The sequence below is a fragment of the Phoca vitulina genome, unplaced genomic scaffold (genome assembly GCF_004348235.1).
Source record: "Phoca vitulina isolate PV1807 unplaced genomic scaffold, GSC_HSeal_1.0 scaffold3, whole genome shotgun sequence".
NCBI lineage: Eukaryota > Metazoa > Chordata > Mammalia > Carnivora > Phocidae > Phoca > Phoca vitulina.
In genome coordinates this window covers 36,343,119-36,414,630 of record NW_022589706.1, presented here as the reverse complement: position 1 = coordinate 36,414,630, position 71,512 = coordinate 36,343,119, and the positions used below count along the sequence as shown (strand labels likewise).

Sequence of the window (71,512 nt, the reverse complement as noted above, 5' to 3'; positions counted from 1 at the left end):
AGACACAGCGAGAGAGGGAACATAAGCAGTGGGAATGGGAGAGGGAGAAGCAGGCTTCCCGCCAAGCCGGGAGCTCGATGCGGGGCTTGATCCCAGGACCCTGGGATCATGACCCGAGCGGAAGGCAGAGGCTTAACGACTGAGCCACCCAGGCGGTCCCCAGGCAAATTCTTCTTAAATGCCCTCATACTTGCCTGCAAAGGAGAGCCCCTCACACAGTTGAAGGGACTCTGAGGGCTTCTCTGCTAGACTATTACCAGAAACTCCCTTAAATAGCCAAGGGAAAAACTAAAGTTAAAATTAATGGGCAACCTTGGCACATTTTAATAGATACCGGACTTACACTTTCTACCTTAAACCCCACCCTCAAGATGACAAATCCCTCAAAGTAAAAAGGAGGTTTCCATTGTTGGGGGTAGAGGGTGTCTGATAAAGTTCAGAGAGAATTTTTATCTCTACCAGTACAAATGACTCAGGCCTTTTACTGAAAAACACTCCTTTTTGTTGTGTCAGTCAGTTCCAGACAATTAGGTAGGGATCTCCTTTCTGAATTAAAAGGGCTAATTCATTTTGCCTCCAATGGAGACTTCACCTGAGAATTTCCTGACCAACCTGAACCTGATCTTTTATGTTCCTTAGAGTCTGTCCTTGACACAGAAGAGGAAGAATTCCAACAAAAGTCCCCAAATTTAATGGAGTAGCCCAAAAATCCATGGGCTTCTAATATTTACATTGGACAAATAAGAAGTACAGAACCCATAAAGATTCAGACAGATAAAAGTAACCCTCTCCCTACATTACCTCAATGTCCCTTCAAGCCTGAGGCCCTACAAGGCCTCATACCCGTACATAATAGAAGACCTTACCGCCCAGGGGGTTAATCATTCCCAGCACTAGTTCCTATCGATTTTGTCAATCCTGAAACCTGATGGGTAGGGAGGGCAATTTGTTCCAGATTTGAGAGCTATGAATAAGATGGTTATTCCGGTTTCCCAGTCATTCCAAACCCAAACACCCTTATGTCACAAGTTCCACCTGATGCCCGGGGCACTGCTGTGCACCTCTGTTCAGCGGAGACATCATCAGCCAATATCTATTTGCCTTTACCCGAAGCGATCGACACTGTCCCTAGATAGTTATGCCTCGATGGGTCACCAAGGCCCCCTCTTATTTCTCTCAAGTAACGTCACTGAGGTTTAAGTACCCTCCAGGTCCCTGGGAAACCGAAACTTTTGTAATATGTAGATGACCTTTTGCTGTGCTTAGTCACAAAAGAGGAGTCCTCTATTTGCTGTAACAATTAGCTGAAAAGGGACACCAAGTCTCTAAGGCAAAACTACAATATCTCTAGACATTGTTCAGTACCTAAGTCATGAGCGAAGCTCAGAAGCAGTTCAGCTGTCTCCTAAAAGAATTAAGCTAATTCAGGAATTTCTGAGACCTACAAATGAGGGACGGCTTTGTGGATTTATTGCAGACTACGGGATCCTAATTTTTCTCTATTAACTTCTCCACTCTGTAAACTTAACTAAAATCTCAGTCCCCGAAACCTTTGCTTGGAAAGACAAACATGAGCAGATTTTTATAAGACTAAAACAGGCGCTGGAAGAACCACCTGCCTCAGGGCCATCTATTTAAAACCCTTCACCTTATTTGTGCAGGGCGGGGATAATCAAGCCCTGGGAATGCTCACGCACGAACATGGTACTAGACGCGCCGATGAGAGCACGCAGTGTGATTCAGTGGCTCGTGCCTAGCCCAGCTGTCTTCATGTGAGAGCCGCAGCTGTGGAGTGAGCCCAAGCATCTGCAGATCTGACCCTAGGAAATGACGTTTATTTGGAAACTTCACACTTTGTCCCAAGTCATCTTCACTCCAAACTGACTCCACATTTCTCTGCAAATAGACTAACTTCCTGAGATCCTGCTTTCACCATCTAATCTACATCTTCAATGTTGCAACACCCTTGATTTGGCTCTCTTATTACCTCTACCTGATGAAGGTGAGCCTGCTAGCTGAGGTAGGGAGTTCCATTTCGTGACAACTCATCCTGACTTAGGAGATATCCCTTTAACGAATCATTATCTACTCTGGTTTGTTGACAGGTCATACCGTAGAGGTGAAAAAGGAAATTTTCAGGCTGGTTGTTGCTGTTATTACTCAGTATGACCTGCTGGGAAAGGGAAACCTCTCACAAGCTAAATCCACCCAACCAGCAGAGCTCCATGCTTTACCTGAGCGTGCCAGTTATCAGAAACACATACTGTTAATATCGATATGAATAGCTGGGATGCCTTTGGAGTCATCTTTGATTTTATTTTATTATTTTATTTTTTTTAAGTTGAATTTTTTTTTAAAGATTTTATTTGAGACAGAGAGAGAACATGAGCAGGGGAAGAGGGGCAGAAGGAGAGGAAGAGCGAGAAGCAGACTCCCCATTGACAAGGGAGCCCAACGTGGAGCTCGATCCCAGGACCCTGGGATCGTGACCTGAGCTGAGGGCAGACGCTTAACCAACTGAGCCACCCAGGCGCCCCTGGAGTCATCTGTGATTTTAGAATGTTATGGAGACCAATGAGGTTTTCTTGCATCCTCTGAGAACTCAATCAAAAATGGGCAAAAAGTAAATGATCTTCTTACTGCCATTCTGCTATTCTTTTAACTTCTGAAATTGCTGTCATCAAAATTAAGGGTCAGCCTGAAAGCACGGAGTACCAGGAGATGTCTCGGCTGACTCTCGTGCAAAGGCAGAAGCATGAGATTGTAGCTCATGTGGACCAAGTCCATTCTGCTTCTGCACAAAATGGCTCTTCATTGCCAAATGTTTGCTATTCTGATGTCCTGGTAACATGGCAACAGTCTGCTCCTGAATCAGAGAAATTAAGATGGGTGAACAATGGCTATAAATGAAACAAACAGCTGGAACTAAACCTAACTCCACTTTTCGGTTTCCGTATTCCTTCCCCCACCTTAGGACATTTAAGATGACCTAAATTATAAGTAGATATTGGTAGGGACTCTTCTATAAAATTGCAAAAACAGTGTACCAGCCATGTTTGACCTGCCACGGCCACAATCCTGGCAAACTATTTTTGTCCTGAGAAGCCTCAGATCTCCTCCCTCTGGACCCTCTGAATGCCTGCAGCTGGACCTCATTCAGCTACCACTTGGTACAGGTTATCAATATGTTCTTGTTATCATATGTGTTTTCCAGGTGCGCTGAAGACCTCCCCTGTCGCAAGGCTGATGTCCTCACAGTGGCCAAGAAAGTGTTGGAAAATGTGTTTCCCACTTGGGGTATGCCTTCTATAATCTCCAGTGATCAAGGTACCCACTTCACTGGGCAAATCATATAAGCCTTAACAAACACCTTGCAAACCTCTTGGGATTACCACTGTCCCTATCACCCTTTAATCATCAGGTAAGGTTGAGAGAACTAGAGAGATCCTTTAAACTTAAAATGTCTAAACTTGCAGACACCACTGGATTTCCATGGCCCACAGTATTGTCTTTGGTCTTGCTGACTGTTCATAGTACTCCCTTTGGGAAAGTCACTCTATACAAGATAGTCGCTGGTAGATCAATGTCTATTGGTATATAACCTTCTGCTGAAGATACACAACTTTCATGCTAGGATGTCCAGCTACAGTAAGTCTTATGCTTATGTCTTCTGTTTAAGCATATCATCAGCAGATTAAAGAAGCTTTGCTGAATCCCATTTCAAGGGATCCTGTTGGTCACAGTCTAGAGCCTGGTAACCGGGTCTTCTGGAAGTGTCATCAGAGGAGGACAGCCTCACTGTGCCTCATGGGAAGGGAGCTTCCCAAGTGCTCCCGAACACAATCTACTGCAAAACTAGAACACATTGAGCCTTGGGTACATGTCTCACTGATAAAGAACGCTCCACCTGATATCAGGCCCTAGGCAGATGATACAGACCTACAAACTGAATTGACAAGGAAGAGAAGTGGCTGACATCGAAGTAGACTGCCTTCACCCAAGATGCTGGATCAAGACCTCATACTTAAACTAAACATGAAACCCTTTCTCCTTTTTCTTTTCTTTACTCTGGCGTTGGCCTGGAGAGATAATGCCCTCATTGTATCCCTCAGGCCATTGCTAAGTTTGAGAGGGGATTGGTTAACTCTCAGATCGCTAGATTTGTCATGATGCAAGAGATCCTCCCGGGGACCAATTTCTCTTTGAATCTCAATGTCAATCCTCCCCTCCCCCTGCCCCATCCCCCACTTAGAAGTATGTACCCAGTTAGACACATTTACCTATGTGAATCTTAGCGCATTTGGATCCTTCTGTTCCCATGATTATCTAGACCAGATCCGTCCCCACTCGCTGAGAGAGCTCACCAGCAGCACCCATCTCTATAAGGCACTTAAGATGACTTTTTATTTCAGGTTTGGAGATTCCCTTCTTATATATGCTAAAACCCTGACTGACCCCGGGTTTAGGAGTAAATACAAATGAGAATATGATTAGAAACTTCTCCTGAACTCTTGGAGCCCCTGCAGAGTCTGTTGTTAAGACACTAGCTGCCCAGCAAAGATCCTTAGAGTCTCTGGCCAAAGCGTTCGGAGTAAGGAGGTGTCTGAGCTGGGCCAACAGAACCTGCTGTACCTGAACTAACACTTCTGCGGAAGCTGCAACTCGGTTATGTAAGAGTTCCGAGAAAGCCACTTGGCTTAAAAGGGTGACTTCTTCAATGGGGTCATTCTGTGGTTCAGTCTTGGGGACCATGGCCCTGAAGTGCGCTCCAAATGTTGGGAATTATCCTGCTTATAGTTACAGTAACCTCCCTGGTGTGCTGTATTCTCCTAAGGGCTTTAAATGCATGTTTGCAGCCACCAAGCACCAAGCCAATGATCTCCCTGAGGCTGGAATGACAGAAAAGGAGCAAAGAGAATGACCAACTAAAAAACTGTGAGCCTGAAGTCATGACTCATGAGTGCCACAGAGAGTCAGCAAAACCCAGGATGAATGAAAGCTTCGAGAACTAGAGCTGTAGCTGAGAGTGGTGCTAATGCCTTGAATTTCGATCACATCTCTCAGTTAGGCTGAGAGTTGGATCAAAAGAGGGGGGGACTGTTAAAAAGAAACAACAGGCCCCAAATGGAGTCACCAAGACCTCATGTCTAACTGCAGTTTCAGCCTCGCTGGGTTTTAAACTCATCATGCTGGAATTTCCAGATCGGCCCCAGTGAGGTAATCTGCACAAGACCCCCTGCCCTTTCCCCAAGGGGAAGGTGACCTTGCCTGAAACCATCCTTTCTTTTCTTCTGCTAGTTAACTTCCTTGTCCCACCCCATTCTGCCTATCAAAGCCTTCCATTTTATACAACTCCTTGGAACAGCCTCCTATTTGTTAGATGGGATGCTGCTGACTCCTGAGTCTTAAATAAAGCCAATTAGCTCTTTCAATTTACTCAGCTGAACTTTGTTCTTTAACAAGACATAGTGGGGATCGCCCAGGCGGCTCAGTCGGTCAGGTGTCTGCCTTCCGCTCAGGTCATGATCAGAGTCCTGGGATTGGGGAGTCTGCTTCTCCCTCTCTCCCCGCCCCTTCCCCTCACCACCTGTACTCTTCCACATGTGTGCACCCTCTCTCTCTCTCAAATAAATAAATAAAATCTTAAAAAAACAAACAAGACATAGGGGTCTTTTTCATGGTTAACTTAGTGCACTGATGAAATTAATCTGAACTTTGGGAAATTAAATTTAAAGAAATTTCAGATTTCAGAAAGTCAGTCCATCGACTAAAATTCTGCGTATCCTATAAAAGGCTAAGGGTGTATGGACTTGAATTCTACTTCTGGCTCTGTCTGCAACAGAACTGGGCCTTAATCATTTAACCTCTCTTGGCTTTGAGTTGGTTGAATTAGATGAATCTAACTGTAACAGTCAGTTATTCTACCACTTATACTTTGTTTTTAAAAATTTGGTTGTTCTTCTGTTATTGTTTATAGTCATTGACTATTTCTCTACCTTGTTTTGTTTCAAGGACATCTTAGATGAATCCTTTTGTTTGCTAGATGGGTCAGATGGATGTGTCACATGTCAGTATTATTGTTTGTGTATTGGTTGGGACATGGACTGATCATTGAGATGGGCCTAAAAGGAAACAGGATGATGTGCACTCATTACCAAAAACATTTTAATGACCCTTATGAAATCGTACATGGTTCTCCCTGTTCTGCTATAAAAGGAAACACAATTGTTTATTAAAATACAGTACTCTAATACCACAGTGAAATACAGCTATATACACATAACAACCATATATACACAACTATAAAAAATATATATATATTTACACACACACTTGCCAAAATGGCTAAAGTTAAAAAGATAATACTAGGTATGGGGAGGATGTGGAGCAACCAGATCTAACGCTCTGGTAGTGGGAGTATCATTATGACCATTTTAGAAAACGTGTTTGAGGGGCGCCTGGCTGGCTCAGTTGGTTAAGCATCTGCCTTCAGCTCAGGTCATGATCCCAGGGTCCTGGGATCGAGCCCCGCATCGGGCTCCTTGCTCAGCAGGGAGCCTGCTTCTCCCTCTGCCGCTCCCCCTGCTTGTGCTGTCTCTCTCTCTCTGACAAATAAATAAATAAAATCTTTAAAAAAAAAAGAAAAGAAAACGTGTTTGGCATTATCTGCCCAGGTTGAACACGTGCATGCTCAATGACTGAGCATCTTATGCCTTAGTATATGCTTACTGGAAAGCTGTGCATATGTACACCAAAGAACGCAAACAAGAATGCTCATAGGAGCATTTTTGGTAATAGCTTCAGGCTGGAAAAAAACCAAATCTCTACCAGTGTTGAATTTGTAAACAGATTGTTGGCTCTTCGGACGATGGAATACTACACAGCAACAAAAACTAATGAACCACAGCTTCTCTGAGCAACGTGGCTGAACACATAATATTGAGCAAAAGAAACCAGGCAAAAAGGTGACATAACACACATGCACACAAAAGACCCAGGCAAAACAGCTGTGGTGTTAGAAGTCATGATAGGGCTTACCCCTGGTGAAGAGAGGTCAGGGATCTGGAGGAGCTCGGGGAAGGCCTTCAAGGATGCTGGTATGTTCTATTCACCTGGGTGGTGGTTGCACAGGTGTGTCTGCATTGTGACAATTCACTGAAGACTTATGCACCTTTCTGAATGTATGTTTTAATTAAAAATATTAAAACAGAAAAATTTGATGCTTTGTGCTTAGTCAAAATAATAATAGCTCTTTAAAAAGTTATAATAATCTATAGGACTCAGTAACAGGTGCTGTTGAAACTCATTATTTTATAACACTGACTTCGACCAAATGGCTCATAATTAACCCCTCTCCCTAGGGGGGAAAAAAGTAAGCTATCTTGAATTGTCCTTTTTTTTTTTTTAAAGTCCACACAGCAATGAGTGTAGCGTGCCTAAAATGAAAACATCTACAGTATCATTGTTACAAAGGTTCCAGTTGAACCAGAGTACCAACAATACAGCATAATTTGTAATTATTCAAATTAAGTAGTACTCTTGAAACTTTTGAATCCATTTGCCTAGTTCATGAAGATCTTGAAAGGCTTATTGAATGAATACATTCTCAGCCAGTCAGTCGCTTACAGTCTACCTCTTCTGGGTCATCCTGATGGCGAGTGATGGATAGGATGTGTATAGAGCTTTACAAGGTACAGAGCATCATGGCCACCACCAGGAGGATACCGCTCCCATGGCCTTGTCAGTGTCACCCGTAATCTGGCCTGACTCTGTTTTTTAAGAAGAAATGGAAGAGTAGAGCCTTAACCTCCCACTGGGGACAAAGCTGAACAGAAAGAGAGTTCAGGACAATCGTATCTTGTTTTCAATGGTTGCCAACTTTCTAGAAGGTCAGGACCAAAGTTCATTACAGGTACTGCCCCCTGAAGGAAAACTCATTCCAGGTGCCACATGTGAATCCCTGCCCTCCCACCAGGTGGCGATTGGGGTTTATTAAAGCTATGCAAATGATCACATACGGGCTGCCAGGGTATGAGGGTATAATTTGGCAAAAAGACCTACGTTCCCTTTATTGAAAATAGTGTTTATGGATATGGAAGGAATGTAAATGCCCCCAAGGAAAGCCTGTTCTATTGCTGATCAGGCTATAGAACAACTATTCACCTTACCTAGAGAGTCTATACTTGGAGGTCTTCCAATCTTCTTTCAAACACTTTCAATAATATCCCCATTCAACAAGTATTTATTGAGCACCTACTATGTGTCTTCCTGTTCTGAGGGATATAGCAGTGAACAGAGCAGTCAAAACCTCTTAGGAGTGACCATGGAGCTTATCTTCCTTCCTGCCTCCTTTACTGAGAAGATGAAAGCTATTTTGTGTTAATTTCCTCAACCTAATGGATGGACTTCTTCCTTTCCAAAGCTCTAGGGCTCCCGATCTGTCCCTCTACCCTGCTAATAACTACCTTCATCAAGCCTTACTGCTAGGTTCACTAGCCCTTCATTTTTTTATGACAAACATATTCAGGGGCTCCCCACACTAATAATCATGATAAAACGGACAAATAATATGATCAAACCTTTCCACTGATCTCTTGCCTCCCTTAAACTGCTGAGATCTCTCTTTACTTTATCACCAAATCTCTCTAGAAAATCTCATTTCTTTTTTTTTTAATTTTTAAAGATTTTATTTATTTATTTGAGAGAGAGAACAAGTGGAAGGAAGAGGAAGAAGCAGGCTCCCCCCTGAGCAGGGAGCCTGACGCGGGGCCCGATCCCAGGACCCTGAGATCATGACCTGAGCTGAGGGCAGATGCTTAACTGACTGAGCTACCCAGGCACCCCTCTCTAGAAAAATCTCATTTCGAAGGGAGGCTCATTTGCTTCAACTTCCTTACAGAGCACTTCTCTTCCAAGCCCCGCCTTCCCCTTACCCAGGAAGGCTGTCAGTTCTATAAAATTCAGATCAGAACTTGGAGAAAAGAGAAAACCACCAGGAAAGCAGGATGGTGAGTAAAATGGTTCTGAGCAAGTGAGCTAAGTGTTTCAGGTAAAATAATTACCTGCTAATAGCCTCCTGTTGTGTGTTTGGCATTGTGCCAGGAATTTGAGGTTTCTAGAGAAATACAAAAAGTGACTTTTGATAAAAAGTCAGCAAGGGAATATGAGACTGAGAAGACTTCCTCGGGAAGTAAGGTTTGAGCTGAATTTTGAGGAATGAGTGGACTTGAAATAGAAGGAAGAAGAATTGGCTGAGGGTGGGCTGAGGGGTGTCACGAGCCTGAGGACCTGGAAGCATGACATGAGAATGATGTAATTGTTTGGTTTAAAATTTGGAAGAGATGGGGCAGAGCCAGATTAGCCATGTCCTTGCAAACCAGGCAGAGAGCCACCCATTAAAGGTACTTTTGAGCTCTTCAAGCCTCTACCACCCCATCTCTTTCCCTTAAAAGCCAAACATCTTTACTCTGTCTTCTCCCTTCCCTTTCACCTTCCAACCCATTCTGATAGGTGTTCTGTCCTAACCACCCCCTGCAAACTGCCCTGGAGAGAATCCAAAGGACCCCTGAGTAATAGGCTTTGCTGAGAGGATACTTACAGGAATCAGGGCAGATTACTTAACACTTTGCACCTCAGTTTTCTCTGAAATGGGGATTATAATATTGCCTTCCTCAAAGGGTTGTCAGAAGGATTAAATACATCCTAAAGCCTTGTTCAAGAACTGAACATTGTTACTATTATTAATCTTCCTTGAGCTCTTAGCTGTATCTGATGCATTTGACTACTCCCTGCATCTTGAAATACTCTTTGGCTTTTGCAATGTTGCACATTTGTTTGCTTTTCCTCTACCACTTTAGAAGCTTCCTATTAGTTTTCTTTGGATCCTCTTCCTCCACCTGATCCTTCCATGGTGGAGCTCTTCATGACTTTCCCCTCGTCTATTCTCACTCTACACTCTCCCTAGGCAATTTCATCCATAACTGCATGTCTTGCATTATCTCCTATATATTAATTACTTTTAGATGTATCTCCAATCCAGACACTTCTTCTTTTTTTTTAAATTTTTTTTTAAAGATTTTATTTATTAGTTAGAGAGAGAGAGCACAAGCAGGGGGAGTGTCAGGCAGAGGGAGAAGCAGGGTCCTCGCTGAGCAGGGAGCCCGATGCGGGACTTGATTCCAGGACCCTGGGATCATGGCCTGAGCTGAAGCCAGACGCTTAACCGACTGAGCCACCCAGGCGTCCCCAGACATTTCTTCTGAGCCCCAGATTTGTACTTGATATAACTATTCAGGTTTTTCATTGTTATCTGAAACTCAACACCTGTGAAACCAATCTCACTTCTTTCCAACCATCTACACCTGAACTTTCTCCTTCAGCATTCCCTATGATAAAAAAAAAACAAAAAACATAACATTCTTGGGGAGCCTGGGTAGCTCAGTCCGTTAAGCGTCCGAGTCTTGATTTTGGCTCAGGTCATGATCTCAGGGTTGTGAGATGGAGCCCTGCCTGGGGCTCTGCACCAGGCATGGAGCCTGCTTAAGATTCTCTCTCTTCCTCTCCCTCTACCGCTTGCCCCCCCCCCCCCAAAAAAGACATTCTTTTCTATTCCAGTTGGAAACTTGGGACTCATCTTTGGCTCATCCTTGTCAATCACCAAATTCAGCCGACAATCTGCAAAAAGCATTCAATCTGTCCACTTCTGTTTTCCCACTGCTGCTCCTTAAGTAAACCCAGGCTACCGACAACTCTGGGACTCTCTTGCCACGGATTTCTAACTGGCCTCACAAAGAGTGCTTTTGCTCTTTCAACCTTCTTTCCCCGGATAGTAGCCAGCTTTCTTTCAGTTAATCTAAATGTATAAGCAAATAACAATCTGATCATGTTCCAACCTAGCTTAAAAATCGGTCCATGACATTTCAATTGGTACTCCAAACTAAGCCAATTATTCTGAAAGCTTAGGGAGTCTTTACCACCACAAATACACTCATGATCGATGTAGTTTCCCTCTTGTAGGAACTCTAATTTGATGTTCACTCCAAAGTTAGCTTATCCTTATGTTAGATTAATTGCAAGCAAAAAGTAGCAAAGACATCCATAAACAATGCCAATGAACACTGCATTAGAAGTCAAGCAGTATAAACACTGGGACTGCCATCTTTTATCCTAGGATCACCAGTGGCTCACACAGCTTTTGGCACAAAGTGTGTCTTTAGTAAACAGGTGTCTGATACATGATGAAAAGGAAAAAGGATGGGGCACCTGGGTGGCTCAGTCGGTTAAGCGTCTGCCTCTGTCTCGGGTCATGATCCCGGGGTCCTGGGATCAAGTCCTGCATCGGGCTCCCTGCTCGGCAGGGAGCCTGCTTCTCCTTCTCCCCCTGCCTGCAACTCCCCCTGCTTGTGCTCGCATTCTCACTCTCTGTCAAATAAATAAAATCTTTAAAAAAAAAGAAAAAGAAAAAGGCTGCCATAAAGTACTTTACAGAATTGAAATATAATCAACAGAAACCATTTTGGTTGCAAACTCTATAGCCAGCAAAATATTTTCCCCAAGGATGGCCAAATGTTTACTAGCATTTGCATATCAAATGAGCTGCAATAACCTATTTGGCAATGAGGAAAAAAAAGAAAGGAAAGAATGTGCCAGGCACAGGGCCTGAGACCGGATGAGACTTTTACAAATGCACAAGACAAGCTTCTTTCCCTCCAGGAGCTTCCAGGCCACTTGGAGAGAGGCAAGTGTCCAAAAATTTAATATTCACTCTCTTGGCTCCTCCTATGGATAAGGCTTTTTTTCTTTTCTTTCTTTCTTCCTTTTTCTTTCTTTCTTCTTTTCTTTCTTTCTATTTTACTTATTTGACAGAGAGAGAGCACAAGCAGAGGGGGCAGCAGGGAGAGGGAGAAGCAAGCTCCCTGCTGAACAAGGAGCCCAATGCGGGGCTCCATCCCAGAACCCTGGGATCATAACCTGAGCTGAAGGCAGATGCTTAACTGACTGAGCCACCTAGGTGCCCTTGTGTCTTTCTTTAGGTGTAAAATGGTGAGTGAAAACAGGACTGGCTCTCAGTCTTGTTGTGTCGGGTAAGAGACTCAGACATTAATCAAATAATCACAGGCATAATAATAGCAGCTATTCTATATAGCGGCTAGTATGTACCAGGTATATTTTTAATCCTTTACATAAATTAATGCAGTCACATTCTATGAGGGGTACTCTTACTATCTTCATTTTATAGAGACAGAAATTGCAGCACAGAGACGTTAAGAAACTGGCCCAAGGTCAGAGAGCTGGTCCACACAGTCTGGATCCAGGGTTCATTCTTATAACCACCCACTCACCTGTCTCCATGCTGTGTAAGATAGGGCATAGACATATTTACAAGGTCTGTGAAGGGAGGCCGGATGGTGTTATAAGAACATGTAACAAGGGCATCTCAGTTTTTCTTGGTTTGTCTGAAGGCTGAGTAGTGTAAACCAAACAAAGAGGGGTGGTGGGAGAGGGAAAGACATGAAATTGGTAGCAACAGAGGGGAGAGTATGGAAGCACCTGGATATAGTGGTTCATCAGTAGTGGTGGTGGGTGGGGGGAAGGAATCTGGAAGGCCTCATGGAGGAGGCAGATCTGAAGGAAGACCTTCAAATATTGGTTTAGTTTGTAGAGAAGATAGGAAAAGTAAACATCATGAGCTCAGACTAAACCTAATTAATTTGGGGGACAGGAAGACACTGGTTATTTGGATTCTTTCAATTGCGAGTAGCAGACACTCAATTTGAACTGGCCCAAGAAAACAAGGACTTTACTGGCTTGAGTTGCTGAAAAGTCCAGAATATAGATCTGGCAGCAAGTATATGAATGATGTTGTTAGGGTCTCTCTTCCATTCCTCAGTTCCATTTTTCTACGTTGGCTTGGATCTCAGGCCGTGGAACTATGGAAGCTCTAGATTTTATCCTATCACTTCAGCAAACACCAGGAGAGGAGTACTTGTTTCTCTAAAGCTCCACCCACCCCACCTCCCCAACTCTCATTGGCTCTGCTTATATTACGTTCTCCTTGTTGAACCAATCACTGTGGCTGGGTCATGAGCGGTGCTCTCATTGGCCAGGCCTGGATCACGTGCCTTCCTCTGGAACCGGAAGGCAGGGTCAGCCATACTTGAACCCTAGATTCTGAAAATGGTAAAGTTGACCAAAGTAGAATCTGGAAACCAGACAGGCCAAAACTAAGACTGCCACCGCAAGTGGTTGGCTGGGGCAGTGCTCCTCACACTTTATATGCAGAGTCTCATTCAGTAGGTCTCGGGTGGGACCTTAGAGTCTGCACTTCGAACAGCCTCGCAGGGGAGGCCCATGCTACGGGTTCAGGGACCACACTGTGGAGCAAGGGGCACAACACCTGGAGTGACTGCCTCCCTCAAATTTATTTAGGCTGTTCAGTGCTAGCCTGTATCCCATCCTACCATTTGTCTACTTTTCTCAGTTTTGACTCTACACCTTTATAGTAGCTGGCCCGTATGTGTGAAATACTTTTCCTCCCGTTAACTTGTCAACATTTTTATGACTTTACCTCTTATTTCCACCAAATGTTTCCTCACTGAGTGAAGCTGAGGCTAGGCTTATTCTTCTTCAACTGATGCCTTTTCCAGTTTAGACCTGTGAATACTAACCTTGTGGTAGGGTAAAAATTATTTAATTATTCATGAGTCTGACAAGATCTGCTATGTTCATTGATTTGTTGTGTATGTAATTCACTGCCTGAGTTTCAATCTGGGTGTTTGTCTATATTGAACACTTCGGTTTTAGGCTATAGGCTGTTAGAAGGCATGCAAAAGATCCTTTGAACATGCTGCTGTAGCACTCAGTAATCAGATGATGTTCAATTTTCATTGTCAGTGGTGTTTTTGGTCCTCTGGACTTTGCAAGCCTCTGTGCCGACATTGGCAGAAATACTGAACTCTATTATGGTATCAAACTTCCGTATCATTGAAGGCTTTGGATTAATGCCTGTAGAATGGAATGTCTGTGAAATTGAGTCCTGAGGCCCGAGTTTTAGACTCAAGGTTGCGCCTGAACTTGTTTTGTGACTTTCTTCAAGTCTTAAAACCTCTCTAGGCCTCTTATCCCAGCGGTCATATTGGGTGTCTTGCTGTCCTCTACTCTCCCGCGGTGCTCTGCCAGCTTAGCAGACCCACTTCATTTGTAACATGTGGCTGACGCTGTGGAGGTAGGACACCTGACCCTCTAAGCCTTCTTTTACCCATCTGCAAAAGACAGTAATAATCATCTGATGTTTATGGTGGCACTTGAAGGTCATGAATGTAAAGAACGTCATGACTGACAGTGGTAAGAAATCATAGTTAACTATTATCCATCAGTATCTTTTTGGAAAGATGTTGGCTGAATGACTTTATAAGCAGGTGTATTACTCCTTAAATCCATTGAAATATACAGAGTCACCATGATACCGGAGAACGTCACTCAGCAGTTGTCTTTTCTTTACACCCCAGTTCTGGAGATATGAGCAATCAATGGCCCGCATACGTGACACGGATAACACTTCATAAATAAGGGAGGATAGGAATCATATTTTCCCAGTATGTTAGCCTTGGTTAGAAAAAAGCTACCTTCAATTATATTAGTTTCTCTTCTAATTCAATTTGTCATTAAATATATCGGTTTAAGGATTATCACGGGTTCCACTTGTACGGTACGACCTCTGTTGAAAGCACTGAACTGCAACTTTGTAGAATTGTTTCACATTCAGGAATTGGCTTCTCCACTTCCGGTGAACAAATTGGCTAAACCGTGTAGATTCGCGCTTTGAGCCAGAAGCCACGACCTTTTATGCAGGAAATGTGTCTAAACCGATGCTGCACCCTTCTCAAAACCTAAAGAGGTTGGGTCCCCGAGACAGGTCTGTTTTTCTCGATGCGGAAAAGTTTGGTTCTAGGTCTATCCGGATTCAAATCGCTCCTTGGACAGTCTCTAGTCCTCACCCCGAACCCAGACTTCTCTTTTGTACCTGCTAATGTCACAATTGCCCGAGCGCGCCGTTGCTGGCCTCCGCCCAAACCCAGATTTCTCTCTCCTGCCGGCGCCCTCTACCAGGCAGGCGGCCCGCCGCTGGCCAGGGCTTTCCGACAATCCCATGTCCTGACCCCATTTACTTCTTGGGTCCCCGCCGGTGCCATCTGGCTGGAACCACGGGGAGAAACTAAAAGTTGGACGTAGTCATCCTGCCCCTTGCCTTCTTCACTCGCCCCAAATGCAAAACCCGGGGCTGCTGGGGGACGAGCTGCTGGAAGGAAAAAGCTTAGACGGGAAACGGCCTCGCGGCCCCGCCGGCCCTCTCCGCGGCGCCCGCCTTCCCCAGCCCGCGGGCTGCAGGAGGCGCAGCCCCTCGAGTCGCCCAGCGCCCCTAGGCCGTCCCTGGTTCCCCGCGGGCCCCTGGCGGCGGGCGCCGCCGCGTCAGGGTCAGTCCGGGGGACCCGCGAGGCGCGGCTGCTGCAGTCACGCGAGCGAGGGCCTGGCCCCGCGCTAAGCCCAACGAGGGTGAAGCAGGAAATAAAGAGGCGACGAGGAAGGCCGGGCCGGGGAGCCGGGGGGCCGGGGGGCCCGAAGCCCGGGGGCACGGGCGCAGGAGCGGCGGGGCCGGGGCGGGGCGGGGGGCGGGGCGGGGGCGGAGCCGGGCCGGGCGCGCGGCGGGAGCGCTCAGAGCGCGGGCTGCACGCGGCGCGCTCGGGCCGCTCCTCCTCCCCGCGCCGCCGGCCGCGGCCCAGGCTCCCTCGCTCCGCCACTCCCCGCCCCTCCGCTCTCCCTCCCGCCTCCTCCACCTCCACCTCCTCCTCCTCCTCCCTCCCTCCTCCCTCCTTCCCGGCCTCCCTCTCCCAGCCAAACTGCAAGCCGGACCCCAGGCCGCCGCCCCGCCGCCGCCCGGCCTCCCCGCGAGCGCTCCACCATGGACAGTCCTGTTTTCACCTTATAAAGATGGCGGTGCGGGATCGCTGCAACCTTTAGACTAATGACTGTCCGAAACATCGCCTCCATCTGTAATATGGTGAGTGGCGGCCGCCGCCGCCTCGGGGGTCGCGCCCGAGGCGCGGCGAGGCGAAGAAAGGGAAGCCCGAGCCGCACACCCGCCGGGCGCCGGGGTGGGGGCGGGGGGCAGCGGGGTCCGCGCCGCGCGGCCAGAAGTTCCTGGCCCCCGCGCTCGGCGGGCGGGCCGCAGCCCCCGGGGAGGGGCCCGATCCCCCGCCCCCCCTCCCAGCTCCGGGACCCGGGAGCTCCCCCGCCGGTGCCCGGCCGCGCCGCCTTGCTTCCGCCCTCGGGCTGCGGTGGAAGCGTCTTGGGGGGGGGTTGGGGGATAAGCTGGGGATGGGGGGCACCCATCCTGCCCTTGCGGTAGATAAAGCCCTACCGGTCTTTCTGACCGCCCTCGTCTCATTTTGAGTTCGCTCCTTAAACTATATTTAAAATTCACTTTGCAAAGGCAATCGGTGTATCTGGAGAAATTTGAAATGTAATAAAGCTGTAAGGAAGTGCAAAATTGTGGTTAGAGAAGTGAACTTCTCCCTGGTTTGGGAAGCACGGTAATTTGTTTTGGATGCCTCAATTTCCCCACCTGTGAAAGAGGGACAAGGTTATTTGGCAGTAACATTTGGAAGCCCGGAGGGTGGGGCCGTCTTTGGGCGTGGAGGAGGTCTCCAGTTATCTTGCCTGATCTACTGCAGACCCCTCAGAGGCTGGTGAGCTGGTCAAAGCAAGGGGACATCATGGGGCTCTGGTGGGGCTGGGTCCATGATGTGGTGCTCAGTTAAACTTGGGTTTCTCCCATTGCTCTCCCTTCCTTTTCAGTTTTTGCAGGAAGAGCCTCCAGCCCTTGGGTTCCCAGGGTGCAGCCTGCAGGCACCCCCGCTTGTCAGAGCTTTAGGAAGCTCAGCTTGGCCCTGGAATAAGGCAGTTGCCCTCCCGTGCAGGGTGAGAGTGTGTGCCTTGCCGTCACTCTCCAGGGTCCCCTTCCCCTTCATCAAAGGGCTACTCTCCCAGCTGGAACACGTGTTCATTTAATGCCAGTTTGGGGAAAACCTCCCTTGAAGCTAATAATACAGGCCCCTAAAGGGAATCTGAGAAGGCTTGATTGAGAAACCTTGGGGTAAGGTGATCTGGCTGCCCTTCCCCCTTAACACAGCTTTTTAAATCTTCTGTCCCACATTCTCCTGCACGATTAACACCCGGCGGTGAAGGAGCCCTGTGTTAGCTCAGGGGTGGCATCAAGACCCAGCGGCGCGGGCTTCAGTTTTCAGCACCGTTGGCCATTGCTGCCGCGGTGGCTGGGGCTCCCCAGAGTGAGAGCTGCAGGACCAGTTAGATGTGGTGGGTGGCTCCTGGAGCCGTTCCATTTCCTCTCCTTTCCTTCCTTCTCCACGCAGAGACAGGTCTCCTGCTCCTTCCTGTCGAGTGGCATTAACGTTGGCTTGGTGCAGTGAGAAGGTGATATCTTTCTTCTCGCTGTCTCTCTCTGCTAAGACCAGTTCCTGAGGGGCACCAGGAAACCAGAGCAGCTCTAATCCTCCTGCTCGCCTGCTGTGTGGTCTCAGGCTTATGGGGCCGCGAGGCATGGTCCCAGCTCTTGGTGGTGGTCCTCTCCTGCCTGTGTGTGCTGACGCCTCTCTGTAGTGAAGTAGCCTGGGAACTTGAGAGCTTACACGTCCCAAGAGGAAGCCAGCGTCCAGCTCCCCCCCCCCCCCCCCCCCCCCCCCCCGCCGCCCCCCGGAGTGCGGCTAGGGCTTCCTGGCACACCTAGGCAGGATGTCACGACCAGGTTCCAGTAAAACTCAGGGAGGCAGACTGCAGGGGAGGCATCACTACTGGGTCTGCAGAGTTGACACCTCATGTGGAGTCCCTGAAAAGGCACCAAAGTTAGGCTCGACATCCGGGTGAAGTGAGGAGCTCATAATTCCTAAGTAGGGAGTTTTCTGTTCGTATTTGTACACTGTGTCTTGAGCAAGTGCAAGTTCTGGTTCTAACATGTACCAGCTTTTTGTCCTTGAACAAGTTGCTGTCTTAGTTTCCTTACCTAGAAAAAGGGGGTAACAGATATCATTAGGCTGTTGTGTTAAATGAGCTCCTGCACTGCAGGGCCTAGCGCATAGCAAGCGCTCGGAGAGGGCTAGCTGTTACTATTAACATCTTTCTCATTATTATGTCACCTTCCAGTGGTTTAAAGAACGATGAAGATGATACGCTCTTGGAAGCAGCCACTAATATAAACAAGCCCACGTTCACTTATGCAAAGTTCATTTATGCAAACCAAGCCGAAAGGCAGTATACAGAGGCTGAGATGTGAATCCTTAACCCCGCCCCTTATAAAAGACTGCTCAGGTCACCCCTGCCCCTCCCCGTCTCACTTCCCACGAGAGAACGCTTGGTGATGAGGAGTCTGCTGTCTTTTCACCTGATCAATGTACATTTTCACCAGACCCCTCTTTAGATTCTTCACTGGATGATGAATTGTTTCCAGGTAGGTCTTGTCTGAATCTCTGTTTACTGTTTGGTTCCTCTCTGGGGCTCTAATTGGTCCTTTCCACTCCTAACATGATTAGGGCCTAGCTGGTTTGCGTAGCTATAGTAAGAGCAAGTGACATTTTCTTTTAAGCAGCTTGTTTGGCATATTTTAAACAGGCTGATGTGTCCAGAAAGGGTGTTAAAAGATACTGTCCTCCCAGGTAAGACTTGAACAAGCCAAAACCTAGCCTTGAAAAGCAGATTTGTTTCCTCTACCAGACAGGAAAGGACCCAGCAGAGCAGAAACAAAACTTGTAGCAAATCCTTTATGTGATTGAGGAATGAGCACCTTCTCTTTCCCTCACACTTCTCCTGCCTGTTTTAGATACGGGGGTGTTGGAAAATACCCACATCCCTCTGCTTGTCGCCTTACATACTGAAGCTTTATTGTCCACTGGAAGTTTAATGCTAGTTCCTATTTGTTTGAGTTTTACGTTCATGTGAACTCCTGCCGCAGTGATTCTTGATCAGCTTGCTTGTGTCAATTTAGCCACAGGGTGTCTGCTTCAGAGATAGGAGAGCTTGTTTGGCTAGTGTGTTGTAATTTGTAAAATGTACGAGCTGCTACCAAGCATGAGGAAATGTCCCTTGTTGATAATCCTCTGATTTTTGTCCAGATCAATGGATTTAACTTCTTACATATTTTTATGACCCTACAAATGGAAAGTCCCCTCCCCAGTTTGAAGAGCTTGAGAAATTTTCTGAAGGGGAAGCATTTGCTCTAGGAGAAACCAGATGTGTCCTCTAGAAATGTGATTTGTACCAGTGCAAATTGGTCTGAATCATCAAATCTTCAGTTCATTTGTTAATAGCACTGTAAGATGTACCATCGAGAAAATGCTGTGTGTCAGATAGACTACGTTTTTGTTCCCATAAGCAACCATTTGTTGAGGACCTGCTATGTTATGTTGGCATATACCATGTGTAGGTGCCTCGTAAAAGAATGGGGCGAGTCCCTATCCCCAAGGAGCTCAGCAGTTTCTTACTTTGTGGGCGTAACATTGGTAAAGACTAAACAATTTCAATATGACGTGTTATCTGCACAGATAAAGGTTGAACAGAATCTCAGAAGCAATACAGTGAAAAGACTGATGAACACAGCAGGACATTTCTTTAATATAATTTGCATTTGACCAAAGTTTGATTATTTTTTGTTTTGTATGAGGACGTGATTCTAGTCAGTGTAACTTCGACCTGGCATCTGTGTCCCAGGGCCTGTCTGAGCAGTGAAGCATGAGTGGTATGGTAACTTTGGACAGATTGTTGTATTTCTTGGGACCTGAGTCTTTCTCACCTTGTAAAGCTGATACATTTTTGGGGGGCTGTCCAAAGCTTCTTAGTGAACAGTATTTCTTAGAGTCTTTATAAAAAAAATCTCCTTCACAAGATGGGGCAAGCATCTGCGAGATCAAGTCAAGGCAATTTGTGAAAAGTCTGATGAAGAGGGAGGGACCAAGTTGTCTAGAGGTCAGCGAGCTGGTCTACAGTCCATCCCTGAGGATGCTGCTGTCGGAAGCTCGTGGAAGGATGTAGGCTTTGAGGATTTCCCAAAAGAGGGTGCACCCAGGGTGGGGGCAGAGGGGGTGGTCTACGGCCAGTGGGGTCACTTTCTCTCTCAGTCTTCTTTGGGCCAGTGGCGCCTACCTACTGTTGACTGACCAAAGGTTCCAGCACACAGATGGGAAGTCTTGTGGAAGGCAGAATGTCCTGTGAGGACGGAGTGGTGGGCCTTGGCCTCCCCAGCGCCGCAAACCACGGGAGAAGTACCAGCCCCTAGATGGGGACTGACCTGTCTCTACTTCACTTTGAAACTCCTCCACATAGTATGTTATGAACCAAGCACTATAATTTTCTTTTTTTTTTAACTGTTTTATTGACCTACATACTTGTCACATATTTAAAGTGTAAAAAAAAAAAAATTCCTTCTCTTAATTGGCTCTCAACCATTTAAAGACCTAACTACCTTATTTAAAACTGTGTTGAATTTACCAGATATTAGCATTTTAGTATTCCTTGAACAGTCCCAGGATATTATTGGACACCATAGTGAGTCCCATATTTGAATTGTTTTAAATAAATGAAGTCTCCCTGTTAGTAAGGGAAGGTAGAATTAGTAAAAATTGGAAACAAAGCTAGAGGATTTTATAGAGATCGTTTTATCTTGCTAAGTCAATCACCGGAGGCAGTATTTTTGAGACTAGTTGGAAAAATTCTTTAAAACTAGTAAAAAAGTACATATATCTTATAATTTGGGAGAAGACATAATTTGTCTCTTCCTCTAGTATTGTTACTGTTGCTTCCCATTCTTAAAGATAATTGGAGACTGTAAGCTTAATGTGTCATCTGGGAGTGGTTAAAGTCATGTGTGAGGGTCTACTGTGATAGTTGTCAGATTTTAAAAATTGCAGCCTGGGGTGGGGTGGGCTGATGTTTAAAGAAAAATTCTCTTCTTCTGGTCTCTTGGTGTAATATGTGGATGTTTGTGTTGGGTCAGGACCTGACAATTAGGCCTATAGATTTTTCTCTGTTTTTCCTTGGAATCCTAGAGGAAAACAAAGTTGAATGCCAATATTTAGTTAGCATGAAAGATTGTAATATTATTTTCTAGATATCAACTTTTTGTTCCAGTTCACCCATACAATAAAACCTATTTATTTTTTAACTAATGTGGAATTTTGGTATTTTGGGTTGTAATTGAAAGTAATTATCAATTTTGGTCCTCTTAGCAATTAAGAGAAATTTCTGTAGTTTACGTGTCCCTTTTTTCCCAGCCTTGTGTGTCTAGTTCCTTTAAATGACTTGAGGCTCTACAATAGCATTTAATTCTGTGGTATCATTAGAAAGGTATCTCCTGGTGGTTTTATCTCTAGCCTACTCATGGAGCCAGCCCAAAGCAAATGGACTGGAAGACTTTGGTGTCTTTTAGTCTAGTTAATGCTTCTGGCCTAAATATTTTAATGCACATTCTTATATCTTCAATTGTGGTGAAACCAAATGCTAATCTAAGAGTTTGAAAGGCCTTGTTTGTCTTTTTAAGAGAAAAAGCCCCCCCAAAATGAAGGAGCAAATACTTTTTTGAGACAAATAAATTCTGTATCAATAGTCAACCCTGGCATTAAAAGCTTTTTGGAATGTTTCTGTTCTGAGATTGTTGCCAAGAATTTGGGGTATGTCATAAGTCGTCGATATGAAATTTTACTACAATTTTAAGAATGGTTCTTTGTGCTGGATATTTGTAAGAGTGTGGAAGAAACCCCATTGGTTCTCAAAGCTTCACTTTCCACCTGTCGGCCCAGTCTTCTGCCCGTCCAGTTCTGATGCCACTTTCAGAGCCTGATAATGCTTTAAAGTAGTTTAGACTTGGGACTCTGGGTGGTGGTAAATTTCAGGCACACAGAAGAATATGGAGAATAATAGAGGGAACACCCGTGTGTTTCCATCCGCCACCCAGTGAAGAAATAAAATATTACAAATACAACCCTTCCTCATCTCACTCCCCCTTCCTCCAGACAGTGACTGCTGTTCTGAACTTGACGTTTATCATGTGTTTATAGACTTTTACTAGATATGTATGTCTGTGTCCATCAACCAGGTATATTATCATTTTCTCATGTTTTAAACATGCTCTCTGATTTTGAACAGCTCCTCAGTTTGCTTTTCCTTAAATTATGGCATTGAGATTTATCCATTAGAATGCATGTGATTCTAGGTTATTCACTGCTCTATGATATTCCATCACGAGTGTGCTACCATGTATTCATTTTATTGTTGATTAGCACGTGGGTTTCCCATGTTTTGTGTTTGTTGTGACAGTTTTGAACCTGTCTCCCTGTGCCTATGTTTGAAGTTCCTCTGTGGTATATACCTTGAGGATAAATTGCTGGATCAAAGGAAATGGGCATCTTCAACTCTTAATATATTGCCAGATTGCGCTCGAGAGCAGTTATGCCACTTTGCAATCCCCCCAGCGGTGCTGGGGGGCTCCAGCTGCCCCATGGGCTGGCAGACACCCAATATTGTGAGTCTTGATGTTTTGCCAGTCTGATGGGTGTGATTTAAAATGTTTACTTTCCTGTTTACTAACAAGGCTGAATATCTTTTCATGTGTTTCTGGGGGCTGGGGGGCGGTTTTAATCCAGGGACTCCGGAGCAGTTTTCCAGGGCTTGAGAGTCAGGATGGCAGTGTTGCTTTTGTCTGAAAATAGGGAAAGGGAGGACGCAGGGAAAAACTGGGGGGACCAAAGAACAAGTCCAGAAGGGTAGGGAAGGAATGGGAGTTAGAGGTTGAGGGAACGATAACAAGGAGGTGAGAAGGTGCAGGGAAAAAGATGACAGACTAGAAGTGAGAAGATACATTCATTAAGCTTTGAGAGTAAATTTGGGATACATTATTGTGCGGGCCACGCCTCTCCGTTCAAGTTACATTGTTCATGCTTCGTGGAATTGAAATTGGCTTCGGTGAACATCGGGTCTGAACATGGGGTCGGGGCCTCTTCTGTTGAGAGCAACAGCAAGGCTGGGCTTAGGGAGTTTTCCTGTTTAGCCAGTTGCTTTTTGAAGTTCTTTTAGAAAGGCAGTGAGTGTGTCTCTCTGGAAACGGTGCTGTAGTGAATGTTTTGGCTCTTGTCTTCTTTGCACACGTGCCTTCATTTCTCCAGGATGTAGGCCTTGAAATGGAAGAGCCGCTCGGAGGATGTGCCTGTCTGCAGCTTTCCTGGGTGTTGGCCACCTGGCTCCCCAACATGGTTGCATGAGACGGAGTTTTTTTGATGTGCAGCTTCTGTGGCCCTCATCCCATGGTGGACAGGCTGTAGGTAGGTCTGGGGTGGGTTTTAGGCACCTGTGATTTTTTTTTTAAGTGCCGCAGCTGATTTTGATAAGCATCTGAAGAAGCTGAGAAACCACTGTGTTAGATGGGCAGCTCTGCAAGGACAAGAGCTGTTTAACTTCTTTGCTGCTGATTTCTCAGCAATCAGCACAGGGCCTGGCACATCTGTGCGAGGTACTCAACAAATGATTCTTGGAGAACTGAGTGAAGAGCTGTAGCTTGCTAGAAATGGAAGAATTGCTGTGCAGGAAGGCAGTGCTCCTCGGGTTTCGTTGTCCACAGGAATTACCTGGGGATCTTGTTAAAATGCAGAGTCTGCTTCAGTAGGTCTGGAGTGAGGCCAAGATTTTGCATTTCTAGCATGGCCAGATTCTCTGGGCTTGGGGAGCACACTTAGAACAGCAAGTCCCTAGGGCGGAAAAAAAGAAACCGATTTCTTTCTTCCCTACAGCTTTAAAGCGGACAGAGTTTGGGATTTGGAATCCTGCTTGGTAGATCTCGAAGCCTGTTTCCTCATCTCTATAACACAAAGAGGCAGATGATAAAATACCTTTCTCACAGCATTTTTGGGAAGAATCTAAGGAGATCGTGCTGCCTATGGAAGCATTTTGTGAACTGTGATGCTCTCACACACATTACGTTTTGTAATTCTCATTCTTTTAGGGAATTAATGGTTTCCTTCAGTTTGCTCAAAGCATAAAGCTATTGTTAAAAGAGATTGAACAGATTTAGGGAAAGCTACTAATAAATTCAGGTAGTTTACAGATTCACTGAACACCATGAAGGGCAGCAAACTGACATCTGAGAATCACTGGTTTGTTGGAATTCTGCTTTCATTTTGACCTGCTGTCTACATTTAGTGGGCATTTTGGGAGGAGTGGGATGGGGTGGGGGAGGTTGGGCAAGAGCGGAGGCAAAATTTACCTTTGGTGTGGTTCTGACTGCAGGTGCTGGAAAGGGGGGTTCCCTTCTCACTGGTTTGTGGTAGGGGGAGGAATGGGGCTAGAGAGAGGCCCACAGCTCTCTCCCACTCAGCTCCGCACTGTAGCAGATGATAGGACGGTAGGGAGGCTCTCTGATTTATTTCTCAAGTCAGACTCTTCTTAAAGTGTGGGGGGATGTGCTCCAAATAGTTATTGGGTATTACTGATCTCCCGTAGGCATAATCCGATTTATTCAGGACAGACCAGGCCTGTGATCAACCCCAGGTTAAGCCACCAAAGGACACTGCCATTTAAATGCAGCATTTCAGGGTGCTTTATCTATTGGGGTACTGCCCTATCCACCTGCGAGAGGCAGCATGGTATACAGAGAGGAGGGCAAATAAAAACAAAAAAGTGACATTCAGAACTCATGTGTATTGTATGCTGCAGTTTCTTTTATTCCCAACCTTCACTCTTGTCTTCTATTCCTGCATCTTTGAACCACTTGAATGTAGTAGTAGTTTTCCTTAGATCTGTTCAACTTCTTTTAATTTGGTCTCATTTTGTGCTAAGACATCTGTGAAATAATGGGTTTGATGAGCTAGTTGTATGCTTTTCTAATGCATATCAAAAACATAATTGCTATAGATGCAAATATCAAATCATTATGTTGTACACCTGAAACTAATATAATGCTGTGTGTCAATTATACCTCCACAAAAAAAAACACATAATTGCTGGAGTTAAAAGTGTTCATACTTGCGCCACCTAAGATGATCTCACCTCCCTCTGGGATTCGTGGTTATAGCTTGGGGGAGACACTGGCTCAGATAAGAGGTTCTTTATGGTGGTTCAAATAACTGGCTATTTTAGAGGAACACTTTTTTTTTTTTTTTTTTAAGTAATCTGTGTCCACCGTGGGTCTCGAACTCATGACCCCAAGATCAAGTGTCGCATGCTCTACCAACTGAGCCTGCCAGGCGCCCCTGGAGGAACACTGTTAAACTGGTTTGTAGATTGCAGGTTGGTCAGCTTCCTTGGGAGGCAGGTTAGCCTGTGGAGGAGATCTGGTTGGACGTTCCACACTGCTGTTGGTTGGGTGTGAGAGTTGCCATTGTTCCCACTCTCAGAGACTCTGCTTGTCACCCATAACATGGGGATGACAAGAGAACCTCCCTCCCTGGGGCATTGTGGGGCTGAAATGGAATCATTAATGTCTGGTGCTTAGCCCAGGGCCTGACCCTTTTACTACTATTTTCTTCTAGTGCCCCTGGTTTTTCCACTAGCCCTGGAGTCCAAACGATGTAGTGGAAAGTGCCCTGGTATCCAAGGTCTCGGGTTCCAATGATGACCCTGCCACTTTGTCACTTTCCAGACATCGGGCAGGTGATTTAGGCCTCTCTGGGTCTGAGATGTTAAGAAGGATTCCTGCTGGTGAGCAGGGGTGAGAGAGGAGCACCACATTGCAATCTAGCCCAGCTTCCGATCAGAGACAAGACTAGGGTGGGGCAAGCCCAGAGGGGACAAAAGGAGGAAGAAGCTGTGATTTCCGACTGAAATGTTGATGGTAGACAGAGTGCTGATGGTGTGTGTGGCAAAACTTTTGTAATCATCAGCAGGATACAATGTTTTTCCCTTTCCTGATAATGAGGGCACATCATGTAGTCAAAGACTTTTTCACCATCTAATAGGCATCTAACAAACTCTTGTATTACCTGGCGTACAGTTTGGTGTTCCTAGCTGAGATATATGTGAAGTAGCCAAGTTCAGTTTCTTTCTTTCCTTTTTTTCTTTTTTAAGATTTTATTTACGTATTTGAGAGAGAGAGAGAGAGAGCGTGAGCACGCACACGCCTGCACAGGTGGAGGAAGGGGCGGAGGGAGAAGCAGACTCCCTACTCAGCAGGCACTGAGCAGGGAGCCCCATGCAGGGCTCGATCCTAGGACCCTGGGGTCATGACCTGAGCCAAAGGCAGACGCTTAACCAACTGAGCCACCCAGGCGGCCCTAAGCTCAGTTTGTTTAAAAAAAATTAAAGTTTTAAAAAAAGATAATATGAGTTCACGTGGTAGGAATTTACAATTGTACAAAAAGATAAAATATTGACAATATATGCACCATCCGATTCTTGTCTCTGGCATGGTTACTATTCACAGTTTCTTCTGCTTCCATTCAGAGGTATCTTATGCGTGTACAAACAGATATGTTTATTTCTCTCATAGTTTTTAAAAACACAGATAGTACTTTTAGCATATGCTGATCTATCCTGATCTGCCCCTTGCTTTTTGTGCCTGGGAGGTGGGCGGGTGCTAGTCTGTGAAGAGCATCCTCATTTTTTTTTAATGGCTTGCAGAGTATTCAGTTGCTTGAATGTACTGCATTCACTTAACCAGGCCCCCCCAGTGGGCATAAAGGTAGTTTTCCAGTCTTTGGTTTTTACAAACAAGGCTATAGGGAACATATGTCTATATGTTCGTATATCATTTTGCGTGTGTGGGAATATAGCTCTCGGCTCACTTCTTTTTTTTTTTTTTTTAAAGATTTTATTTATTTTTCAACAGAGAGAGAGACAGTGAGAGAGGGAACACAAGCAGGGAGAGTGGGAGAGGGAGAAGCAGGCTTCCCGCTGAGCAGGGAGCCTGATGTGGGGCTCAATCCCAGGACCCTGGGATCATGACCTGAGCCGAAGGCAGACGCTAACGACTGAGCCACCCTGGCGCCCGCTCTCGGCTCACTTCTTAGAAATGGATTTGCATTTGTAACTTTGATGGATTTTGCCAAATTGCCCTCCACCAGCAATATGTGCGACTCTTGTTACCCACAGCCTTGCCAAAGCAGTGTGCTCTCCAGAAACCTTGTGGTCTTTGCCAGTCAAGGGGAAAATGGTGTCCTAGTATATTTTTAGTTTGCATTTCTCTTGTTAGAAGTGAGCTTGAGCTATTCACACGTTCAGGAAAACAAGCTCAATTTCATTTAACTGTTTTGTTGTTGGCAATTATTTTCCGGGTCTGTAGGGAAGGACCAGTTTTACTTTTCAATCCGTCACAGACTGGTATTTTTGTAAAATACAATAAAAAAGAATTATTAGCAAACTGGAGTTAAAAACTCCAAAGATACATAAGCACACAAACCCCTATTTTTATGATTAAACTTGACAGATACAAAATTACTCTATCCATTCATCTTACCTGTTCTTAGTTTCTGAACTTAGCTCATGGCAGTATTAATACCTTAAGTAATATTACTGTAAAGAACTCCTTACTCATCTCTTTTCTCCCTCCCGTTGCCACCCTGTTTGGGGATGAGAGAAGAGAGCGCAGAATTTTATATTTTCTATTTCACAGTCAGTACTGGATGCTTTCATTCCATAGGGTGAAATATGTCTGATGATGCAGGACTGATCTAGAGGGCAGGGGTGCGACGCAGACCCTTTGGGCTACACTAACCTTCCGTTCTCCCATGCTGTGAGGTGGGATGCCGTTATCCTGGCATTGATGAAGACCTCGAGCTTGAATTACTAGAGGGGGTTGGGTGGGTGGAGAATGCTGAAAATCCCTCTATTAGTCCAATTTGCAGAGTTGTCCTCTTTGACCCGGGGCTTTGCCAGGATCCCGTGCCACACCATGCTGCTTTTCTGGGAAGCGATTTGATGGGAGGGGTTTCCTGGGTAAAGTGGGAGCTTAAGAGACCTCATAAACAAGGCGGCATTCTTGGTGGCTTTGCAGAACGTTGGATTGGGAAGGAGTTTTTGCTTCTAGCGCAGAGTTCAGTGACTGTGGGTGAAATTGCCTTTTTCTCCCCCTTCAGCCAGAAGATAGACACAGACCAGGATCTTTTGTTCTGCTTTTGAGTTGAAATTTTCTCTTTGCATGAGGACTTTGTTACGCTGTCGCTAGGCATGTGGAGAGCTGTTTTACAAACCAGTCTCTAGCTGCTTTTTAATGTCCCTTCCTGTGATGACTTGGGACCATTATGTATCCCAGGGTCATCTTTCTTCAGTAGCAGACGTTTTTGTTTCTGTTATGATCATTAAATGAAGTCATGTTGAGATTTTTTTTTCGTTTAGTTCTCCCTACTCAGTATCCTATAAGGCATGGAAATGACATGCTACCGTGGTGCAGAATGGAAATGTACTTTAACTGCCTTCTTGTGGATGACAGCCCCCGGGGAAAGCCTGGAGAGGCCCGGGAGGTGGATGAGCGCTCTTACACCAGGAGTTGGGGTTGCAGTGTGATGGTATTTAGATCATGGGTTCACAACAGACCTCTGCTTTGTATGAACACCTGACCTTGGCAAGTTCCTTAACCCCCTTTAACCTCGTTTCCCTTAGCTATGAAATGGGGCTGGTGAGTCTCCAGGAGTGATTTTTTCTGGAGGGAGAGTTTTGTTTAGTGTTGCTCACTGGGACTGGGTGACCTGTCTGCTGTCTGAGCAGGACGGGCATCCGTAGCCACCTTGGGATATCGCACACCCAGTGCTTAGGTGATGAGGTGTTGTGTGACTGGGAGCCAGAGAGCACACTCTCAGAAGCAGCTCTGGCTCTCTGCCTAGTCCCTGGATCTGCAGCTCAGGAATTACTAAAAATATGAACGAAAAGATCATCTCCCCTGACTGGTGATCAGGAGTCTGGGCTGTGAATCCGAATGGCCTACATTTGAGTCCTGTCCCTGCCTTTATAGGCTGAGCGAATGTGAGCAGTTTCCCTCCATTTCTTCCTGAGTAGCACGGGGATAATGAGTGTCATCTGGCTTGGGCTAGTGGACGAGATGAAGTGAATATATAGACACGAAGTCTCTGAATGAGTGGCACATACCACTTACCCTTCCCCCCATTTGCCAAATTTATTCAATTAGCAAATTTGTGTAAGTAAGAGCAGGGGAGAGAGGCAGAGGGAGAAGCAGGCTACCCCCTGAGCAGGGAGCTGATGCGGGGCTTGATCCCAGGACCCTGGGATCATGACCTGAGCCGAAGGCAGATGCTTAACCAACTGAGCCACCCAGATGCCCTCGTTTCTATTTTTGATGCTGTTTTCTCTTTTTGCCTTGTTAAAACTTAATATTATTTTCTTTTCCTACTTGGCTAAAGGTTCACAGAGCTTAAAACCATCTGGGGGGAAAAATCCATTTTCCTATTGACTACATCCTGAGTTTTTCCTGACTTCCAACCTCAATTTTTACATTTCCTTTAAACAGGTAGCAGTGTCCTGTAGAGATTTTACAGAAAAGGACTGGTGTGCTGTTCACTGTGGCTATTTCAAGGGGTGCTTTGGAGTTAGGGGTTTTCCTGTACAGCTTTGTGACCTCTTCAGGTTTTCAATTTCTGCCATTCTGGGGTTCCCAGGGAACTCTGCCTCCTGGAGAGTCAGTATGGTGTAGTGGTCGGGAGCATAGTGGTGTGAGTTCAAACCCAGTTCCACCACTTGGCTGTGTGAACTTGGATAAAGTTACTTACCATCTTTTGGTCCCAGTCATCTTATCTTTAAAATGGGGACAATAGGGGGCGCCTGGGTGGCTCAGTCGTTAAGCGTCTGCCTTCGGCTCGGGTCATGATCCCAGAGTCCTGGGATCGAGCCCCGCATCGGGCTCCCTGCTCCGCGGGAAGCCTGCTTCTCCCTTTCCCACTCCCCCTGCTTGTGTTCCCTCTCTCGCTGTGTCTCTCTCTGTCAAATAAATAAAATCTTTAAAAATAAATAAATAAAAATAAATAAATAAATAAAATGGGGACAATAATGGCATTCACCTCATAGAGTTAAATTGTGAGATAAGGATTAAAGGAGTAAAATACACATCACGTCCTTGCGGCAGTGACTGGACATAGTAAGGATGATTTGTGTTATTTATCGTTATCATTACTAATTACCGCTGGGGGACCAGTGGCCGCAACTCTTCCTTAACTATCCTTGAATTCTGGCAAATGGCTCCTGACTCATCCTGAGATCTTGGGCTGCATCACCTCATTTTTGTTTCACTCTCTCTGTAAGGCTGTAGAAATGACCCTTAATCATCAGAAGTCAGGGAATACTAGTCCTTGTGAAAACTAGTTCTTTATATACATTTGTACTTTGTAAACTTAACTTGATAAGTAGAATGGCCTTTTGAACATAGACCTAAAAATGTGTTTTCAGCAACAACATTCACTTTGCCTGTCATATATTTTAATATAATTAATGACTTGTCCTCTGTGTACTTAGGAATCCTTACATGTCGTTTTTGGCCTTTTTTGTGTGTGTCCCTTCTTTGTACAAACTTGAAAGAGAGCCTGCCTATCCTAGGATGCGAAAAAATGGGCTGTCCTGAGGTTATCTTGGGCAAGGAGGCTTACTTCTCTTGGCCTTGGCTTTTTTTTGTCTGTGAAGTGGGTCTTGCTGATCTCCAGGGTGCTTCCTGGTCTCTCTGTTTTTTTGTTCAGGCACTCCCATATTATGGCAATATTCTCATCGGCTTTTATAGACCTTGCAGTGCTGGTGTTCTGATTATATCATCCTCTGGAGCAAGATTCTATGTCCTTTTTATCCGCCCATGGAAGAAATTCTAATATGCTTTCCTTATAAACTGCTTTTAAAATCACTTTAAAAAGAAATGCCTTTCTCTCTCCATCTGAGGCATTTATGATTCATCCTTCCCGGTTGTTGTTGTTTATTTGGTGATTTTTGTAGCCCCCCTCGGCAGTCACAGAATTGCTCTCAGAAGGGCTTTGAAGAGCTAACATTACAGTCTTCTTGTTGGAACTTGTCCCAGCCCAGATTCTATTTTTAATAAAGTGTGGCACATTGTTTTTCAAAGGTTACCAAATTTTTTACTGATGGAAATAAGATCTTTGTGTTTCCATACCTCCAGACCCTGTGATTTACCACCACAGATCAGTTTTTTTGTTCGGCATCTGGCCTCCCACTTTGCCTTTTGTGCTTCTGTGTGAGGTGCGAGCAGGAGTGTGGGCTCCAGGGTTGGTAGTTGATACCATGCAATTTACATAGTGCTGATGACGTTCCCGGTTTTGCTTGATTCTCCCGGCACCCTCTGAGCAGTAGGTTGGCCGGAGACCAGCTACCCTCCCCTCTCGGCCAGGAAACCAAGGACAAGAGAGGGGAGTGACCAAAACCAAAGGCAAATTCCTACTGGGAGGAAGAAAATGGCCAAATACAGTCTGAATTACGTGCTGAGGGCTTTAGATAGCTGGTCTGCAGAATATTAGTTTGCTAATTTTTATTAAACTTTTTGTATGACAAAAATAATATATGCTCAGAGTAAAACATGTAAATAGTTGGGAAGAGAACATGAAAAGCCCCTTGGTGACCTCCTCATCTCCCAGCCCCGCTCCTAGACCCTGGTGATAGTGCTAACGTTAATAATTTCTCCGGTACTCTGGAAGGGGCTTCCACTAGCAGGTGAACGCAGGCAGGCCAGGTCTGCTGTGTCCACACGTGGGCCTCAGGTACAAGCGCTGGGCGCAGAGCAGGGCTCAGTGTCTGGTGATTAAATGAATGACATTTCCAGTATTGGCCTGCATAGTGACACTCTCTCGCATGTTTTAACTTATTACTGTATCTTGGACAGACTTTCATAGCAGTACTTGTGTGGCAACTTTACTTTTTTTTTTTTTTTTTAAGATTTATTTATTTGAGAGAGAGAGCGCGTGCACACACGTGAGGGAGGGAGAGAGAGAATCTGAAGCAGATTGTGAACTCAGGGCAGAGCCCGATGTGGGGCCTGATCCCACAACCTCAAGATCATGACCTGAGCTGAAACCAAGAGTTGGATGCTTAACCGACTGAGCCCCCCAGGTGCCCCGCAACTTTACTTTTTTAAATAGCTGCATGGTATTCCATCATATGGGTTACTATAACTTTTTAACCAGTTCAAGTTGTTTTTAACTTGTTTCTGTTACAAACCTTGCCATGAGGACCCTCTGAGACATTGACTGCTGGTTGTTCCCTCAGTATCCATTTTCCATTTCTATTTTTTTTTTAAAGATTTTATTTCTTTATTAGAGAGAGAGAGAACAGCAGGGGGAGCAGCAGAGGGAGAGGGAGAAGCAGACTCCCCGCTAAGCAGGGAGCCCGACGCGGGGCTGGATCCCAGGACCCCGAGATCATGAACTGAGCCGAGGCAGACGCTTAACAACTGAGCCCGCCCCCCCACCGCGGGCGCCCCTCCATTTTCCATTTCTAATGCTAGTCACAGCTGCTTAGGTGAAGACCACACTTGCCAGGCTCCCTTGCATCCAGGTCTGGATGCTGTACCGGTGCCCCGGGTGGGAGGCGGGGGTGATGTGCTTGAAGTTTCCTATTGCTCCTGTAAAAATTTACCACGCTCTTAGTAGCTTCCAATGACACATTTATTCTTTTAGAGCTCCAGAGGTCAAAAGTCCTAAAATTAAGGCGTCAGCTAGGCTGCATACCTTGGGGGGGGGGGGGGGGGGGGGGGGGATGCATTCCTTTGCCTTTTCCAGTTTCTGAGGCTGCCTATGTTCCACAGCCCACAGCCCTTCCTCCATCTTCACATCCCCCCTCGGAACTCTGCTTCTCTTGACTCGTCTCCTCACCCACTCTTGCCTCTTGCCTCCTTCCTCTGTGGACCCTTGTGGTTACACCGGGCCCACCCAGATAATCCAGGGTCATCTCCTCATCTCCAGATCCTTAAATTAATCACACCTGCACAGTCCTGTTTGCCATGTAAGGTCACAGATTCACAGGCTCCAGGGATTAGGGTGCGGACATCTCTGAGGGGCCAATATCCTTTCTGCACCAGACACTCCCGGAGCCTGGGGGTGGTCAGTGAGGAATTCCCTGAGAAGGATGATGGGGTACAGCCAGGTGAAGAAACCGGGGAAGAGCCTTCAAGTGGTGGGTGGGATGGAATTTGAGGTGTGCTGAGATGTGTGAGGAACAGAACGAAGGCCGTTGTGACAGGCCAAGTAGTGGGTGGCAAGAGGTGACTGTGGAGACAGCAGGGGGAGTCGCTGGTGGTTTTAGAGTAGATTTGTATTTACAAAGAATACTTGTTCTGCCGCGTTGACAGCTGACTTGTGTTGACATGTTGACGTGGGGTTAGAGGTGGGCACATGGGTGTTGGAGGCCGCTTAGGACGCTGTCATAATTCAGGTGAGAGATGCCAGTGGCCTGGCCTTGCTGGTGATGACAGGAGATTAAAGAGAAGTGAATGGCCCTGAGAGATTGAAGGAGAGTGAACCCAAAGACATAGTGGTGGGTGGATCGGGCAAGACCCCAGGCTAGATCTAGTGTTGGCCAGGAGGGAGGCCGCATTGTCATTTACTCTGTGGGGGAAACACCAGGAAAGGGTTGGATTTAGGGGGAAGGAGAAGGGAATGCTCTAGTTTGGAGTAGACTGATTTTGAGGGCCTGTGAGACAGGCCATTGGAAACGTCAATACTCATCCAGTCTGAATGAGCTCAGAAGTGAGTTTTCTGGGATGAAGATGAAGTTGGAAATGGTAGCTGCTGCTTGAGGCCCCATGAGTGGTTATCGCCTGCACCCTAGAGGGGCACAGAGAAGAGGGATGAGGGCCTCAGTGCCTGGAGAGGCCAGCAGCTCAATGTGCACCCTGGAGTTGGCGGTGTTTGGCGCGCATCAGGGATGAAGCGGGGGTAGAATCCAGACGAGGGATGTGGAGGTGAGGAAAGAGCCAAGTCTTAAAGAGTATTATGGACAATCTCTAACAAACTGTGTTAGTTTCCTATTGCTGCTCTAACAAATTACCATTAACTCAGTGCCTTAAACAATCCAGCTTTCTCATTTCATGGTTCTGGAGTCAGAGATGTGAAGTGGGCCTCCCTGAGCTAACATGTAGGCAGTACGGGCTCTGTTCTTCCGGAGGCTCTAGCAGAGACTGTGTCGTGCCTTTTTCAGTTTCTAGAGGTTGCCTGTGTCCCTTGGCTCCTGGCCCCCTTCCTTCATCTTCAAAATTAGCAAAGGCTGGTTAAGTCCTTCACACATGGCATCACTCTGATCTATCATTCTGCTTCTGTTTCCCACTTTCAAGGATGCCTGTGATAACATTGGGTCCACCAAGAGAATCCAGGACAGTCCCCCTATTTTAATGTCAGCTGATTGGCAAATTAATCCCATCTACAACCTGAATTTCCCTTTGCCATGTAAGGTAATGTAATCACAAGTTCTGGGGATGAGGACGTGGACATCTTTGGAAGACCATTGCTCTGCCTATACACATACGTGTTGAAGTATAAACAGAATGGTATAAGGAGCCCCATATACCCAGCACTCAGCTTCAACAACGCACTGTGTCCCCATTTCTCCCCACCTCACCACTGGGTTATTTTTTTTTAAGATTTTATTTATTTATTTGAGAGAGAGAGAGACAGCATGTGTGCACACAAGAGAGGGTACAAGCAGGGTGGAGGGGCAGAGGGAGAGAGAGAGAGAAGCAGGCTCCCCGCTGAGCAGGGCTCGATCCGAGGACCCTGGGATCATGACCTGAGCTGAAGGCAGACACTTAACCGGCTGAGCCATTCAGGTGCCCCTTGCCACTGGATTATTTAAAACAAATCTTAGAAGTTATCTGACTCATCTATAGTTGTTTCAGAATAGAGAGTTCTTTAAAGAAGTTGAGCTATGATGGGACGAGAACATGGGGGGATGTCACCGGGGGAGAGATGTGGGAGAGTGTGCACGCTTGTATTTTTAGTGGGAGAGGCACAGAGGCATGCTAAATTCTTCACTTTGACATTCAGAGCACTGGGCCAAAATGACATGATGTCAACAGCTGCCGCGAGCCTTCAGGACAGGCATGTTCAATTCTGATGAGAAGGATCTAACCGTAGAGGAGACATTGGCTTGGACAAGAGAGAGATCTCCTTCATTAACAGAGGGACATAGGTTGGAAGGTTTGGGAGTGAAATTAAGGGTGTTCCTCTCTACTGGTTTAATTTAGTTCAATTAAAAAAAATTTTTCCCCATTGAATCACAAAGGAGATCTAGGGGGTGTGGAAGTTTTGATGATCTCTGGGAAAGTTGGAAATAGTCGTCGTGGCATGGAGAATGAGTGCCCTGAAGAGACATTGTTGGAAGCAGGACACGTTCGGGTCCACTTTGGTGAATTCGGGTGAATCCAGTCAACTTGGCTGTGTGACTTCCACTAGCATTGCACATCTGTGTGGATGTATGTGTTCAGAGAAGGTGGACAGTTTGGTTCCTACTGGGTTTGTTTTTTTGCTAGGTGGTGTGCCCAAAGGACAAGGTTAGGGTTGTTTGTAAGAGCAGTACAAATCATGATCCCTAGACTCTAAGCTGAATAAGAAAGAAGAGGAGTAAGAGGCTCTGGGGAGTAAATGGAGCCATGGTGCTGGGATGCTTCAGGAAGCCAGCAGGCAGAGCTGAGCCTGGATCGACTTCAGGGCAGCGAGCAGATCCAGAGTACATCTTTGGGAGTGAGGCGCCAGAGTGGCATGGACTAAAAGACAGCTGGAGAATAGGACATCCAGTTACTGAGAGAGCAGGCTGTGGGAATGCTCCTCCACATGGGGATGGAGACCACCCCAGATGATGGCAGGAGATGGCAGATAAAGGTGGGTCTTCCATGAGTGGAGGTCAGCCAAGCAGAGGAGACAGGAAGGGCCTTGCAAGCGCTATGAGGCATGGGCCTCAGAAGGGCAGGTGTTTTGACCAGTTATTTCTCTTAAACATTGCCCTCTGTATGAGTGATCACTTCCCCAACTCCCCCTCCAGTGGGAAAGTAGTAAGATAGGTAGAACAAAGCAGACTCGATCCAAGAATTCCTGAATAGCAGAAATCATGGATTAACTTGAATATGTGGCTACCTCATAAAGAGAGATTTAATGAGCTCTGTCTCTATGTGCTGTACTTTTATATCTGACGTTCCTCCTGGGCTCGAAGCCATGTATTCTAATGTTGCTTCAGATACGGCTGTGGGTATATTTAATATGCATTATTTATATTGATTTATGATTGAGATGTAGCTTTTTTGAAAGTTTTTAGTGATTTTGTCTATACCATAAAATCCTGCTATAATATGGTATTATTTAAAAGATTCAGCGTTGTATATGGGGTTGCATTATTGTGAAAGGTGATGAAATACACACACACGAAAAGTGAAACTGTTGAACGCACAGATGACCACTGAACTCAAAGTCTCACATGACAGGAAAAGGAATTCAGCTGGGTGGGCCGTATAATGGACCTAGAAGACACGGGAAAACAGGATATTCTGACAAGGGGATGGAATTGCCATTTCTGCTGCAGTTCTGTTTGCTTAAAATTGGGTTATTTTGTATTTAACATTTTCTTGTTGACAAGTGACCATTTTGACTGATTCTCGGCCCACCTTTTGGCCATTTCTTCCTGTGAGAGGAGATGCTAATTATATGAATCAAGAATAAGTAGCAGCAACAGATTTATTTTTTATAAAACATAACAGTGTCTCTTCCTTTCTATAATGCATATCCCCCCATCTTTGAGATTCTGTGAACTGAGCCTTCTGTGATAGCCTGAGGACGTGAGAAGCTGTAGAATGATGGTAGAGCCACGGGAAGATGTGGAGCCTGACCGCCCCCCCCCCCAAACTACCTTGTTGGACTGAACTTTGGTCACTTTCCCTCATCCCAGCAGACTCATCTAGGCCTTTGGGGAGCAGTGGTGATCGGTGTGGTATTGCTCTGGCCACTTGCCCTTAGCAGTTTGTTCGGTATGGTTGCTGTGCCTGGCATTTGTTAGGATCATGGGCTCCCAGCTGTGACTCCTGGGTTCAAGGCCTAGCTCTGCCACTTACTGACCACTTACTGACCGTGGTCCTTGGGCAGATTTTTAACTGTCGTAAACCTTATGTTACCTGTAGGATTGTTGTGAGAATAAATAGCACAATCCCTGGCACACAGTAGGACTACCCAGTAACTTCCCACCATCTAGTTGGAGCGTTAAACTTGGCTTCACGTGACTTACCAATTGGATGTATTTGGGAAGTGTTGGGTTTTAAAGTGTATTGCTCCCTTATTCACCGTATTCCCTGGACATTTCACTTTCCCAGGTAAGGCTTTTCCCTGACCACCCCATTTAAAGCTTCAGCTGTCTACCTGCCACCCCACCCCCATGCCTCTCCTCACCCCTCCTCCCTGAGGTCCACACCCTCATTTCCTCCTTTATTTTTCATCACTGCACTTACCGCTTTCCAGTATACTGTCTGGCGTATTTGCTTTTTCTTTCCAGCTGTCTTCATCCACTAAAATACAAGCTCCATGAAAGTGGGCTTCCTTGTCTGTTTTGTTCACTGTTACATTGTCAGTGCCTAGAACAATGCCTGGCACATAGTGGGTGCACAATAAATCTTCATCAGAATGAAGAAATTGACTTCAAGAGTGGTGATATGAATCTTTATACCACTAAGTATTATAAAAACTGCTGAGCTTAAACATGTTTTATTCACAGGTTCTTAATGACAGTTTGCTTATTTGCCCATCTCAAACCAACTTTCCTAGTAGAAGATAATCAAAGCCAAGTAGAACAGGTTTGAAGGGATGATTAAGTTGGATGAGGAGAAGAATAAGGCTGACATTATTAATTCATTTACTGATTTACTTCTGACACCTTTTTTCCTAGCATGAACATCACCAACCACCATGAGGACCGGGGTATCAATAGTGGACTGTCTTAAGAGTCTGTTGTCCATTTTACCTACAGCAGAACTTTTATTTTTCTCTTTTAGGGCACCAATGCCTCTGCTCTGGAAAAAGACATTGGTCCAGAGCAGTTTCCAATCAATGAACACTACTTTGGATTGGTCAACGTAAGTATTCAAAAATGTATTATTTTTATCAAATGTTTTAGAGTACTGAAGCTACTCCATGGCAATTTTCCTTATGACCAATTTTTAAATAATTGTTCATGTGCCTTAGTTCCTAGGAATGGTAAATGTTGGGGAGGGAGAAGATTAGTCCAGTTTTTGAACATGTCAGTTGTCCTGGAAAAAAAGGTTTAATTTCTGCACTGTTGGGTCGGATTCTCACTTCCCCATCTCTGCTTACGAGATTTCCTTTGTACACATAACTTTTGGCACCATTTTATTAGACTTTATGGCCAAATCTGCTTGTATCATCTGGACGAGCTCCTTAGGCAGTCTTTGTTTCAATATGCATCAGTACAACCAGAATTTTAAAAGTGTTACCAACTCATCGGCAGTAACTGTTCAACAATATAACCTGACAGTGGCACTTAAAACAGGTTGTTGGGGGGAAGCCGGGACCAGTGGATCTCAGACTTCCTTGGCCTCCTCTTATCGGTGCCCAGCACTGGCTCCCTTGTGTGTGGCCACACTTAGCAGGCTCTGCTTCCTTGGTAAGCTGATTATGACTTGGTAGTAAGTGTTACCCGCACCCCTTGTGAGCGTTCTTCCTTGCCTGATCCTTTCCTCTGGCCTGGAGGTTTGCCACACACCAGGTGTTAACTCGTAAAGTACCCGGTTTTCTGAACAGCTGCTCTGAGCAGAATCTGTCCGCACCCAAGTGTAACAGGTAGTAATTGCCACTGGGGAAGCTAGACATAACTCTCAGCGAGTGAATGCTACTTGTGGCTGATGGAAAGAACGTTGGCTTTAAAGGAATACAGACCTAAGTCCGAGTTGTGCCCAGCTGTTTACTAGCTGTGTAATCTCGAGCAAGTCACTTGGCCTCTCTGAGCCTCCATGTCCCCATCTGTAAAATGGAGACCATACAACATCTATCTCTTGGGTTATAGTGAAGGATCAGTGAGAGCTCCTATTGAAGATCCTGACGTGAGGCTGAGGCACATTGTGGACACTCAGTGAATGTTAGTTCCTTTTCTTTCCCAGGAGTCATCCCCTGGATCGGGGCCAAGCATTACTAAAGGGTGTCTAGGTAAAGGTGGAGGCACTGAGTCAAAGGGAAAAGGATGTAAGGAGGAAGTCTGAAGCACTAGAATATAGGGCATTGTGTTGGCAAAATACTGACTTCTAATTTTAATAGCTTTTTTAGCCATTATGCACAGGCCTCTGCTTAGCCCTATGAAGATAGTTATTCAAGTTGTGAGAATTCTGCCTTAGCAGAAAACACAAATGGGGAAAAAAAGAATTAAAGCCGTTTCCTAGTTTGTGGAAGTGTTGTGAGATTAAATTTATTAATAGCTTCATTTATGTTCACTTCGAATGGTAATTCATGAAAGTTCCAGCTTCTCTTTAAAAAGAGGTTTGTCTCCTATTACATAATTGTGTCAAAGTAGATTAAAACATGTAAAAATAGGAAATGTTCTATCTTAGCATACGTAGAAATGTCCCATTAAGTATGGCAGAGCATCTGTCTCACTCTTGGGAAAATGACACACAAGCCAACAACCAGTTTTGAGAAGATGTTCATATTCTATTTTAATCTTACACAGCATTTTGAAATCTGTGTTATTAATCTTGTGATTTCTTTAAATTGTTTCCTTTTCGTTTTCCTGTGTGTGGAAAATTCTAAAGGGATAGTGATAGTCTCGACGGTGTTCTTCCACAGAGTTGGTGTCACGGTCTGTCGAAAACCAATGACATGATGGCATTTTCCTCTTTAATCATCATCTCAGTAGCCATGGTTTTTGTGAGGAACAAAATATTATGGTGTGAGTCCTCATGTGATTATGTAGGAGACCAGGAACTGAGTGCTGTTGTGTTGGGACGCTTGCCATCTTGGCAGAAACCAGACTGAGGGTGACTTAGGAGTTTGAGGGGAAGAAGCTGGTGGGATGACCTAGGGAGGCACCTCTTTGCCTCTGTCACTCTGGAGTAAGTGACGACATGCGTTCTGAAGCAGTGCGCAGGGGCACCAGAATCTTGAACAGGAAAAACTAAAACCAGTGCCCGTGTAGTTAAGGCTGTTTCACCTGAGCAAATGGTTCCTAGTTCCTGGATTTCTTTCTGATTTCGATTTTTATTTTCTGTCATTGGAGTTTCCATTTGTTGCAACGTGGCCTCTCTTATTTAGACAGCTACTTTCCTGGGTCGCCATATTATGTCCATTTTTCTCCTCTCTCTCTCTCTTTTTTTAAAGATTTTATTTATTTGTCAGAGAGAGCACAAGCAGGGGGAGTGGCAGCCAGAGGGAGAGGGAGAAGCAGACTCCCCACTGAGCAGGGAGCCCAACACAGGGCTTGATACCAGGACCCCAGGATCATGACCTGAGCTGAAGGCAGACGCCTAGCTGACTGAGCCACCCAGGCGTCCCTCTTTTTTTTTTTTAAGCACCAGAAGGTCTCCTTAGATTTTATTTTATTATTATTTTTTTAAAGATTTTATTTATTTATTTGACAGAGAGAGACACAGTGAGAGAGGGAACACAAACAGGGGGAGTGGGAGAAGCAGGCTTCCCACCGAGCAGGGAGCCCGATGCGGGGCTCGATCCCAGGACCCTGGGATCATGACCTGAGCCGAAGGCAGACACTAAACGACTGAGCCACCCAGGCGCCCCAGATTTTTTTTTTTTTTTTAATCAAGTCTCAGTACTTATCATTTTAGGGACTTTTATGGGCCAGAGAGACCCCAGGCTGATGTAAACTTGTATTCGTTTCCCTGTTGCTCAGATAGTCCCTGGTGTTGCGAGGGGTTTACTAGTCTCTAGCATGGTGAGCAGGACGCTGCTACTGGGAAATCTGGGCTGGTTCCTGGAGGCTGGACTGCTCCAGACCACGAACTGAAGCATCCCTGTTGTCCCTTGGCAGTTCGGGAACACGTGCTACTGTAACTCGGTGCTGCAGGCGTTGTACTTCTGCCGGCCGTTCCGGGAGAATGTGCTGGCGTACAAGGCCCAGCAAAAAAAGAAGGAAAACTTACTGACGTGCCTGGCAGACCTCTTCCATAGCATCGCCACGCAGAAGAAGAAGGTTGGCGTGATCCCACCAAAGAAGTTCATTTCGCGGCTGAGAAAAGAGAACGGTGAGTAATGTGTTTAAGGGTCCAAAATACGAATTCATAGTTCTGTGGATCCTCCAAATGAATCTCCCCTCTTTCTTCTTTTTTTTTTTTTTTTTAAAGGGAAAAGAGTCTGGCCAACTATTTGAAAATCACTTTTTTGTTTTTTTAAAGAAGATGTAATTCTCCTTTTCTATCCCGTAAACTTAAGGCTGGATAAAAAACATGGTTATAAATTCAGATTTATCTTTCCATTTTGGAATGGTCTTTTTATTTGCTCCACATTGGGAGGAGTTTTTCCTGGGTAGGACCATTGTGAGAGAGAAATTGCCCAAGGCAGCCTTCTAAGCAGAACGCTGATTGGAATAAATAGGTTGGTACAATAATTGAATAAAATAGTACTCTTAAAATCTTGTCATAAGTGATTAAAGTAAATGTATATTGTCTAATCAGAGCTCTTGCTGTTTTAAAAATAATACCTCTGACTTTTGCCTAAGACAATTGAAGGATATTGATATGTTTATATTATAAAAATGACCTGCTGTCACCTGATTTTTTTTTTTTTTTTTCATTTCTGGTTTTTCTATCTTCTTTTTCGGGAAAAGTTGTAGTAGAGACTAGGTTATTCCAGAAGCTTTGCATTGGTAATTTCTACTACTAGAAATAGTTGATATGGCAACTTGTGTTTATCCTAGATTTCAGCCTTACTCCAACAGACTTGCACAGTTAATCAGATGTTTGTTTTATAAAGTCTCATTTAATTTGATTGCTGTCTTTTAAAGTTGTTGTAGTTTATACGTACCAGAATAAAAATAATCTGAGGAGGAAGCAGAGCACTCCCGAGTCTTGTCGCGAACATGATTAATAATGAAGTTTCACAGCTGCATTCATCTCTTGATTGTTTGTCCTTATGGCAGGGAACAGCAGTAGGCTTCTGGAATCATTTGTATTTGGTTTCAGAACACCATCAGATAGATACATGTATCCCCCATCTCCCATATGTGTTTCATTTAAGCTGCTTCCAGTCTGGTCCACGGTCTAATATGATCTTTGGGAAAAGGAGAATGACATCTAGATAAACTGCAAAATGAATAATTGATCATTGGCGGTCACGTCATATTAAATACTGACATTTGTCACAGAACTTATGAAATAATTTCTGGGGTTTTCTGTAAAATAAAAATTTTGGTAGTGTTTTACATACGTGATGATTTCAGGGAGATAGGGGAAGTGTAGTTCTTGGGTGGTAGAGAAAAGGATAATGAACAAAAATTCTTCTAAAATTTACCCATTAAAGTTGCAAAATAGAGATGAATATATGTGATACCTGTCCCGTTGACATTTCAATATAAAAATTGAAGTGTGCACGTAAAATTAAGCATTTTGTTTGCTTTTCAAGAACCGGAGATTGAAAGAATGACCTTCTCTTTTCCAGATCTCTTTGATAACTACATGCAGCAGGATGCTCACGAGTTTTTAAATTATTTGCTAAACACTATTGCGGACATCCTGCAGGAAGAGAAAAAACAGGAAAAACAAAACGGAAAATTAAAAAATGGCAACATGAATGAACCTGCAGAGAATAATAAACCAGAACTCACCTGGGTCCATGAGATTTTTCAGGGAACGCTGACCAATGAGACTCGATGCTTGAACTGTGAAACCGTAAGCATTGAGAGGTTTTCATGTAATTTGTGCGTGTTTTTACAGGCTCTGTTGTGCATGAGTGCACTGTGGTCTGCAGCACCTAGCAGTTGTCTGCCATATATGCAGACGATTCTATTGATGTATATGAGCCCCGGGGCAAACTTTTGGAAGCGTGTCTCCATCCAAGATGTCTCAGCTGGCTAAAGCAGACGGATGAGGGAAAATCTCAAAAACTGGATTGCTTTGCGTCGTGGGCGTATTTGAGGGTCCACCAATTGCACTGTTAACCTGGACCTCCACTAGTTATCTTGAAAAGATTTTGCTCATGCAGAGGTCCCCATGTGAGACTTAGAATAGACCATCTCCCCAGCTTAAAGGAATCAGCTGTGGGTTGGTGCACTTGAAGTTGGAAGTCAGGCTTGGCTTTGGATTCTGCTGCAGTTCACTGGGTGTTGGGGCGAGTCCCCTCCAGGGCTGTTGCCAGGGCTGGGGGGGCTCATGTGTTTGGATGATTCCCGCACACAGTAGGCACTTACCATAGTTGGATGCGAAGACAGTCTCCGGAGCATGACTCGGGGTGTCACGTCTGCTTGGTGTATCTGATTTAACTCTGTGAGGGGCCTCATCACTTGGTGGTTAAAAGCCCAGCTTTAGAGCCAGGCTGCTGAGCTGGTATGCTGGTTCTGCCATGCCGTAGTTATGGGACCCTGGGCATGTTATTCCACCTCTCTCTCTTCACTCTCCTCATCTGTAAGTTGGGTACAATGAGAGCACCTGTGTCATGGAGTCGCTTGGGAGGATGAAATGAGTTAACAGTTGGAAAGCACATAGAACCATGCTTGGCACGTAGTAGATACGCAGTAAGTGTCAGCCATTATTATTTACTATAACTGCTAACAACACAGCAAGTCTCTGAGCTCATTAGCAGTCTCTCAGTTTCTTCACGTCGTAAGAAAAATTCTGTAGGTCTGTGCATTTTCTGGAGAGCGAGAGTACCTCTCATTAGGTTCTGCAAAGGAACTAGGACCCAGAAATGATTAAGAAATGTGAATTTAAGTGGGAGGCTCTTTGTTTTTTGGCAGTCTTTCTCCTGTCCTTTTGAACAGTTTTTGAATCAACATTCTGATTTGTTCATTGTAGAAACAACTAGAAAACATAGCTAGGCAAAAAGAGAGTAAAAGTTACTAGTGATCTCCCCACCCAGAGATGATAAATTTGTAACATTTTCTAAAAATTGTGATCACATTTGCCCAGAGAGAACCACTTGAACATTTTGAAATATATCCTGCCAAAACATTTTCTACACATACTTTTCTATCTAGAGATCTTTCCTCCCTCCCTTTTTCCTTCTGTCCCTTTATATTTTATATTCCAGTAAAATCCAAATGAATACAGAAGTAGAAGAGTAGAGTAAATCCCATATGGGTATTACTATGATTGTTAACACATCGGCCCATCTTGATCATTTCTTGTTTCGTGCCTCCTCCCCCACCCTTGCCAACCTGGTCATTTTTAAGCAAATCTCAGATGACTTATCATTTCATTTATAGTTTCTTCATCACTTTGTTACATATTTCTAAAAGGTGAGACATCTTTTTTTTTTTTAAACAAAAGTACCGTACCATTATCACACCTAAAAATAATTCTTTTAAACCATTATTCACTTAGTGTTCAGGTTTCTCTGATTATGTCATACTTTTTTTTTTAGCAGTTAATTCACATAAGGATCTAAACATCATCCACACACTGCCTTTAAGCCAGTTATGTCTCAGTCTATAAGTTACCACCCACCGCTCCCCCCCCTTCCTTTTTTTTTTTTTTTGCAAGTTAGTTATTGAAGAAATCATGGTTGTCCTGTAGAATTTCCCACATTCTGGAAGCATCCTGTGGTGTTAACAGGTACAATAAAATGGCAGTATGTTTCTATCATCCTGCTCTATTTAACCCTCCTATTTTATATTCCTTTTTCTTTCTTGCCTTCTTTTGTATCAAATATTTTTCTTCTTTTTCTTTTTTTTTTTTTTTTTTTTGCATCTATTGGATTGTTAGTTTCAAAGTCTCTTAGAAGTTACTCTAGAGACTACAATATACATCTTTGCCATAGTTGATTTTTTACCACTTTCACAACATTGCTAGAACTTGTGGAATATTTCATCTCCTTTTCCTTTTGTGTTACTGTTTTGTGATGAATTCATGACTTTTAACATTTCACGTGTTTTAAATCCATTGCAGTTTTTTATTCTTCTTGATACTGAATGTATTTTTAGAATAACTTCACACCCTCTTAAACATCAAAATCATGGCTATATTGTAAATATTATAATTTGCAGATTTGTAGTCTTTTTGTTTTCTTCCCTCTTTTTAATAAGGGACTTTTCCTTGGCGCCATCCTCACCTTACCTCTTGTATCAGTTCTGTCATCCAGTTCTGTCTGTCGTATCTCTTTTTCATCCTCTACTTCTCTCAGTGCCCACTGCTCACACCCTGGCTCAGGGCCCCCCTCAGCTCTTGACTGGCAGGCTCAGCTAAATTGCAGTAACTCTTACTGGATTTTCTGCCCTTTCTCTTGCCTCCTCCATGTTCCTGTCCTGTCCAACTAATAGCAATCTGTCTGTTCTTTGAATGTTTAGTAGAACTTGCAACTTATTTTTGTATCCCTAAAGTGCATCATTCAGTTTGGCTTGTCTTTTGTCTCTATATGAATGAAATAACACAATATGTATTCTATGTGCTGTGTTTTGGTTTTGCTTTTTTGTTGAGAATCATTTGTGTTGTTACATGATACATTCATTCATTTTCATTGCCATGTGGTATTCCATGCATGAATATGTGATAGTTCATTAGTTTATTTCACTGTTGGTGGAAATTGGGTCGTTTCCAGTTTGGGGCAGCTATGACCAATGCTGCTATGAACATTCCCATACATATAATCAAGTGTACATAAATCTCTCTCTATATTTTTTTCTCTATATATTTTTAGGTCCTATGGTATGCTTATCAGAAAATATCAAATCCCCAAAGTGGTTGTCCCATTTTACACATCCAGTGTATGATCATTCTCATTTCTCCACATTGTTGTCTATATCTAGTATTCTTAGATGGCTTCACTTTGGGTAATATAGTGGCTGTGTAGCTGAGTATTATTTTATTCCATAAACACCTCCCCCTGCCTCAGCCTGCTGTGTAAAGGCAAGGATACTGAGGATGATACAGTGAGAACCTTGCCTTTCTGGAACTTTCACACGGAAGACAGACATTAATAAAATGAATAATGAGTTTTGTCATTACGATTGTAAAATGCTATGAAGGAGGAGTACAGAGTACCCTATGAGCTTATGATACAGGAACCGGAAGAGTGGGGTGGCGCATTTCTGTGGTTAGCCAGGAAACCTGCAGCAGACGGTGTAGCTGGGCTGGTCCTTTTGGTTATCTTTGAAATTACCACGGTTACTAAGTCCATCCTGTGGAATACTCAGTAGGAGTTTTCAGGAAGGCTCAGATGATAGGCTTAGTCACATTTGTAGTTTCTTTTTTTTTTTTTTTAAGATTTTATTTATTTATTTGAGAGAGAAAGAATGAGAGAGAGCGAGCACATGAGAGGGGGGAGGGTCAGAGGGAGAAGCAGACTCCCCGCCGAGCAGGGAGCCCGATGCGGGACTCGATCCAGGGACTCCATCCAGGGACTCCAGGATCATGACCTGAGCCGAAGGCAGTCACTTAACCAACTGAGCCACCCAGGCGCCCCACATTTGTAGTTTCTTTTTTTTAATCTATGAACAGGTTATTCGATCCCAACAAATGCAAATAATGCACCCTCAAATATTTGTATGGCAGAAACTATCACCTAGCCTGTTACTTTCCTAGAGGGTTACCATTAGATGTGATGCCTGTGCCCAGAGATTCCCTTCAAAACTTCTGGGTGATGGTGGGGCGCCTGGGTGGCTCAGTCGGCTAAGCGTCTGCCTTTGGCTCAGGTCATGATCCCAGGGTCCTGGGATAGAGCCCCGCACTGGGCTCCCTGCTCAGTGCGGAGCCTGCTTCTCCCTCTCCTTCTGCTGCTCCCCCCTGCTTGTGCTCTCTTGCCCTCTGTCAAATAAAATAAATGTTTAAAAAAAAAAAAAACTTTTGGGTGATGCCATAGTTTGTTGTAATGGGATTCCAACCAATATACTTGGTTTGTTGAAGTAAGAGCAAATGTATGAGTCTGTCTTTTTGGAGGATGGCACACTCTGAAAAACCTGTATTTTTTAATTTTTGTTTTTAAGATTTTGAGAGAGAGCACGAGCAGGGGGAGACGGAGAAGCAGACTCTCCGCTGAGTAGGGAGCCCATTCTGGGGCTCTGTCCCAGGACGCCGGGATCATGACCTGAGCTGAAGGCAGATGCTTAACCAACTGAGCCACCCGGGGGGCCCCTGTATTTTTTATTTCTTAAAGTGATTAGACTTGAGGCAGGAGTTTTCTCTGGAGTTACTTAGGTAATCACCTCCATTTCTTAGATCCTTTAACTGGATGGGATCCTAGGAGTCATCCAATCCTTCCCTGCCAGTGCCCGCGTCCCTTCTGTGACATCCTAGCCAGTTGGTCACCAGCATCTGCTGGTGTCTGGCCGGAGATGGGGAACTCAATCTCTCTGGGCGATGCATTCCATTTTTAGAAAGCTCTAATTGTTAGAAAAGCCCTCTACTTTCTAAGAAAATACATAGCCTGCAGGCTGTTTTTGAGGACTTAGTGTAAAAGAAGACCTAACATTTAAGTTTTCCTTCACCGGATCAGAAACATGGGGCCCCCTTTGAGTAATGTCCTTGGCCCAAGGCAGGCAGCCTTTAGATGGTGCTTCAGTCACAGTTGTGCAGTCTCACAGTGGGATTCAGCTCGACTTGGTCCTGAGCTGCACATTAGCCCCTGGACGAGCAGGGGGCCTTGCTGTTGTCGCCACCCCGCCCGCCACTGCCTCCAATTGTGCAAAACTCTTTGTGCCAGCCTTCACGCTTTCAGAAAAACATAATTTTTTTTTTCTTGGTCTCGCCCTTTGTAAATGTTGCTTGTGATTGCAGTGCAAATGTCAACTGAGAGATTTATGGAGACGAACAGTTTCACTCTGCAATACCCTTGGAGAGACTATTTTAAGGGGGTAATTCAGTGCACACTTTCCCATGTAACCTTGATCAAGGCACCTCAGAGTTGCGGCATGGGGATTTTCCAGCCTAGCCTCAGTGCTCCTTTGGCTGTTCTTCGCTTGGTTCATAAGATTTGCGGGGCCACTTGGAGCTTAATTTTGTTGTTGTTGTTCTTAATTTCCCCCCTTTCCATTTAAGCTGAGTTTTTGCTTTGCAAACCTGTGGTTTTTAGTGCTTCCCGGGGGCTTTAAGGCACATTTATATCTGTCACTAGAGCCAAAAGGTTGTCTAAAGAACTGCTTTATTAAGTACCAATTGCACGGCTCCTCCTTGCTTCATTTGCAGAGTTAAAATTGATTCAGTAGAGCTTCTGAGCCCTTTGCAGAGGAGGAGCAGGGATGGGTGATGTGGCCAGGTGAGATCACTGAGCCGTGATTCTGAGTCCCTCAGGTGAGCTGTCGTTAACCACCTTCCCTAAGCCCACTGCTCTGTCGCTGCTCTAAGACAGCACATTTTCAGTTCCTGGCTGATCACCGTGGAACAGCACCTGGCCACCTTTTCTACTAAGCCAAGGAAAGGAGTCCGGGGATTCAAAGCACATTTGAATATGATGTTAATTACTCAGGACCTTCGGAAAGCTCATGATTTATATGTATGCCCCACATATTAATTTGTCCTACTCGTTGATTTGTAATTAATTAAAAAGAAGAGCAGGTAGAGTCACTTAATTTTCCTAGCTACCTTTTAAGCTAGTTTTTGGGGAACTCCATGCCCAGAACTGGGGAGAAGAAAGAATAAGATGTAGCCTGTGCTTGCTGAGAGTATTGGAGTCTTAGTGACATATATGTTTCCTTGGAGACAAGCTGTATTTTCACTTAGACCAGAATGAGATCCTTGTGTGTGGGAAGAAAACGATTTCATTATCTGGCAGCTTTCTGGGGAGACAGGCAAAAAAGAAAAGAAAAGAAAAAAAAATTGCTTGATCACCCATTGCTTTTGACTGTATCAGTCTGAGTCAGGGGGAGAGAAAAATCCTAATGGAAGGGTTTAGAGCCTTGTGTTCAAATCCCTCAAGGGGTTGATCTACCTGAGCAGTGTTTTCTCACATTCTAAATTCTGGAAGCAGTTTACATTGGGAATTGGGGAAGTTACAGTAACTTTTTTCATGTAGTTAATTAGGTTTGTACCTTTCTCCCCTCCCTAAAATAACTAAAAAGAGAACAGATTTGTGTCCAGCAGGAGACAATGTTTCTTTGTCTTTGCACCCTTCGAGTAAAAGCTTTCGTAGAATGTGATCCTCCCTCTCTAAGTTATATATGATTTCAGTTGGCTCTGATCCTTTTATTTTCTCCTAGAAAAGAACCATTTAAGTTTAAAAAGTTTTACTAATTAAAAAATATAATACCTATGGATTATTTTTTACAAATCAGACACGGGAATGTATAAAAAGAAAATCATTTATAATTCTGCTATCCAGATGCCACCATTGGCTATTAGAAATTTTTCTATTTGTTCAGTTATATAATATTCATGCATTTAGTAAATATTTATTGGGTCCCCACTAAATGCTGGAAATTATTTTACGTACTAGGGATATAGCATTTAAAACAAACAGAAAAGGTAGTCCCTGCCCTTTTGTTTACTAAATATACACATTGAAAGCTATATGTTTCCCTTTAAGCACCGCTTTAGCTGCATCCCACAAATACTGATTTTTCTTTGTCAGTAGTTCAAAATATTTTCTAATTTGTCTTGTGCTTTTTTCCTTGTGACCCATGTATTACTTAGAAGTATGTTGTTTAACTTGCAATTGTTTAGGATTTTCCTAGATACCTTAATTTTATTGACTTCAGATTTAATTCTGTGTGGTTAGGGAATATATTCTATATTATCTCAGTCTTTTAAAATTTACTGTGATGTGTTTCGTATCCTAACACATGGTTTATCCCAGTAAATGTACTTTAAAACAAGGTCTCTCAACCTTGGAACTATTACTATTTTAAGTCAGATAATTCTTGGGGCGCCTGGGTGGCTCAGTCGTTAGGCGTCTGCTTTCGGCTCAGGTCATGATCCCAGGGTCCTGGGATCGAGCCCCCCATCGGGCTCCCTGCTCAGCGGGAAGCCTGCTTCTCCCTCTCCCACTCCCCCTGCTTGTGTTCCCTCTCTCTCTGTGTCTCTCTCTGTCAAATAAATAAACAAAATCTTTAAAAAATAACAAATAAAAAAAATAAAGTCAGATAAGTCTTTGTTGTGGGGTGCTGCCCCGTGCATCAGAGGATGTTTAGCCGCATCTAGCGTACCTACTAGATGCCAGTAGCAGCCCCCAGGAGGTGACACCAAAAATGTGTCCAGACGTTGCCAAATGTCCCTTGGAAGGAAAAGTTTCCTTTGCTGAGAACCACTGGATTGAACAGAATATATATTTTGTAGTTATATAGAGTTCTTCAGATTTTCTGTGTTTTTCTTGATTTCCCCCCTAGTCTTTCTATTAGTTGCTGAGAAAGGGGGCTTAAAATACCTAACTATGATTGTGAGGGGAACGCCTGGGTGGCGCAAGTTGATTATGCATCTGACTCTTGGTTTCGGCTCAGGTTGTGAGATTGAGCCCGTTGTTGGGCTCTATGCTCAGCGGGGAGTCCGCTTGAGATTCTCTCTCCCTCTTCCTCCCCTGCTCATGCGCTTTCTCTCTCTCAAATAAATAAATAAACCTTAAAAAAAACTTAACTACAATTGTGGGATAATTTTATTTCTTCCTCTAATTCTGTCAGTTTTTGCTTCATGAATCTTTTACTTTTTTTATTTTTTAAGATTTATTTATTTATTTGAGAGAGAGAGAGAGTAGGGGCGGGGCAGAGAGAGGGACAGAATCATCAAGCAGACTCTCCACTGAGCACAGAGCCCAATGCAGGGCTCTATCCCAGGACCCTGAGATCATGACCTGAGCCAAAATCAAGAGTCAGCCGCTCAACTGACTGAGCCACCCAGGCACCCCACTTTTTTTTAAAAAGGATTTATTTATCTTAGAGCATGAGTGGGGCTGGGGGAAGGGGAGAGGGAGAAAGAGAATCTCAGACTCCCCGATGAGTGTGGAACCTCACAAGACAACACAGGGCTCAGTCTCACAACCCATGAGATCACGACCTGAGCCAAAATCGAGAGTCGGTCACTCAACTGACTGAGCCACCCAGGCATCCCTCTTTTACTTTTTAGAAAACAACTTTATTGATGTATAGCTTATATGCCATGAAGTTCATCCTTTCAGTAATTTTCAAAGCAGTTTGGTGAGTTGTGCAACTATCATCATAATCCAGTTTTTTTTTCCTAATTTTTATTGGAATCCATAATCCAGTTTTAAAATATTTCTATTACACCAGTAAGATCCCTTGTACCCAGCAATTAATCTCTGTTGCAAGCCTCAGGCCACCACTAATGTTTGTTCCATTAATGTTTAATTACTGGTATGGGGGGTTTGGGGGCTCCCACTTTATTATTTGTTTTCTATTTATTTCCCCTCCATTTTTTGTTGTTATGTTCCTCCTCCTCTGCTTTTTTTGAAAAAAAAAATTTTAATATATGTATATATTGATATATGTACATACATATTTGTATAAACAGTTCCATTTTAATCTTCCTCTTAGTATGTATTTGTGTGTGTGTTGTTGTTTGGGTGTTTCTCTAGAGATCATAATATATATCCTTTACTGTTCACAGTCCATGTACAGTTAATAATGTCACTGTTTCACATAAAACAGAAAGCTTATAACTGTACAGGTGCAAATTCCTTCTGCCTGCCCCTACCTTACCTTGTCCTTCTGCTGTAGTTATTCTATGCATTACATTTATGTATATTATAAACCCCACAGGGCAATGTCAAAATTACTACTCTTGATGCTCTTCATTCTTTCTTGAGGATCTGGATTTCCATCTGGTATCATTTCCCTTTGGCTTGAAGAACTTCCTTTAACCACCCCCCCCCTTTTTTTTTTTGTAGTGCAGGTCTTTTAATAATGAATTCTCTTTATTTTTCCTTCATTCTTGAAGGATCTATTTATGGGCTATTGACAGTTTTTTCTTTTAGCACATTAAGGATGTTCTACTATCTCTGCCCTCCGTAATTTCTGATGAGAAATCAGCTTCCAGTTGAACCATTCTTTTGTAGTATGTCATTTTTCTCTCCATGTTTTTAAGATTTGCTTTTTACCTTTGACTTGTTGCAGTTCGATTATGATGTGCCTTGGCTAACCTTTTTTTGTATTTATCCTACTTTGTGTTTGTTGAGCATCTTGAATCTATAAATGTATGTCTTTCCCCAAATGAGGAAATATTTTGCCATTATTTTTCAAATAGCTTGTCTGCTCTATTCTCTCTCCCCTTCTGAGACTCCAATTATATGTATGATATTTTCTAACAGTTTTCTCAGTATCTGTTTTTATTTCAATCTTTTTTTTCTTTATTCTTCTCATTGGATAATTTTCTGTTGATTTGTCTTCAAGTCCACTTTTTCTTTCCTTTGTCATCTCCAGTTCATTGTTAAGTCCATCTGGTGTATTACTTTTTCATTTCTAGAATTTCCATTTGATTCTTTTCTTTTTTTTTTTTTCCTATTTCTCTGCTGAGATTTCTTTTTTTTTTTTTTTAAGATTTTATTTATTTATTTGAGAGAGAGAGACACAGCGAGAGAGGGAACACAAGCAGGGAGAGTGGGAGAGGGAGAAGCAGGCTTCCCGCGGAGCAGGGAGCCTGATGCGGGGCTCGATCCCAGGACGCTGGGATCATGACCTGAGCCGAAGGCAGACGCTTAACGACTGAGCCACCCAGGCGCCCCTATCTGCTGAGATTTCTTATCTGCTAAAGAAAAAAATCTTGTCTGCTCATTTCAACATCTGCATCCTCTGAGGATTGGTTTCAGTTGTCTTCAGAATGTCTCCCATTAACTGGGTGATGGGCATTGGGGAAGGTATGTGTTGTAATGAGCACTGGGTCTTATATAGGACTGATGAATCACAGACCTGTACCCCTGAAATAAATAATACATTATATGTTAATTAAAAAAAAAAAAGAAAAACGTGTCACATTTTCTTGGTTCTTCACACATTTTGTAAGTTTGAATGGTATCTAGGACATTGAGGATGTAAAATTTGAGAGAACTCTGGGTTCTGTTATTTTGGCTTCAGTGAGTATGATGTTTCCTTGAGTTTTAGCAGGCAGTTCATCTTGGCTGGACTCTAACTACAAATCTGTTTCTTAGGCGGCAGCTTGAATCTTGGGTCAGCCCTTTTGTATCTGGCTGAGCTGCTGTGAGTGTACTCTGTGCGTATGTGGCTCAGCAGCCCACCAGAGGTGTGCGCAGACAGAGCTGGGAATACCCTCTGATTCCTCCCCTTCTTGCCAGTAGACATGGTTTCCCAGACTCAGTTTTCTGGTTCCAAGACCAGACAGACTGCATTTGTTCCCCTATAGATCCCCAGGGAAAGGCTATGAAACCCTGAACTTACCTGTGCAACCGTTCTCTTCCAGGTGTGGACTCCCCATCTCCCTGTCTGTGTTTATTCTCCAACACCTTCAGGTAGCTGCTTGTGTTTATAGTTAGCTGAGTTTTATAGTTTTCTGGAGGAGTGTAGGAATGGCAAGATCTTAGTCATTATTGGAACCAGTTTTTCATTTTAGTGAGGCAGAGTCAGACAATAAAAAAAATACAAATAAAACATTTGTAATATGAAATCATTGTATTGGTTATCTATTGCTTTGTTACAAACCACCCCAAAACTCTGAGACTTAAATCAACTATCATTTATTATAATTCATTCAACTGTGGGGTGGCTGAGGGTCACCTGATCTAGGCTGGCCCTGGCTGAACTTGTGTGTTTGTATTTCAGCTGGCTCACTTCTATGTCTGCAGTCTGGCTAGGCATTTTGCTCTCAATTGGGCTTGGCTGGGGCACCTTAGTGAGAACAGCTCTCTTTCATGGGTCTCTCATCTTCTTCCTGGGAATAGTGGACTAGCCTGGGGGCCCCGGGGTGGCTTAGTTGGTTAAGCATCTGCCTTCGGCTCGGATCAGGGTCTCGGGGTCCTGGGATCGAGCCCCGTGTCAGGCTCCCTGCTCAGCGGGGGTCTGCTTCTCCCTCTCCCCCCTCTCAGGCACTCTCAAGTAAATAAATAAAATCTTTTTAAAAAAATAGTGGGCTAGCCTGGGCTTATCCTTCTTATGGTGATGACAGAAATGCAAGAGAGCAGTTTTGTAAGTGCTTGTTCAAGTTTCTGCTTATGACATGTCCCCTAACTTCCCACTGGCCAAAGCAAGTCGTATGGCTGAACTCAGAATCAAAGATGGGAAGCATATCTCTTGATGAGAGGATCTGTAAAGTCATACAGCAAGGAAGCCAGCGTAGGCGGTGGTGAAGATTTGGGCCTTTCATGCATTCTACCATAGCAGTAACAAGTGCCATTTAAAAAAAAAAGGGCAGAATAGTGTGTGTATATGTGTAAGGGCATGTGTATGTATGTAAATGTATACATGCCTTTTTTTATACAAAACTGGAATTCGCTTATAGAAGGTTGTATAGTCTACTTACTCATTTAATATGATTCATACCCACCATGTAGTAAACCATTCCCAGCTCTTTGCCCATTTTAGGCCATTTACAATTTTTACACCCCTTCCCCCAACTTATTGAGTGTTTAATTTTGAAAGCACCTTACATGTATTACTTTATCTTTACAACAACCTGGTGAAATACTCTTAGTGTCCCCACTTTATAGATGAGGAAACTGAGGTACACCAAGGCTGAGTAACTGGCCTACAGTCACCCACTGCATAAGTGGCAGAGACAGGATATGGAACTGGAAAGTCTTTCTCAACACCCTTGCTTGTGTGTACTAATAAAAGTATAAAAGACTGTGTCCACATTCTGAATATTTCTTTAGATAATGGCCTAGCGGTGGAGTATCGGGTCATAGGATAGTTGTCCCACTTAAAGGAGTGTTTTCTCATTTTGCTGCCAATTGACTGAACACTTCAAGGTTGTTGCTGAGCTAGTTTGTCCCTCCCCCTGCAAGAGAGTAAAACTCCAGGCTTGCCAGTCAACGGCTGGAATGCAAGCAGTTTAATTCTGTGAACCTCAGTAAGTAGGAGAGCCAGGATTGGTGTGGTATGAATGGCAGGGGCCAAGAAACAGCGGGGCCAGTGAGCCAGCTCCCGGGAGCAGTCCGCCGTAGGGTGGCCTGTGTGAGCCAGGGCTCCAGGCCAGCTCCAGGTCCAGCTGATCACAGACAGCCCAGGGCTCTGCAATGATGGCCATTTCCGCGGCTCAGGGACAGGTGCACGTGTGGTTAGTGTGACCCCCCCAGCCCGGCACCCATCATCTCCCTGGCCCCAGGCACAGTTTGGATGATGAGGCTCTGGAACCAGTGACTTCAAGGGACTGGTTGGAAGGATGCAGACGGCCTCACAGAGGTTGACTCTCTGAGTAGTGAGTTTTAGAAGTCTCTTGTCTTTTTTTCCATTTTTTTCTCATTCTGCCAGTTTGGGCTCTATGGGTGTTTTGTCTGATACTTCCTACTTTGAAATGAGGGGGAAGGTGAATGGAGAGGAAGCGAGATCTGGTTGAGTGCTAATTATTAAAAGTTCTAAATTAAAGCTGGAATAGGAATTCAGGTAAATTGAGAATTTGGGACTTTCTCTAGATTGGGTTGTTTTCAGTGTAACTCATTGCCAGTGAGTATACAAAACTGCACATGACCAGGCCTGCAGTTTTGGGTTTTGGTTACCTGTAGGTGTTCAACATTTTATCTACTATGTCTCTTATGTATTTTGTACCTAATACTTTTTTTCTTTTTTCTTTGCTTCAGGTTAGTAGCAAAGATGAAGATTTTCTTGACCTTTCTGTCGATGTGGAGCAGAATACATCTATAACCCACTGTCTGAGGTAACCTCATGAATTCTGACAGTGATCTGAGCTTTTGATCAGGCTAGTAAATAAGTGGGGGTAGGGGGGCGGGGAATACTGTATTTCCTCAGGAGGTAATCTTCCTTTCTGTTAAACCCATATAATCCTATTATTTTCTATTTTTTCTTTCCCAAGAGAGATTAAAAAATAAGTATATGTGGTCTAGAGAAGAAGCATCCTGCTGAGAAGAAAGAGGATCAAGTGGAAGTCATTAGTCCTTAAGTTTAAAAATAAGTTTTAATCTTTAATCCAGATGTGGGCTTTGGCTTTCATCAGTCTCTCTCTCTCTCTCTCATCTTTGTCTCTTTGACACACACGATTAATACACACTACCCATGCCTACCGTTACTCTTTTTTTTTCTAAGCTACTTTGAAAAATTATGTCCTTTTGAGTTGAGAACCAGTGGGGGAACCGTCTGTTCCTCCATCTTTCAGCGTTCTGTGGAGATGAGTGATGGAAAGAAATTCCTCCTTGTTAGGGTTGAGAGAAGGTAAGGAACCCGGAGCGCAGAAGAGCACATGCCCTGGATTCCAGGCATATTGTGTATTGACTTGAACATTGGAAATGTGCCCAGAGTCGACACACAGACATGACTCCCTTTTCCCCTTCCCCCTCCTCTTCCCCCTCCTGCTCTCAGTAGGTTGTGAGGGCTTAGAAGCAGCCCAGCCCTACTCTAGACACTGGGCGTGGAGGAGCGAGCATCAGACACGTTCCGGCTCCCACAGCACTTACATCCTAGGGGGAATCCACAGGCGATGCTTGGTGCTTTGAAGGAAATTAAATAGGTCTCCAGAGTGGTGGGTTGTGGGAATGCCAGTGTGGACCCTACGGTCAGGGCAGGCCTCCCGTTGCTTGGGGTACCATAGCTCAGAGACATTTTAGAGTGTTTGACAAGACACTGTGGATCTTTACCAATGGCGATTGGGTGACAGAAGTGTTATTTCAGGAGTTCAGGTTACTTGGAACCTTTTAGAAGGAGACATTAAGGGGACTAGTGGTGGTGGTTGGCTGTTAGAAAGTCATCTTCTGGGGGGACGGCACCAACGCCAACATGGAAGAGCTTCTTGGTTCGTCTGCTGTCATGTGTTGCGTGAGTGGGTGGCGGGGGCCCTGATTGTTTTCCGGTTTCCCAGGGCCCCAGGTCCCCCTCTGCTCCCCGCACTGATGAATTAGTTGCACGGCGTTTCCTGCTGGTGTGGTGCACCAGCCCGTGTGTCCAAGTGCCTCAGGTCCAGATGTCTAGGACGAGTGTGTTAACTCTTACAGGCAAAGTGTTTTGTAGGCCAGGATGGCCTCTTGTTCTTCTGAATGGTTCTGTGTATGCATGGGTTCCTAATATTCCTGTGACAAGAAGCCATCTTTGATTCCCCAAGGTCTAATAATCACAGGGAGTGGAAAAGTTATGGTTTTGCCAACTTCAGTTGCAGATGAAGCAATGGGAGGAAAGACATTACTTGCCTGTTTCTCCGCCTTTTTTTTTTTTTTTTTTAACGAGTTGGTGTTAGGGAGAATTTGGTTAGGTTGACTGCTTCTCCTCCCTTCTAAGAAATTCCTGGGCTGCTCAAAAGGGCAGATGGCAGGGGCTGTGGCTTTGAGATCTCAGTCAGCCAGGTAAAGGGCTTACTGGTGAGTTACGATTTTAATCTTTGGGGGAAACTTGTTATGGAGAAATGTAACTCAGATTTATGTTACCTTTATTGATTGGTTGGTTGGTTTGAGAAATGTACGTGTGGGTCATGCATACCTGAGGAAGGCAGGCTGGAGACATTTGGAGATGTTAAAGCTGGGGTGGGAGAGTATGAAAGAGCTTTGGAATGCCCTTTTTTTTTTTTTTTTTAATTTTAAAGATTTATTCATTTATTCCAGAGAGAGAGCAAGCAGGGGAAGGGGCAGAGGGGGGAAAGAGAGAGAATCTCATAGACTCCCCCAGGTGCAGGCAAGGGACTCGATCTCACGACCCTGAGATCATAACCTGAGCCAAACCAAGAGTTGGACACTCAATGGACTAAGCTATCCAGGCGTCCCTGGATGCCTTTTAAACAACATTAGATTTGACTGACTTACCTATACCTGCCCTCACAGTGCCTGAGATCTCACCTCTCCAACAGGAAGATGGGCCTGGGCTGGGTGTTGCCACTCACCCTCACACTCCCAGAGTTCTGGGCTAGGAGTGGCAGCTTTCTAATCTATCCCAAAAGAACAAAGTGCCCAGAAAGGCCCAGGGAATCAGTGATGCCCAGCTGATCCACTAACATTTTCCATCTGAGGCAAAAGAGAAGAAATGATTACAATCTTTTAGGTCCCTTTCATGGTTCAGTTCAGTTTGCATTCTTAAGGGTTTGTTTTTAAAATTAGAACTATGAATTTTCTTCTCACTATGTCTGCATATGTCTTCTGATGTGATATGTTATCTTTCTTTCATTTTGATGACCCAAAAGAAGTTACAAATCAAGCTAAAATTGTAGGATTTGAATGTAAGGTCTCTGCCACCTCCTTCCAGATGGTTAATTCCAGTATGGTTTCATGGCTTTTGTCCCAGAGGAATGATGAAGTAAATAGTAGTAGTTCGTTCAGGATACAGGGCTATGGGAACCATTGGATCCATACTGTAACTGAACTAGAATCCTCCCATTTCAAACGTCAGTACCGTGTCTCAGGCCGGGTGAGCCGTCCGTATCATAAGTGAACACCGAGGAAGTTTTTCCTTTTCTTCTTTTGAACAGCTTAGGGATGGCCTCAGGCAAAAACTTCAGATACGTGAAGTTTATCTTAATTATCCTTCCATGGCATTTTGGGTATTTTTTGCCTTTCACTTCAGTGCCTGAGTGGCTCCTTCACAGAAACCTTCCCTTTAAGTTCCACCTTCTGAAACCGCTGTCCCTTGCGCTGTCTTCCTCGCATCTAAAATGCCTGTTCTCCCAGTGCTGCGGAAGTCAGCTGGGAGGGAAGCAGCTCTTCATTCTCCTGTAGCTCTGTTTTAAAAATTTATCTTCTCTAAAACGAATTCCTTTTCTACTTATTTTGAGAAACCTCTTTTTAATGTTCTCTACACCCAGTGTGGGGCTCGAGCGCCCAACCCCGAGATCAAGAGTCATGCGCTCTACTGACTGAGCCAGCCTGGCGCCCCTGAGAAACAGCTTCTGTATATGAAGTTCATATGCATCCCCACCACACATCCATTGCCACGTGCTTATTTATTTATTTCTCTGACCTGTGTTTGGTTATTATTGATACATAATAGTATTTCCTAATATTTGACATGTGTTTCTCGTGGATTTCTTTTTTCAGTCTTCTTTAAAACTCTAATCAGTGGTTCTCAAATTTTGGTGTGTATGATAATCACCTTGGGGAAGTTGGCAAAAATAGGGGCCTAGCCCATAGTCAACTTCAGTGAGCCTGGGCCTCTATTTTTAATTAATTTTCTAGGTGATTCTAATACCACCAGAGTTTGAGATCCACTGCTCTGGGTCTTTGCTGCTCAGACAGTGGTCCGTGGGCTAGCACCAGTGACATCACCTGGGAGCTCATTAGAACGGCATGTTAGGCCTCCCCCAAGAACGAATGAGCAAACCAGAATCTTCATTTTGACAAGATCTCCAGGTGATGCAAATGCATGTTAAGGGTGACAAAGCACTGGGAACAGTGCCTCTCAGACTTCCAAGCATATTGGAACCGCCTGCTCTACCTGGAGAGCTCCTAATGTAATTGAGTGGGGGTCAGGGGGAGGGATTAGGCACTGAGATTGTTCTGGAAGCTCCCTGGGTAATTCTCACGGGCAGCCAGGAGAACTGCTGATGTTGCTGCTGTCTTCCTTAGAACGAAGCTTCCCAACTGGTGTGCCTCGGGAAACAGGTTACAGTGTGTATAGGTCACCTTGGCTCCTGGGAGGCGGGGCAGAGCAGCTGTGCAGCATTGACCAAGAGACCTGCTGTACCTCAGTTACCTGCTGGGGTCAGCCCCTTCTCCTGGCCTAGCGTCATTTTCCCGTTCTCCACCCACAGATGCCCTGGGAGCATTACTGTGTCCTTCCGGGGGTGGGGAGCCTCCAGCCAGCTGGGGCGGGGCAGGGTGGTGGTTACTTGTAAATCGGGCCTTTAAATTAAGTACTAACTTTGGTATATTTCCACTCTGGGTCTGCAAATACTTCAGGAAACTTTCTTTGAAGAACACGAGTAGAAAGTGTTTTAATTCCTTATTCACCACTGTGCTTGCCTTGATGATTCTGGTTCTTCAGCTGGATGAAGAGGTACATCTGTGGTATACATCCCAATGAGGTGAATCTCCACCATCATCCAAACGCTCCTCACCCTCTCCCTGCCCCCCACCCACCAGTTCCACCCCAGCCCTGTGTAGGCCAAGAAAAGCATTCACGTCAGTTACTTTGTTGAAGAGTCAGCCTGTGTTCATTCAGCTAAGTCTGAGTCTCTGTTATGCACCAAGCATCTGAGATCTGAGAGTTGAGTAAATTGCCTTCTAAATTGTTTTCTTGCTTCTCGGCCCCTCCAATCCTTCCTCCGTAGTGCTACCAGAAATGGTATTTCTCAAAAGCACTGATTAGGTCTTTTCCTCGCTGGGGCCCGTTAATGGAATTCTAGAGCCACGGGGTCCGCGCCAGCTTCTAAGACACACTCCGTACCTTGCCTCCATATTCGTGTGCTGCAGCAGTCCCTTTGTCTGGATTCCTTGACTCTTACCCACCTGGCACACTTTCCCTCTCTGAGAACCTGACTGCAGCATCACCTCTTGGAGATGACGTGCGTTACCCCAGTTCAAGTTCGTTTCTCCTTCCTCGGTGCTTTCCCCTGGACTTGACACACCTGCTTCTGTCTTCACTTAGCCAACAAATGGAGTGGCATGCTGCATCAGGCCTGTTCTCAGGGCTGGGGATGTGGCAGTGAGTGAGATAGACGGAACCATTGCCCAGAGAGAGGAGTCAAGAGATCAAACAGGAGGTTGGTTTCAGATAGTGCTGAGTGCTCAGAAGAAAACAAGACAGCAAACAGGATAGAGGCTGGGTGGATTTGCAGAAGGTGGACAGAGAAGTCTTCTCCCTGGAGGTGACATTTTTGCTGAGCTCTGAACAATGACTGGAGCCAGCCATGGAAGCATCTGGAAAGGAGCTATTTGGGGAAGCAGCACATGCAGAAGCCCTGAGGCAGAAAGGCTCCATGGCGCTCGGAAGGGAAGGTAGGAGGGAGGTCAGAAGAACAGTCAGGGGTCTGAGGGCCGAGGGCCTGTCTGCCTTGGCAAGGTATTTGGTTTTATTCCTAAGCGTACTGGGGACGGGCTAGAGGGCTTTAGGTGCGAGAAGTGTGTGAAATGATTTTTTTAACCTGCCCGGAACACTGCCTACTGTAAAATGATTTGGCTCACTTGCGCGTGTCTCTTAGACTGGGGGCAGCGTGAGGGCAGGTGCTTCTGTGAGCCCCCAGCACCAAGTCCAGAGGACTATCAGTTAACGGTTGAGTAGTGAATGCATGAGCCATCTACGGTTTCTTATGATAAGCTCTGTTTAAGTGTGTGAGTCAATAACACCATGTAAATAACATTTTCTGTTTAATAAAATCTGATCATTCTGCTGCTAGGACACTCCCTATGAATAAAGAAATATCACAGGCTCTCTCCAGACTCCAGGGTATTATATTCTGGATGTTCTTCTCAGCCTTCGAAGCAGTACCACAGGAATGTGAAATAGAATCTGAATGACCAGGAAAGAATGAAAAGCCGTGACATTTAAAAAATGAAAACTATAAGTAGCGCGGTAAAACCTCATGATGGGGTGAATACAGTTATAACATCGGGCAGTGGCATTTGGCCTCAAAAGGAGCCAAGGTGCGGGATGGGGAGCAGGGGGTTGGAGGAAGCAGGCATCTCCTGCTAATTAGGGATTTTCTTACGTCAATCTAAGGGCAGTTGTATATGATTTAAATTTCATTATCTTTCCCTTTGTGCCCTTTGAAAATATAGATCACCTGAGATAGACTGTTTTTCATTACACGATAATGTCACCTTGCATTTTATGTGATTGACAATTTTTCGGACCTGACTTACAGTGTAACGATGGGCTTTTACCCATCATAGTGAGGAATTTTTCTGTTCTAATTTTTGATCTCCAGGGTACAGGTGGTCTTGTTAAACCTTGAGATTTGTTTTTTGAATCTGTTGGAAACCCTAATATATATCCATGTGTATCCCATGAAATAAAGCTCTCCTTGAAAATCGCCAGTGGTGAAATCATAACCCAGTCTAGCAGGCATGGTCTAATGGCAATCACAGCACCTACTCATCAGAAAGATCTTTTCTCATTGCTTTTTTCCCCACATTCACTTAAAAATTACCCTACAGGTCACCTGGGTGGCTCAATTGGTTGAGTGTCTGCCTTCAGCTCAGGTCATGATCTCAGAGACCTAGGATCGAGCCCCATGGCGGGCTCTCTGCTCGACGGGGAGTCTGCTTCTCCTCCCTTTGTGCGAGCTCTCTCTCGCTCTCTCCCTCTCCAAAATAAATAAAACATTAAAAAAAAATTACCCTACAGGTAATAAAGGGTTTAAAATATGGTATAGCAAGTACATTTTGGACTGTGTTTTGAGTTGAAAATATTTTTGTCTGCAGAGACTTCAGCAACACAGAAACACTGTGTAGTGAACAGAAATATTATTGTGAAACATGCTGCAGCAAACAGGAGGCCCAGAAAAGGTGCGTAAAGGATTTAGCCCGGAGGGTGGCTTTGTGTTGAGGGAAGGAACCATATCTGATTTTGAATCCCAGTTCCATGGGCTCATGGCCGAGGAGCTTTGGAGAAGTCAATTGCCTTCCTCCCTGGAGAAACGCGGATAAGAATGCCTACCGTGGAGACTGGTCCATTTGTCTGATTGTTGGATCATTTGTCCATTCATTCATTCAACAAATGTTTATTGCGTGCTGTGTGCCAGATGCTGTGCTGGGTAAACGAGTGGTGATCAGATACGATTACTGTCCTCTCGAGATGAAAGGCAAATTATAAAAAGGACATAGCGTACAACACATAGTAGATATCTAGTAGTACTGTTGGTATTGCCTCAGTGTTGGAACTTCTTATTTCAGAGACACAAGAGGTTAAAAAAGTTAATCACTGAATATGGAAACATGAGGAACTCAATAACACATCAGTTATATGGGTGGGCGATAAGTCATCACATTCTGAATTGATACGGGATCCGTATCTTTTTGCCTATCTTTTTACCAGCACCAGCTGGTTACAGCCCCTGGACAGAGTGCGTGATAATCAGGGATTCTGTTATCTGCCCCAGAAATCAGGAAGCTTGACATTTTAATTATCCCGTGAGGCCTTACCATGAGTTACACTTACCCTGCCCACAGTTGTGGAATATTCAGAATAGCACACAAGAGCTCCTGACTGCCGTCTGAAACCTTCCAGAGTCTAGAGCTGAGCCCGGAATAGTCCCTCTGCCCAGCCTCCGCAGCTCCCCCCCCCCCGCCCCCGCCCCAGATACGCACATCTTTCCTCCCTGCATCAAACTTATCAAAGGTTAGTCATTCCAGCAGATGGGAATGGAGGGCAGAGGTGGTTAACTGTTGTGAGTGATCGGGGAGCTCCTTTCTGCTCCCCGTCCTTAGAATCTCGGTCTGCTCAAGGCCAGCCCTGGCCTTCCTGTGTGGCTCAAAAACGTATGTTCTGCTCAGCCCTGGAGGTTTTATTGATTAAAATATTGTGTGTTCCTGTAAAATACGGTGTTCCCCACGATTCTTAGTTTCTGCTGGCGTTGCTATTCACTTATTTTTATGAGCAGGGTTTTACCTCAATAGATTCCTGAACAGTGGTCTCTTAAAATTTGTCCTTTTCAAATAATATGCCTTGAAAATGTATACAGCGTTTACACTCAGGAGGGGGGTCCCAGAAGGTGACCGAAGATCCTCTATTCTAGCAGAATTACCTACATAAACTGTTGTTTTTGTGAATTTTTTACCAAGGAATATTAATGGTCACCTAGTGAAAAAAGCTTTCTGTGTTCATGTAAGTTTGGGAAAGGCCACATCCAACAAAAGAGAACAGTTCCTTCACTGTAGGATTTCTCAAAATCTTCAGTATGCCAGTGCGTAGGGAGGAACTTCAAAATCGAAAATAACCCTGTCCAAACATGCCCCAGAAACCCCGCCTCTGTGAGCACCTCCAGGGCTCCAGCAAGCCCAGTTTGGGGAGTGTAGCCCTAAGCCAAGCCCTACATTGTCGGAACGACGACACAGCGAGCACACCCGGGGAATGCCTGACACAGAGTGAGTGTGCGCCGAGCGCGCCTGGCTTCCCGGCGGCCGGCAGTGTGGTATGGGAAGCATCCCGGCCGACCCTCGGAACCTGGAAGGCCAAACTTCAGCCTTCTGCTTGTCCTCCCCCCAACTTCCTTTTCTCAAAAGCTGTCACCCCTCCTCTCCACTATCTCCAGATGGGGTGCCGGGGGGTGTGGTTGTCCAAATACCGTTCCTTTCTGGAGGGCAGCAGGCAGTCCTGGAGAGCAGGTGCATGTCCTACTTTTTATTGGTACAAAAATTCAGGACGGTCTCCTTTGACCAAACCGAAAGAGAGACCTGCTGTGGCACGTCGCTCGTGCCGGCTGTGACCCCGTTCGCCGAGAAAGTCGGGGAAGCCAGATCTCCGCACGCTCGCGTCCTTTCATTCTTGAGAGCGGTCTGGTTGTTCGCTGGATTGAAGCCCGTGAGAGCCCTCCTGCTGTCCATTTGTGTGGCCGCTGCGTGCTCTTGTCCCCTTGGCCGCTGTGGGGGACAACTGATGGTCTGTTTCGTGGTTTCTCAGGATGAGAGTGAAGAAGCTGCCCATGATTTTGGCCCTGCACCTGAAGCGGTTCAAGTACATGGAGCAGCTCCACAGGTACACCAAGCTGTCTTACCGGGTGGTCTTCCCGCTGGAGCTCCGGCTCTTCAACACCTCCAGCGACGCCGTGAACCTGGACCGCATGTACGACCTGGTGGCCGTGGTGGTTCACTGCGGCAGGTGAGGGCAGGCGGGGAGGCGGGGTGCTGGCCGCACGGGGAGGCTCGGGCTCGGGCTCGCACCCCAGTAGACCCCACTGTGCCTTTCCGGGGCCCTGAGACTCCGTGATATGGTACTTTTGAGGTTGTCTTCCAAGCTCTTTCTTACCATTGCAAAATAAATCTAAAATGTGCTCTTTTTAAAAAAATTTTTTTTTAAATATACTCTTAAAAATATTCTTTATGCCATTTGTAGTCTTTACCCAATCAGAAAAAAAGAGAATAAGAGAGAAGTCCCCTAGATATGGAGATGCAAAGCGTTTTGCTGGAAGTCCTTTTGAGCAAGTATTTTTTTATTCCGTAGCTGTAGATAGAAGCATGGAAAAGTCCGTTGAAAATTCACCCATTTGTGATCCTGTGCTCAGCTGGGACAGGTTTCTGTTCGCTCTTTCCATGCAGTTACTCTGGCTTTATTCTTCATGGCACTCATTACCCCTTGAAATATATTTATATTTTGGTTTGTTCATTGCCTACCCAAGCCTTACCCCAGGAAAGTGGGAACTTTGTTTTCGTCACTGCTTTTCTGTCTGACAGCCAGAAGAGAGCCTGGAACATAGTAGGTGCGCAGTCGTCGTTTGTTTATATTTGTCAGGCTTGAATATCCGCTTTCCCCACTGGACTGTGGATCTTTAGAAGACCGATGTTTTTGCATCTTCGCCAAAGATTCCCTTAGGTTCAGCACAGCACCGCCACGTGGGTCCTTCCTCCATACGTTGTGGCCAAACTAATGTGGGCGTAGACATGACCTGTACCAGTTCTCTGTCCTGATGAGAGGGTTGGTTCTCATAAATCACTGCTTATACAGAGCTACATAGTTTTTTTAAAGAAGTAAATGTTAACTTGATAACTTCTGTTTGTTCTTTTCCAGCGGTCCTAACCGTGGGCATTATATTACTATTGTGAAGAGTCACGGCTTCTGGCTTTTGTTTGATGATGACATTGTAGAGGTTGGTATGCAGGTGACAGTCTGTGCCCTAGCCCCGCTGTAGGGTATTTTGGGGAATGTGCATGTGTGGACGTTTCCTAAAACAGGCCTGTTTTCCCCTAATCTGGCTTGAAAACAATTCACATTTCTCTCGTAACTCAACCCTGCTGCTCTTCATTCTCTGTGGAAAGGCAGAAAGGGGTGTGATGGGGGCTCATTAATACTGTGTTCTTGTTAACTGATCCGCCATAGATGTGGGATCTCTGTGTCACCGAAATCATATTTATATTATATGTAAGTCCTGTTTTCCACTGCAACCAAAACCCTCTCTGGTACAGACCAAATAATAAACTTAAATAAAAAAAAGTTCTACTGGAATTCTTTCATTATACCAAATTTTCTTGTATTGATTGTTAAAAATACTTCTTCAGTCTGTTGGACCTGAAAATCGTTCTGTCACACTCAAGGGTTCCATGTATTGATTTTGTTGTAAAGGAATACTAGCTGGGAGAATTCTACTCTCAGACAAGGTCCACTTTAGCTCATAGGGCGACACTAAAGGGAATGATCTCTGATGACCTGAAAGAATTAAGGTTTTTCCCAAGACCCCCCAGCTTACCCTTTGAAAGACAGAAGCCCTGGCTTCCTCAAAGAGTGCCAACATACGGCGGCCTCAGAGATTAAAGGGTGGCTTTCCTCCTCAACAATTTGCAAGTTACGTAATTGTGCCCCTTTGTCAAGTCTGGGGCATTGCCCAGTTGCTGTTGAGAGTTCCCAGTTGTGATTTTAGAAGAGTGTTTCTTACATTTTCTCGTTCATCCTGTTTTTCTTTCCTTCGCACAGTCCTCATGTTAAAAACAATGGTATTGTTTTGTGTCTCTTTTGTTGCAGAAAATAGATGCCCAAGCTATTGAAGAATTCTATGGCCTGACATCCGATATATCAAAAAATTCAGAATCTGGATATATTTTATTCTATCAGTCAAGAGAATAACTTAAAAGACCTGCGGGACTAATTCAAATGGGGGGAAATGTTCCAAGCACTCTTCCGTGGTTTCCCTGCACACTTTCCTCCCCAGCGGCCCATCAGGGACACGACGCCAAGTCCGACGGTCTGGCTCTGTTAGACTTTCTCTCCCTTTGGTTTTTTTTTTTTTTACACGCAGCACTACTTGTGGTTTTATTTTAGTCTGAGGTAGTGTTAACTGCAATCAGATTGTAGTAAGATTTATATGAGTAACAGTTGCTAATTTGGGGATTGGGTAAATGCCCCACCACTGGCTGTGTCTGGCTGAAGCCGAGTGACATTTCCTGCGAATGTCTACAGTCTGTTTTGGGTCTCTGCTGAATGGCCTAAATGCCTCCCGGGATCGCGTCTCAGTGCATTCCTCTAACTTGTCCCTGGAAGCACCGCTACCCAGTTTTTGCTGCTGTGCCTCTTTTCTGCCAGGAGGACAGAAGAATCGGGTAGATGTTCACCTTTTAGGGCTGCAACTATAGCTTTAAGTTTGTGCAAGTGAAAACATTGAACAGTGAGTAACCTCAATACTAAGACCATCCTCCAGGTGGAACAGGGTGAAGAGAAGCTGTTCCTGGGGGCTCGCACCTGCCCCGGCCTGTGCTCTCTCTCTGCCAGCCTTGAGAATCCCCGAGGCTAGGAAGGTAGGAAGCTCAGGGCAGGCAAAGCCAGAGGAGGAAGCTTTCGTGGACAGTGAGAAGTTACTTTTCTTATCTTTCTACCAAAACCACGCGTCAGGAAAATAACCCTATGCTGTCTGTTCTTAGTGACCCTCGGCTTCCATGAGGTCCTGTGAGTCGTGTCTGTCCTCTCTCTGGCACTGCTAAGCTTTCCCGGGTGTCATTCCAGGCCTGCTGGTGTTTTGCAGTCTGTGGTCACCGGGCTGAGCCACCGCGGTGACTGCTTCCAGCCCAGCTCTCCTTGGCCGGTCAGCGCCCACGTCCTTCTCTATCAGGAAGGACAGCGGGCGCTGCAGCTTCACCACCATCGGCCGCGTGGTACAGCTGTTGGCTTTTTCGCATTTCCATCTGTTTATTGAGGTGCTGGCGAGCCCTGGGGCTAATGTGGAACCTTCCCTAGAGGGATTACTGGAGTTAGCTGGGTGTGAATGTGGGTCAGAGGAAGTGTGAGTGGGTGGGTGGAGGAATGAACAAAATGGTGGCGTCTCTTTGGCTCAGACTCCTAGAATGCTTGACAAGACAGTTTATGGAAGAACCTCATCTCACTAGAGTTACTTTTACCTTTTTCACTTTTGTTATATATGTATTTATTAGATCATTTGAGTATTGGTACCTTTTATTAAAAGGGTCAATTTGGTGTTTTGCTGTTGAGCTGGTTTTTGGATTCTTACAAATAACTATGAGTCCTAGATCTTGGCTTCCTTTGGGAAGTCAGTTGACTTCCATACACTATAATATACTGTGAACGTATTATTTTGTTACCTAATAAATCAGCGAATGAACATGCAGATGTTTGGCATAATGTGAACTAAAATTGAAATCGAAAATGTTAGCGGCCATTTTGTAAAATGAAGAGCGTAGCACTTTATCTAGATGAAAACTGGATTCTTGTTTTTGACATATCTTGAACTGTTTATTGCTCAGAACTTAAATAAGCATGCCGACACTTCATTTGTTCATGCTTGAAGTGAAATGTTTTACTTTTCACTGGAGAAGACAAAAACAGGGTGATCTTCACGTTATTGTTTTATACAAGTGATACTTTGCCTTGTTTAGAGGCAAATTCATATTTATAAATATTTTGTCTTTTTTTCCCTCCATGAAACATATGCAGTAATCAATTACCTGGAAGGTGAGTATTTATTCTGTTTTTAAGGAGAGACACTTTGCAATTGAAGGTGACTGATACAAGGAACTGTTTGTACTATATATAACCCATATATTTGACTGCAGGTTGCAAAGTTTTTAAAAAAAAAATGGTTCATATCTAATATATTTGGAACTGGTTCATAAGAAAAACTATTAAAATTATCTTTGAAATGACTCTTGAAGCTAATTTATTAGAAACAAAAAGTTTCAATTGGAGACCTACAGAAGTAATATCTAAATGCTAAGTCATAGGTTCAGTGCATTTTCTTTACTATTATTATTAATATTATTTTTTTGTATGTGTAAAGAGTTTTTCCCAGTGACTTAAGAGAAGAAACTGAAAGGGTCAGTTAGAATTCAGTATTCCTGGAGAGAGGTTAGGAGTAAAGAAGAAGTATGGAAGGTAATGCAAAGGCATTAAAATGGTTGTGTGATGCAGGAAAAGAAGATTGGAGAAAGACCAAAACACACTTGTCCACCGACACTCCATCAGATTTTTAAACTTTAGAGCTATCTGATCATTTCTTTCCTCTTCAATAAATGAACAAACACTAGGCAGCTACATTTCCCCCTATCATTTCACTTTATGTAAAGACAGTAGCATGCAAACACTTTATTTTTCACCCGTCATTCATCGTATAAAGCAGAGAACGATGTGAGATGTGTGAGACCATTCTGAGGTCAAGGATAGCACAAAGGCTCAGCAATATTCCCTCAAATCGCCGGGGTTTTATGTGTCATTTTCTGGCAGGAGTTAGAGTAGGCCTGCTGTATTTCTTTTAAATGCTGCAGGTTTTAGAATAAGTTACAGTGTTTTACACTTAAAACAGAGAAGAAATATTTGCTTTATTGGTTACTTACTAGCTGAGCATCTAGATGTATGGTACAGTTTGCTAAAAAGGCATTTGTTTAAAAGCCTCTTTTGGCAAAATGCTGACATCCAGTCCGGTTACACGGATGCATTTTCCATTCCAAGGCAGCATGAAGTGGGCTGGTTCGCCAAGGAACAATACAAGAGGGTGTCGGTTCAAATTGGAAGCCAGTCGTATTTGGTTTTACGGCCTGGCATATTTTGGATTTCAGATGAAATGGAAAAAAAAAAAAAAAAGGAATGGTCCCTATGCATTTATTTTCATGGATATGCTTAATTTCATGGGCATGCCTAACAATGAACTATGTTCTAACTGGAGCTTAGGACTTATTTTAGATATTGGAGTGTAGCTTTATTACAGATGGATTTTATCTTTAAACATTGCATTTTGATCAACTTTGTATATTCACGTGTATTAAAATATCGTGCCCTTAATGTTTTGCCCTCATTTGCTATTATATGGTCAAGGCATTTATCAGCACTATTGTGAATAACTCATGTAAATGGCATGGGTCAGGGAAAATTATTTCCTACTTTTCTGCCTAATTAAATTTCTGTTTTCCAGTATTACATTAATTTATTTTTGGCTTCCATTTCTTTGTAACCAAAATAGTTACTGTATTTGTATGGCATTCATTTGATTTTGTTGCTAAAAAAAGTTTAGTTTTTATTTAAAATGATCTGTACCTTAATTTTCTTTTAATGTAACCAATTCAAGCACTTTAAGCAATAACGTCAATCTTGTGAAAGTTCAATCAGTTTAACACCCTGCCTCTAAAATTGTTTGCAAAAAAATAAATAAAATAGGAATTCCCTTCCTAGAGAATTATATCTTAGTAATGTTACACACATGGACTTAAAATCCTTTTTATAAAATGTGCGTTATTGGCAATTCTCATGTCTGGGTAATCATTCCAAACTTAATTTTGATGCAGTGGAAATGTAAAGAACCTTCTGGTTATTGTGATTTATAAATGCAGTGCTACTGTCAAGGTTGATAAAGTCGGTATTCTGAAGGTAACTCAGTCCTGTTTTTGAGTAAAAAAAAAAAAAAAAGATAAACAGAAGCAATCCAGAAACCTATATTTGGGGAATAGCAAATTGAGGCTATCAGTGGGGGGAAAAAAAATTAGGTTCAGGTATATTAAACATCACAGTGAATTCCTTAGCTGGGACTCTGCATATAAAAATCACCTTTTACCAGTTACAAAATAGAAGATCCATTCCGCAAATAAGAAAGTGGCTTCCAGAATCTGATTTCTAGGCCCAAGCGGGAGTATGATCCTGGCCCTCTTGTACTGACAGCCAGCCCCTAGGCTTCTGGATGGTTTCTGAGCTGTGGGGGGCCCCCAGCGGGGTGCACACCACTCCCTACAGGGGCCTGCCTGGGTGGGAGCAGCATGTTGTCTCCTTCCCGAGACTGAGACTCGAGCTTGCTGTTAAGATGCTCAAGGCTCGGCCCCTGCTCCCCAGGCCAGTCCCTTCAAGGGGTCCATGTGTGGGCAGGAGATTGTCATCTGAATGCATTTGCCTGGGCCCAATTATGGGAAATAAAAACAGACCAATTTCCATCTGTCTTCTCTCGGGGCAAGTCAGCCAAACCTGACTGAACTGGGAAGCCACCTGGAGCCACCATGACTGTTGTAGGAAGGGAAGACCTTAGGAAAGTCTTTTCTAGGCCTGGTTCTGTCTGTTAAATGGGGTTATGCAGGATAGGTGCGTCCCCACCAGCAGAACCCAGTTTCTGGGGAATGAGATGTGTTCTCCATTTATCCACCATTTCTGTACATTGATACCTAAAACACCTTTAACAGAATGAAGGCTTCCTTTACCTCTGTTTATTTACATGCAGATAAAAATCCTTGCGAAGTCATTTTCTCCCCTGAGGGAAGATTTTGATTGTGGGGATGGTACTAAA

The 71,512-nt window shown here is 44.5% G+C and overlaps 1 protein-coding gene across 2 annotated transcripts; it reads left to right on the top strand.

Annotated features, from left to right (window-relative positions):
• The first annotated feature begins 15,920 nt into the window (after positions 1-15,920).
• USP46 (ubiquitin specific peptidase 46) lies at positions 15,921-70,650 on the top strand. 2 transcript variants are annotated; one of them, XM_032400349.1, is made up of 9 exons: positions 15,921-16,057; positions 38,006-38,086; positions 41,005-41,218; positions 42,630-42,859; positions 55,809-55,885; positions 62,520-62,603; positions 64,717-64,914; positions 65,821-65,899; positions 66,769-70,650. In XM_032400349.1, the coding sequence occupies exons 1-9, from the start codon at positions 16,022-16,024 to the stop codon at positions 66,868-66,870; spliced, it is 1,101 nt and encodes a 366-aa protein (XP_032256240.1). In that variant the 5' UTR covers positions 15,921-16,021; the 3' UTR covers positions 66,871-70,650. The 2 variants fall into 2 exon arrangements, with proteins under 2 accessions (XP_032256240.1, XP_032256241.1); XM_032400350.1 differs by lacking the exon at positions 15,921-16,057 and adding an exon at positions 17,849-18,520.
• The last annotated feature ends 862 nt before the right edge of the window (positions 70,651-71,512 follow it).

Coding starts and splice junctions, on each gene's coding strand:
- USP46 (XM_032400349.1), top strand. CDS start 16,022: ATGACTGTCCGAAACATCGCCTCCATCTGTAATATG. Junction 16,058..38,005: donor TCGCCTCCATCTGTAATATG/GTGAGTGGCGGC, acceptor TTTCTCTTTTAG/GGCACCAATGCCTCTGCTCT. Junction 41,219..42,629: donor GCGGCTGAGAAAAGAGAACG/GTGAGTAATGTG, acceptor TCTCTTTTCCAG/ATCTCTTTGATAACTACATG.